Source organism: Chlorocebus sabaeus, chromosome 18 (genome assembly GCF_047675955.1).
Source record: "Chlorocebus sabaeus isolate Y175 chromosome 18, mChlSab1.0.hap1, whole genome shotgun sequence".
Lineage (NCBI taxonomy): Eukaryota > Metazoa > Chordata > Mammalia > Primates > Cercopithecidae > Chlorocebus > Chlorocebus sabaeus.
This window is the reverse complement of record NC_132921.1, coordinates 52,704,189-52,776,277: the sequence shown is the minus strand read 5'-3', so window position 1 is coordinate 52,776,277 and position 72,089 is coordinate 52,704,189. Positions and strand designations below refer to the sequence as shown.

At 33.6% G+C, this 72,089-nt stretch overlaps 1 long non-coding RNA gene across 1 annotated transcript; it reads left to right on the top strand.

Annotated features, from left to right (window-relative positions):
* Positions 1–31,794: 31,794 nt before the first annotated feature.
* On the top strand, positions 31,795–50,873 carry LOC140708999 (uncharacterized). The gene is made up of 3 exons (XR_012089313.1): positions 31,795–32,506; positions 34,187–34,259; positions 50,782–50,873. It is a non-coding gene; the product is annotated as an uncharacterized lncRNA (long non-coding RNA).
* The last annotated feature ends 21,216 nt before the right edge of the window (positions 50,874–72,089 follow it).

The following is a 72,089-nucleotide window of genomic DNA, read 5'->3' as shown; positions in this document are numbered from 1 at the left end:
CCTTTTTTTTTTTATTTTTGAGACAGGATCTTGCTCTGTCCTCCAGGTTCCAGTGCAGTAGTGCGATAATTGACTCACTGCAGCTTCAACCTCCTGGGCTCAAGTTATGCTCTTCCCTCAGTCTCCCTAGTACCTGGGACCACAGGCACGCCCAACCATGCCCAACTAATACACAGCTTACTTGACTAGCTTCCATGCTCCAGCCAGCCGTTCCCTACAAACTCATAACTTCCAAGTTGACTTACAAATAAAGTATCTAACCATATCTGGTAAAAGCTGCTTAAAAAATTTAACAGGTTGTAACTCTGATAACTGTCTAGTGTCCACTAGTAAATAACATTAGCACTTTGACCAGCAGGTCTGGTGCGAAAAGGATGGGGGGTTATTGCATTAGTATATTTATGAGGAGATGTAGTTGACGATCTTCATTTCTTTTGGTTACACAATGCCAGATACTGAGTAAATGGTTTGTAGGACTGCAGTTAACTCTTTACTTTCCATTGAGCAAAGCACTGGTAACTGTCTAATGACAAATATGAATTTTTTCCCCCTAAATTTCTTAAAACAGCTAATATATAAAGTGTGGCTAGGAATTACCTACTTTTCTTGGTTGCTCCGTAAAACCATACTTTTTTCTTTTCTTGAAAATGCATAATTACTAATTTCAAACTTGCCATATTTTAAAAGGGAGAGTAAGACTTTCTCTGAGATAATAAAACAGTATGTTGAATATCAGCCCCTAATCAGTTCTGCGTATACACTGCTAAATAATCAGATTTTTATCTGATTTTATATATATGTATGTGTAGCTTAAATGCCTCCACTAGTGTATCTTTAGATAATCTTTGAGGAAAATATAAATGTCAAATATTTAAAGGACTCAGAATCAAGCTATTGGAAATAGTATTAGGACTTCTGTAGGATTTCAGATATAAAGAAATACAGCTTTTGTATCACTTTATCCCTCTCATCATCCAAAATCTTTCACATGAAAGCTGTGATGCCAACTATACCATCTCTCCCTATGCTATTGTTACTATAAAGAGATAAATGCTGTATCACAAATGAGCATTGTCTGTTGCTATCCTTTGGTTCAGTTTGCAAGGACCCCTTTCATGTAATCTCTTACTTCTCAGTGCATGGGCAGGTTCAACCAGAGGAGTTAATACAATGTTGCCATCTTGATTTAATATTAAATTACTTTTGTGCCATTTCTTTTCTTTAAACAACAACAAAAATGCAGTGCCCACCTTTTCTGTATGCATTATTTCTAGTGTACCAGCAACTCATATAAAAAGAAGTCCTAGGGGATTGACTTCAGAGGAGATTGTTTCCTCCTTGTGATGGTTTGGGTGATAGAATGTGTCAATCTTAGCAGCAAGTGACTTTTTGCTACTGTAAACGTTTTCAAGGGTGCCCTTGAAGGAAGACTTGTGTCACAAGTTTAAAGAACAGACAGTTTTAGGAGGTTTTACTTTATTGTTTTTGTCTGTCTTTTGATCTCAGCATGATTGCTGGCTGGGGATTGGAACAAAAAAATTACTAGAATAAATTGGTTTAGATGAGAAAAATTTTTGGTACATAATTCTTACTCAATTGAAAACACTAATTTAGTCACTTAGACACAGAGTTACTATATGATAGTTTCAGTGGATTCAGTCTTATTACTTTTAACTCAGAATTAACTCCCAGCTTACATTTTTATTGAGAATGTAATTATTGAAGTCAAGGCTTACCAGTAATTTTCTTTTGTTGGAAATGGCATTATGAACATTGAGGTATACTTGTAGCTCTCCATTATCCTGAATAATATGGTCAATAAATAAAAAAATATAGACAGACAAGGGAAATCAAAGATCCCCCAGATACAAAACAACAGCTTTGTACATTTTTATTTATTTAGGATTTTCTTTGTAAATGACTATCTGATTTGTGTGATGAATATTTGAAACTTCTACTCAATTATCAACTTGATTATAAAAATATCTAATCATACACCTAAGCTAATAATTATAGGAAACTTCTACCCTTATACAAAAATCTTGCTTGGAATTTATACTTTACGTTTACAACAGACTGTTGGATTAATTTTATTATTTTGACTGGATAGTCATATATAGATCATCTCCTGCTCTATTAGAAATTCACATAGCTCATTTAATTCAATTAATCATATATTGTCAAATGACTACTAAATGCTGACTATGCCCACGACCTCTTTATATACATCCTCTTAATTTTCTGTGGTAGTTTTAAAATTTACGTAAAAATTCTTTGACATTTCTCACAGTGAATGCTGAGGTGGTCTTTGTTACCTCCCCTTGAAACTGGATTGAATTTTACAACTTTTTGTACAAATGAAACTTTTTTGTTTATGATGCAACTGAAATTATGTGGCTTCTGAGAGTTGGTCATAAAAGGTGATATTCACGCTAGTTTTCCTTCTTGAAGTCTACAGCCAGCATATACACACCCTACTGACCTAAGGCCACCATGCTGTGAAGATGCCAAAAATAGTCTACTAGAAAAGACTAGACTGGAATCACCAAGACTAAGAGAGAGACTGAAAGAGACGCTTCCAAGCTGTGGCCATTTTCAGTCTAGATATAGTAACTGTGTTACTGCAGAGGACACAAAATCCTAGTAAGGATTTTTCTAAATTCCTGACCCACAAAAGTTGTAAGAAATATAAAGTGATTATTTTTATTAAGTTTTAGAATGATTTTCTATTCAACTTTAGAAAATCAACTTCTCCCAGCATATTTGTGAGGGGGACGTTAGCTATCTGAAAAATCTAGTTAAAATAGGTTTACTTTTTGCAATAGTTGTACGTTGAATCTATTAAATGAGGAATTGTTAAGCACCTACAATGTGCCAAACGCAATTAATATTTGAGAATAGAGTAGTAAGTGGAGACACATTTTCTACATCATGAAACCTAAACATCTGTTAGAAATGTAATCTCTTACTTCTTGGTGCATGTGGAGAGAAGCAACACAGAGATCAGGTAAAATGACAAGATCAACCATTTTCCTTAAGGTGCCAATTGTAGCTCACCTCAAGATAATACATTAATTTAATAGTGATTTCAAGGCAGGGCGTGGTGGCTCGTGCCTGTAATCTTAGCACTTTGAGAGGCTGAGGTGGGTGGATCATGAGGTCAGGAGTTCAAGACCAGACTGGCCAATATGGTGAAACCCATCTCTACTAAAAATACAAAAATTAGCCAGGCATGGTGGTGCGCACCTGTTGTCCCAGTTACTCGGGAGGCTGAGGCAGAAGAATCACTTGAACCTGGAAGGCAGAGGTGCAGTGAGCCGAGATCACGCCATTGCACTCCAGCCTGGGTGACAAGGTGAGACTCTGTCTCAAACAACAACAAAAAAAATATAGTAATTTCAAAAACACTTTAAATACAAAAAATATTACCAATAATATGAAAAAACTAAGATTATAGTCTAAATTCTCTAACTCCTATAACTGTGCTACTTTGACTACTCCATGGGGCTGATTATCTTTATTGCACATGTTTTTATATTTATAAAGAAATGTATTTTGGACGACACATTATTTTGTTTTGTTTGAGACAGAGTTCTGCTCTGTCATCCAGGCTGGAGTCCATTGGCATGATCTCAGCTGACTGCAACCTCTGCCTACAGGGTTCAAGCGATTCTACTGCCTCAGCCTTGCAAGTAGATAGGATTACAGGCTCATGCCACCACACCTAGCTAAATTTTGTATTTTTGGTAGAAACGGGTTTTTGCCATGTTGGTCAGGCAGGTCTCAAACTCCTGGCTTCAAGTGATCCGACTGCCTCAGACTCTCAAATTTCTCAGATTACAGGCATGAGCCAGCGTGCCTAGTTGACAATTGATTTTTTATCATATTTTTTCCCTGAAAGCCAGGTGCTGTTGATCTTATATTACCCAATATTCTTTCAAAAATATAAGTACAGTAAATTCTTTATATGTTCTTTAGTCTTGAATAGGAAACAGAATTATACATGGTACCACATGTGCTACACTTTTCTGCTCAGGTAGCAAATCAAGAGTCAGTGATTATAATTAAGTACAAAAGAGATGGCAATAGTTCAAATGGAACACTGACAATCTTCTTAATATATCTTCCAACCTACTTGCATTAATGTAGAATAAGATTATGTACTTATCTTGAACTTAAATCACAAAAAGCACATTCAAATCATTCTAAAGACAATAATTACACGCACAGCACTTGAGTTACACAAGAACTTTCCTCCTCTCATTCAGAAAATTGTTACCAATTGCCAGTTTTGCTTTTACATCTCTCTAACTCATTACACTTTGTGAAGCTGCAATTGACAGTTAAAATAGATTTCAGTAGTATTAGCTCTAATTTCAGTAGATTAAATGCTGAGGATAAGAGCGTGGAATATTCTGATTAGGTATACTTACAAGACTCTTTTACAAGATGGAATGTAGGAACTTAAAAACTAGAAACTGAAATATGTTTACTTTTATATCTTTAGTGTCAAATAGTGGATCATGATTCTAAGGTGAAATGGTTTATATTGGTGCCTAACAAACAAACTAAAAACTTTCTTGCTTATTTTTGTTTTCATTTGAAAAATTAGCTCCAGTAATTGAACAAAATCTATGAAATGAGTTAGATTGTATTTTGTCTTGAAAGTCAGGGCTCAGTGGAGAATACAGATGCACTTACAAAAATCTATTTACTTAAGGACTCCAGTAACTGGCAATGACTAGAGAAGTGGCAAGGAAATGTCTACTAAGACAAAGCACATATATATCCACAGAATATCAAGTACTCTATTGAATATGGTGTTGGGCAGAGAATGATTCCCATGGAATATGGGGTTGGAAAAGTATAAATAGAATTGATTTGCAGTTGATTTAATGGTGAAGCTCTTTCTTCATCTCTGAGGACTGGGTATCTGACTGCTTAATCATAGCCAAATAAAGGGGAATAGGCAATATAAGGTCCTGATTACAGTCTAAAATTCTCTTGGTGATCCCAGGTTCAATTTCCATGCTGATGGGTTTATACCTGGAATAATCAGTCAGCCAGCCTGGCATGGCTAAAGGCCAGAGGGGCATACAACCCCCAGGTCTCTGTGGCAGTCATGGGAATGTGCCACGGAGTTTGCGCTTAAAGGGAGGAACTGCTGGGAGAAGTGTGATAACCCGGAATTCTCCAACGGCTGCACCTTCAAAGTGTTCTGCAGAGTTTACACTGTCCTCACATATATGCTGGGCTGCTCCCAGTCAAGGACTAAACAAGCAGGGAAATTGGAGCTGGACCGTTCCTGACAAATGAAGGACTTAGTCAATGGGCAGTCTTTGTTTTGAGGTTCCTCATTGCCTGGCTGAAATTCTCTGATAACTGCACTCTAATCAGAGGCTCTTTCTATGCAGCCCTCATTACTCCTCTCTCTACTTTCAAAGGGCTCAACTTTGCATTGTGGTCTGAAGTCTCCACACCTGCCTCTGCTTTCTAGCCTTTGTTCACAGGCATTTCCTCCAACAAGTGTCCTATGTATCTTGTTCCTTCTTGATAACTGCTTTTTGGAAGACTGGAAGCCACATACACACACACACATGCACACACACACACACACACACTCTAAATAGAATTACAGGCATACCTCAGATCCTCAGATATATTACAAGTTTGTTTCCATGCCACCACAATAAAACAGCTATCACAATAAAGTGAGTCACACGAAGTTTATGGTTTCGCAGTACATATAAAAGTCATATTTACAATATGCAGTAGTCTGTTAAGTGTGTAATAGCATTATGTCTACAAAACAGTGTGTATATATCTTAATTTTAAAATACTTTATTTCTTAAAAAGTGCTGAAAATCACCAGAGCCTTCAGTGATTTATATTTTTTCTAGTGGAAGGTATTGCCTCATTGTTGATGGCTGGTGACTGATCTGGGTGGTGGTTGCTGAAGCTTGGATGGATGAGTCAATTTATTTACATAAAACAACAATAAAGTTTGCTGTGTCAATTTACTCTTCCTTTCCTAAAGGCTTCTCTGTAGCATGTGATATGCTATTTGATAGCATTTTAACCACAGTAGAATTTGTTTCAAAATTGGATTCAATCCTTTCAAACTCTCCTGCTGCTTTATCAACTAAGTTTATGTAACATTCTAAATATTTTGTTATCATTTCAACAGTGTTTACAGGATCTCTACCAGAAATAGTTTCCATCTCAAGAAACCACTTTCTTGGCTCATCTGTAAGAAGCAACTTCTCATCCATTCAAATCTGATCCATGAGATTGCAACAGTTCAGTCACATCTTCAGGTTTCACTTCTAATTCTATTTCTCTTGCTACTTTCACTATTTCTGTAATTACTAATATAAATGACAGTTTGGTGAGTGCAGCAAACTACCATGACACGTGGATGCCTATGCAGCAAACCTGCACATTCTGCACATATATCCCAGAACTTAAAGTATATAAAAGAATTTTTTTTACTTTAAAGAAGTTATATATATATATATATATATATATATATATATATATATATATATGGGTATGACTTTATTTCTCAAAATTAATTGACATTGCTCACATTTATACTGAATTTTATTGTTCCTCTATATTACAAAACGTCTACCGGGAGAGGCCTTGCACCATCATTGTGAGGCCTCCCCAGCCATGTGGAACTGTAAGTCCATCAAAACTCTTTTTCCGTAAAGTGCCCAGCCTTGGGCATGTCTTTATCAGCAGTGTGAAAATAGACTAATACACTGGCCAAATATAACATACCAGGATTGAACCAAGAAGAAATAGAAAACCTGAACAGTTTGATATCTAGTAATGAGATTGAATAATGTCTTACAACAAAGAAAAGCCCAAGACCAGATGATTTTACTGCTAAATTTTACCAAACTTATAGGGAAGAACTAACATAAATTCTTTCCAAAATACCTTAAAATGTTAAATAGAATAGAATTCTTTATAACTTATTTCCTAAGACCAGCATTGCCCTGCTGCCAAAGCCAGACAGACACAACAGCAATAGTAAAAATCTTTAGGCGGCTGGGCATGGTGGCTCAAACATGTAATCCCAGCACTTTGGGAGGCTGAGGAGGGTGGATCACCTGAGGTCAGGAGTTTGAGACCAGCCTAACCAACATGGAGAAACCCCATCTCTACTAAAAATACAAAATCAGCCAGGCATTGTGGTGCATGCCTGTAATCCCAGCTATCGAGGGGGCTGAGGCAGGAGAGTTGCTTGAACCAGGGAGGTGGAGTTTACGTTGAGCTGAGATCATGCCACTGCACTCCAGCCTGGGCAACAAGAGTGAAACTCCTTCTCAAAAAAAAAAAAAAAAAAAAATCTTCAGGCCAATATTTCCAATGAATATAGATATAAAAATCCTCAACAAAATACTAGCTAGCTGAATCCAACAGCATATCAAAACTATAATAACTCATAGTAAAATGGAATCAATGCCAGGCATGCAAGAATAGTTTAAAATATACAAGCAGGCCGGGCGCGGTGGCTCAAGCCTGTAATCCCAGCACTTTGGGAGGCCGAGACGGGTGGATCACGAGGTCAGGAGATCGAGACCATCCTGGCTAACACGGTGAAACCCCGTCTCTACTAAAAACACAAAAAACTAGCTGGGCGAGGTGGCGGGCGCCTGTAGTCCTCGCTACTCGGGAGGCTGAGGCAGGAGAATGGCGTAAACCCGGGAGGCGGAGCTTGCAGTGAGCTGAGATCCGGCCACTGCACTCCAGCCCGGGCGACAGAGCAAGACTCCGTCTCCAAAAAAAAAAAAAAATAAATAAAAATAAAATATACAAGCAAATAAACATGATATATCACATCAAAAAAATAACTGACAGAAACCATATAGTCATCTCAATAGATGCAGAAAAATCATTTACTAAAATGCAACATCCCTTCATGATAAAAATTCTAAATGACTTAAGTATTGAAGGAACATACTTCAATACAATAAAGACCATATGTGACAAACCCACAGCTAACATCATACTGAAAAGGGAATAGCTGAAAGATTATCCTATTAGAACTAAAACAAGAGAGCAACGCCCACTTCCCTGCTGCCATCCAACATAGTACTGAGTCTTAGCCAGAGCAATTAGGCAAAAGTGAGAAATAAAGGGCATCTAAATTGGAAAAATAGGAAGTCAAACTCTCTCTTTTTGCTGATGATATGATCTTATATATAGAAAAACCTAAAGCATTCACTGAATAACTCTTAGAACTGGTAAATGAATTAAGTAAAGTTACAGGATGCAAAACAAACATAAAATAATTAGTAGTATTTATATACACCAATAACAAACTAACTGAAAAAAAAATCAAGAAACTAATCCCATTTACAATATCTACCACAAATAAAAACTTAGAAATAAATTTAACCAAGGAGAGGAAAGATCTCTAAAATGAAAACTACAAAACACTGATGAAATAAATTGAAGATATAAACAAATGGAAAGACATCCCATGCTTATAGATTGAAATAATTAATATCATTAAAAGGTCATACTATTCAAAGCAATCTACAGATTCAATGCAATCTTTATTAAAAAGTCAATGACATTTTTCACAGAAGTAGAAAAAACAATCCTAAAATTTGTATGGAACTACAGTAACAATAAAAACAAAAACCCACTTAGCCAAAGTAATACTGATGAAAAAGAACAAGGCTGGAGGCATCACATGATCTGATTTTAAACTACATTACAAAGCTGTAGTAGCTAAAACAGCATAATATTCATATAAAAACAGATATACAGATCAATGAAACAGGTTAGAAAACCCAGAAATAAATCCATGTCTTTAGAGCCAACTGATTTTTAACAAAGAACTGGAAATCTGTATGCAAAGTAAATAAACAGACCCCCTATCTCTCACCATATAAAAAATCAATCAAAATGTGTTAGGCTTGAATTTGAGGCTCAAACTATAAAACCGCTAGAGAAAAACATAGGGAAAATGCTTTGGCACATTGGTCTAGGCAAATATTTTATGGATAAGACTTTAAAAGCACAGACAACTAAGCCAAAAATAGACAAATGAAATTGTAAACAAACTAATAATTGTCTGCCCTGCAAATGAAACATAATAGAGTTGAGATAATTAGTATAATGGGAGAAAGTATTTGCAAATACATCTGACAAGGGGCTAATATGCAGAATATGGAAGAAATTCAAATAACTCAAATGTAAAACACCAATTAAAAAGTGGGCAAAGCACCTGAACAGACATATCTCAAAGAAAGATATTGGAATAGCCAATGAGTATATGAAAAAAGTTCAGCATCACTAATAATCAAATTAATGTAAATGAAAACTACAAGGAGATACCATTTTTACCCTAATTTAATTACTATTACCAAAAATACAACATAACATCTGCTGGTAGGGATATGCGGAAAAGGGAATTATTTTACATTGTTGATGGTAGTGTAGATTAAATATTCATCAACTGATAAATAAAGGAAATGTGGGATATACAGAAAATGGATTACTATTTAGCCATGACAAAGAATGCAATCCTGTCATTCATAGCAACATGGGTGAGCCTGGAGGACACTAACTTAAGTGAAATAAGTCAGGCACAGGAAGATAAGCACCTTATGTTCTCAGTCATATGTGAGATCTATGTTACTATTATTATTACTGTTACTTTTCTCTTTTATAAAACATTGAACTCATGGAAGTACACAGTGGAACTGTGATTATTAGATTACATTTTAGGAATAGTAGAGAATTAAAAAACATATTATCAACACATCTGACTTATAAAAGAATCTCAATTTTAAGAATTACTCTTCCTATTCTTTTAACATATATAGTATCCTTAAAGTTTAATCATCTGATAAAATAATTCAGCTTATAAAATACTTTAGAGATTAAAGATTGAGTTAGTGGTTTAGAAGATCAATTTATGAAATTTTACGATTGTTTAAACTCCTGTATTGTAGAAATTTCTCCATCAAATAATTGTACAATTTTTATATGACTTATTATAATGGTTTATACCTGACAAAATTAGGTTGAAAATCAACAATATAATAATGACATGACCCTTTTTCATATTTGTATTGAGCACTTTTGAACACTTAAACTAACCTACAGCACACATTCATTCAGCAAGTACTTTATTATTAAGGGTGTTAAGATTCTCTAAGCACTTGATATACATAAAATTTCATAAGACAAATATAAATATAATAAGATAAAGAATAAAACTGCTTCAGATAATAAGTAGTAATAAGAAAATAAAACTCAACGATGTATTACTGCTTCAATGTGGGTCACTTTAAGGAGGTGACAGTTGAGTTTAGGATCTATATTATAATTAAAAGCTTAGTAGACCAAGCATTGGAGCATTTGGAAAAATATTCAAGACAGGGATGTAAATGGTTGCTGTAAGACAACATGTCTGGAAGGGAACCTCTGCAGCAGAGATTAAAAAAGGAAAAAATGAATAAAGTTAAAAGAGGTAACAATAAGAAATAAACCACTATTGAGGAATGACTAAATTTTGAACAAGAAAAGTATATTACTAAATATATATATGTGTGTATGTGTATAGATACACACATATATACACACACACATAAATATACATAAATACACACACATATATACACAGTGTGTGTGTATATATATACACACACATAAATATATACACGCACACTCACATATGGTTTATCCCCTCAAAAAAATTCATAAAAGATAAAGTTTTCAGAGCATAGTCTAGGGGTCGATATATGACATATCTATGTAGATGTGGATATATAGATAATGAAATACCATGTAATAATCATATATATGATTAATGCTATTAAGAGGGGAAATACTGGGTTTAAACTTCATACATTTATACATACCTATTTTTTATTATAAATTTATTTGACATTTGTTGACAAATTTTTCTATACTCTTATGAAATGATGCCCAGAATTGTACTGTGTCATGAGTTAGTCTTTCATTTTCAAAAGTCAACGATCATGTTTCAAATTGTAAAGATTGTATGAACTCAACATTTATTTAATTTGTAATATATTACATACCATGTTACTGCGTATTCAGAAACTATCAGCATGCTTTGGTTCAATACTAAATAAATAGTATAATATTATCATTCATTTATTTGGTAAGGAAAATATTAGAACATAACTTTGATTTAGCTCAAAATATAAAGGTACTGAAAGTTTTTTTTTTTTTTTGAAACGCAGTTTTGCTCTTGTTCCCAGGCTGGAGTGCAATGGCGCGATCTCGGCTCACTGCAACCTCTGCTGCCCGGGTTTAAGAGATTCTCCTGCCTCAGCATCCAGAGTAGCTGGGATTACAGGGGCCCGCCACTACGCCTGGCTATTTATTTATTTATTTATTTATTTATTTTTACTTTATTTTTTTTGAGACGGAGCCTCGCTCTGTCACCAGGCTGAAGTGCAGTGGCAAGATCTCGGCTCTCTGCAAACTCTGCCTACCAGGTTCAAGCGGTCCTGCCTCAGCCTCCAGAGTAGCTGGGACTGCAGGCACGCACCACCACGCCCAGCTAATTTTTGTATTTTTAGTAGAGATGGGTCTTCACCATGTTGGCCAGGCTGGTCTCGAACTCCAGACCTCAGGTGATCCACCTGCTTCAGCTTCCCGAAGTGTCTGAATTACAGGCGTGAGCCTCCGCACCCGGCAGGGTTTTGAAGCGACTTATAAACAGAATCAAATGGTCATTGGAATTTGATGTCATTGTAGACAAAAATTTTGAGTCAATATGAAAAGAAATTGATAAATATCAATTATTTGAAAATAAGGTTGGGAGAAATTTTGTGTACAGCTGAAAAGTCTCATTTTGACAAATTTAAATATATTAATGTTTCTATAAAATAAAAAATTAGACATTTCAATAATCAGTGCTGCATTTAGACAACATAACAAAATGGCCTAAGCTGAAAGGCATTTAGGAAATAACTGTAAGTGATGTAGACTATACTCACTCGAGTCCCTTGTGTACTTTGCATGCCTAATTACATTTCTATATGACTGGGTCACATAGTTTATAAAAATATAAACATTGTAGATCAGCAATTACTTTAATAAAAATTTGTTTTCATAATTTTTATAAATGAAAAACTTATCTAAGCAATGCCATCTGAAGAAAATGCACTCCTTGTAGATATATAGCATATTATGTTTAAGTTATTTTATAGTAAGCACACATTTTCACATTTGTGCATTGTTTCTATGTTTCCTGTTTTGTAAGTTAAGCTGAAATTTTCAAAAATAGTATATACAAGATAAAAATAGTTGCTACTTTTTGTGTGCTTGTGTAAGGAGTCAGGGACTGAGCTACTTATATGTTAAATGAATAGCTACAGTTACTTTTCACCACAATTCTCTGAAGTGAGTTCTAAAAACACTGATTTTCTATGGAAAAACAGAAGCTCAAAGCTGATAAGTTACATAACTATCACTATTCTGGATTCTGGCTCTCTGGTTTTAGAATTACCACATAACATATTCCATTAGATTTTACTGCATATATATGTACCAACTGGTTAATTCCTTAATTTTATATTTTCTGTTTGTTTGTTTATTTACTTATTATCCTATGACTTGTGAAATTAAAGTAAAAGTCAATGGATCTCATCTCCTATATATTTTTTCGCCTTTTCTTTAAAGTTTTCTTGGACTGGTATATATTGCCAATCACCTAAAACCTAATGATTTTGGTAAATTCAGCAGAGAAAAATGTCAACTTGGATTTTAAATTAGATGAGTCATCAAATTCGGTGTTCATGCACTGAACACACTTTCTTAGAAATAGTTAATGTATATGGAAAAGAGGTGTTTGAAGTAACATAGTCTATCAAGTCAAAATTCCTTATATAAAAATATATTTGTTGGTTACTATTATATAGTGTTTCAAATATAACCACAAATGTTTTAAAAATAAATATTAACTTCTATCAGAAACATCATCATACAGAGACATAACCACATGAAAAGAATAAAACAGTGTAGGAAATTACCCTAAAAATACTGTTATTTTATAAGGTTATTCCTGATTAGATGTTGAATTTATCATGTAAAAACCAAATGTTTGTTCAAAGAGTGTGTAATCACTAGAAATTGAAGAGCTATATATAGTTATTATAAAGCAGGGACAAATCTAAATTTGACATTGAAAATTACATATTGTTACTGTATCAGTCAGGGTTACAATAAGAAGCAAAAGGTTTAGTTGGGTTTAAAGAGAATCCAATAAAGGTGGGATTTTCAGTGCCATGGGCAGAGTTAGGAGAATCTACAAGCAATGGTGAAGTGCTCTGGATTCACAACAGTCCAGGTCATTATCATTTTCAGAGGACATTATCATTTCAAGAGGACAGGGAAGGGAATGCTTACTGGATTCCAGGGAGAACTGTAGCTATGAGTGAGGGTTTCTCCTATAGGAGCTGTGCCTAAGATGAAGAAAGCAAGCAATTGCCAAACTACAAAACCATAGGAAAGAAGCAAGAGGAAGTAGTAGCCCACTCGTCCACCTATTTTTCCCACTGCCTTCTTAACTGTAGCAGTGTTTCCTGTTGACTAAACACACCTGGAAGTCAGAGGGCAGCAGAGCTCGTATGACACTACAATCTTGTGAATCCTGCATGGCAAGATTCAGGGTAAAGAAGGAAAGAGAACAAATAAGACAGGGACAAATAATCAGGCCATTTCTTGTGGTCAGAGAGGACCAAAACGTTATTCCCAACCTAGGGGTTGGGAGTTATAAGATCACAAGCATAGACATAGAAAATTGTTGTGATTCATCCAGGGAATGTGAGTAGTTGAGACAGAGATTATAGAGACTATAAAAACAGAATGCAGAGTACATTCTATGTATGTATAGAATGTATAGAAGGTATAGAAGGTATAGTGGGATGGTAAAGAGGAACTTGAATGTCATCAGAAATTACCCATCATTATGAACTAAGCACACACACTTGATTCAAAATACTCAGTGTTAAATGTAGGTAAGTACAGGTTATAGTTGACTTGCCTGTGCATTCCTATCCACTTTGGTTTTCTATCTTTCTTTCTTTTTTTCTTTCAATACTCTCAATCACGATGCTTTCTGCTGCTGGCCAGGTGTTGTTACTCTTCAACTTTGGTTATAACAGTCATTTTTCCCCTCTTTTTGCTTTTTCGGTCTCTAGCCCAAGATGATTTTTCTGAGTTTCAATTGCACTCATAGTGAGAACCACACAATTTAGTACCGGTTGATTTCTCACTGTGCTTAATGTTCATCTCACTTTATTTCCAGATTGAAAGGAAAGACATAATTTTCCTCTTACGTTTTTATGTGCCCTTTACTAATAGCACAAACAGAATTCAAGCAGCATGATATAGTTAACCATATATTGTTAGAAAATTATATATATTTAAATTAATTTTGCTCTTGATTTAAAGTAACCAAGGGAATAATCTGATGCTAAACTAGATTGTGCAGTTTTATCAATCAGAGTTCTGGCAAGGAACATATTTCAAGTCAACACAGGGTTTGCTGAGGACAGCAGAGATTAGGAATTTCAGGAAGTGATTACCATGACTAGGCATAAAGTGGCAAAAGAAGAATTCATGTAAGGGCTGAAGGCTCAAGAGATAAGAAGGCCTACAAGCAATCCTCTAGGCTGTGAACTGAAACAACAACTCTAAGAATCGAAGTGTCAGAGGTATCCAAACAGAGGGACTTCATCTTGAATAAAAGCCAAATAGAGCAAAATTTGCTGGGTTACATTCTCAAGGAAGTTAAACACTTTCAGGCACAATATGTTTATGGCTGAGGGGAAGAGTTAATGACACTTACTAAATAAGACCCAGAACTTAAGAAAATGTTCTGATGTCTTAAGAACAAAAAGCACTCTCAGTTTAAGAACAGTTTTTGCTCTAAAGATAATAGTATGTCCATAAATTCTTGCTGAAATCAATAGTTAGGAGAATAATACTAATAGCCTGTCACAGGCTGATCACAAGCCTTTGTAATAATGCATATAAGAACATTATTCATAGTTCTGTTATCCTATATGAGCAAGCATTGTATTTGAAGTGAACTCGTTCTTCTTGCTTCCCGAGGACTCCCTGTAATAGTGTACTACTCTGCGATAGAAGAGTCTTTAATAAACCTGCCTCTTTCACTGTGCTTTGTGACTTATCTTGAATTATTTCCTTCATGATATCAAAGAACTCACTCTTGGGGTCTGGGATGAGACCACTTTCTGGTAAAGAAGTCTCTGAGACTAGGACACAGAAAAGAAATAGCCCGAAAACTCTTTCCTTCTACCCACATATTTCCTGCTTGTGTCTCCCATTGGTTGAACCCAAACAGAAATCAGGGGAGAGAGACCCCTGGGGATGCAGACCCCAGGAGTTTAGCCTATAGGACATAGGGCAGAGCAAAAAAAAAAAAAAAAAAAAAAAGGACAGAGGGAAGTAGTCCAATGCAGAGTAACTAGCACTGTGGGAACTCACAACCAACTTATTTTGTAGAATCAGAAACAGTTTCTACTGTCTTTTCTTTCCTGAAAGACACTCACAACTGCAAAGTGATTACAACTCTTTTCCCTAGAAAATCAGTTACAGGTAAAATCTACTTTCAACAAGTCTAGGCTTTTGTTTTACAGTAACATCTTCACAAAGGAAACACTATGACTTCTACAGATGGAATATCTTAAGGAATAAGCTAAATCTGGACAGGTTCAGATAAGAGCTAATGTGTATTTTGCACTTTAGTTTAGTTTGAAAGTGATGTTAACCATGAGTGGTTGACCACTAACATAACTTTTGAAAAGAAATATTCCAGCCGAGGCACAGCCACATCTTGTAGCACTCTTTCTAGCCATAGTCAACTGGATGATGAATGAAGAGCTGATGTAAAACCTGCAAATCATAAGCTGACAAATGATTTATGCCCTAAGCCCTAGTAGAAAATGATGAGCTGAGATAAATAAATCTGAAGTGTGTAATTAAGTCATAATTAAGTCAAAAAAAGTTAAACACCTTAAATGAAACTCATATACCCTTGCCTACTGCAATTTCTGCTCTTCCTGTGGTGCTTCTGTACTTCCACTCCTACTTACCTTATTCAATCATGTTTTTTTTTTAATTCTTCTAGATTTGAGCTTGTTCTAAATTCTAGGATTCCTGCAAACATATGTGCTAACAATAAGCAGCCCATTACTTGACTTAGTAGAGAAGAGGGTCCTTGCAAACCAAGGAATTAAACCAAAAAAGAATCCAGAGAACCCACATTGAATATAAAGCAAGGGAAATGGTTGCCTAGTCAGGCATGGCAATTGTAAATGGCATGACCTGCTCCTGAAGCCATTTCCAGAAGAAGTATATTCAAACAAGCAAACCAACACCCAAACAAAGCCATCTACACAATACCTTATCCTTTAACTGCTGCTTATCCAATTCCTTTCAGTTTTTCCAGTCAGTGATTGCTCTAAGTTTCCATCCTCAATGGATTCCCTCAGAAAGGAACATTCGTGTCCATCAGTTCAGCATGTTGCAAGAACGATGAAAGATACACAACAGTGAAAAATATCTGTGAAATAGATTCAAAACATCAAAATGATCAATCAGAAACTGTTCTCTTCTCTATACTTTAGTTGGCTACATTTTCTGGCTAGTTATTTTGTGAAGGGAAAATTAAAGTTCTTTTAAGTCAGAACATCATTTCTGGTACAGTTCTCTTTTGAGAACATGAATTAAGTTCTTATAAATTAAGCATTTCGTCTTTATAACATGCTGCATAAAATGACCGTTTCAGATATTGTTTTAGATCAGCATTTCCCGAAGTTCATTTTGCAGAACTTATTCAGAGAGATGTAATTAGTGCTGTGTGAAACAGGCAGCCTGTAAAGAAATTTTAGAAATTGCTGGGTCCTCCAAGTTGCTGATGTACACTGTAGATCTCTAAAAAGGGTAATATACCAAAATAATTTGGCCAAGAACTTATTTTTCCCCTGAGTATTTCTAGGGACTAATATTCTGTATGTTATACACCTTTAAAAAGTCTATTCAAGTGGCTGTTTACTCATTGTCTCTCTGTATATCATAATCAATTTCTGATACACAGAATGAGTAAAATAGAAAAAAATACATTTATTATAAGATTCTTGCTTTAAAAGAACTCATTTCTGTCTGGATATGTGATAGGTATTTTTAATTTAAATAAGTATTTCTGTCTTCATGGTGGATTTTTTTTACTATACAATGGTATTTATTAATTATTAACGTCTCTAAATTTCCATTTGAGAGTGGATAGTTATACATTTCATATACACACAGAAAAATACATATATGTGTGTATATATGTATGTGTGTATATATATTCTCTCTATATATTCAAATAATTACATGTTAAGATATTTTAATGTTTTAGTGTTTAAAATAAACATTTTTTCTCTTTTCATTAATTTAAATATTCATTTTGCTCAGACAATATAATTAATGTGGATAAATTTTTCTGATCCTCAATTCTCAGTTTCTTAGCAACCACTCAATGAAAGACTCTTGATATCCACTGAGATGTACATCAATAGCTTAAGGTTTCTTAAAATAAAGAACAGAGAATGCATGATAAATGTTATTAAAATGTCTTTTACCAATGTAATGATTATAGCACAAGCAAATCTTTTGTTATAAAGGGATGCTACCTTTCCTGAAATTAATTTTTTTCTGATCCAGGGATGCTTCACTTTTGACTACGGCAAATACGAATGCTTTTGAAAAACATTTGAGATTTCTCCTATATCCTTTACAATTGCCTGTCTTTGCTATACTCAAAGAGTAAAAAACTTAAATACCCAATCCTGAGGACCCAACTTCTTAGACTTTGCCTAACTTTACATTGAGGCACTAGTATAACACTAGATTAAAAATAGTTTGTTGGTTAAAATATTTAGAAATTATCAGAGTGGGGAGAAATGAATCACTTAGTTTCACTTAGGTCCTCCAAAGGTAAAGATAATTAATACACACTTTACAAAGGTGACAAAATGTGACTATGAATTTCCAAATATCAGAAAAATAGGAAGGGGAAAGTGGGAAAAAGCACCTAAGATATAGCTTCTTGATTTCATTGTAATGTATGCTAGAATTTTACTGCTAACTGGTGAATGGTAAGTATATTTTCAATCTGGGCAGAGTTCACTGGTTTAGTGAGGCTGGTAACCTAATTTCTTTCTATATTTCCAGAAAATTTTAAGAAACATAGAAGTGACTCTTCACATCACCAAATTGCCAATTCTAAGAAAGCAGTTGTTCTTCTGGTACTGTTACTTAGACTAGGAATTGAGTAGTTGGTTATTACGTCCATCTGCTCATCCCCAAAGTGTCATCCTTGAATATGCAAAGCCACAATGATGTTTTTAAAAAGGAAAAACCTTCATAGAACAGTATGTTGAAAATGACTATTTCTTCCAATACCCGTTCTTCCCCCTATTTTTTTCTGAAATTCTATGTGGGTTAATACCACCTAGAATAGAGATTATATTTCCAGATAACCTTGTCGCTTAATATGGCCCTATAACAAATTCTGACCAGTGACATATAAGCAAAAGTTTGTTTCAGCAATGTCTAGGATAACGTCTGTGGAAAATATTTTGTGTGCATTCTTTGACCCTCTTCTACATCATTTCCTTCATCTTGTTCCCTAGAATACAATGCCTCCATCTTGAACCATGATGACAAGGGCCACACCTTACAGGTGGAGGAGTTTGGTTAATCAAGAACTTAGTGGGACAGTGCTGCCATGCTGATCCTGCCATAATGACCGGTAAGCTCTTGGATAAGTGGAAATAAATTTCTTAATCACTTAAGCCATTGTAAATTTTGTTCTTTGTAATTTTTGAATTTAAGACTGATAATGATTTTATTAACTGGAATTAGAACTCTTTCCATTTTAGAATCTATAAGGTAGCCTGAACGGAAGTGCTTATGGTAACATTATCAAAGACTCAGATTATGGAGGCTGGGTTGCTAGTTACTCTTGTTATGTTGTGGGAATTAACTTTTAACCAAGGGTTAGCTGTTGCAACATGGAAACCAGACCGTTGCTGACCTAGGGGAAATGGGAGGATTATTTCAGAAAATGTTACTGCCTTCAACAAACTGAATGAAGAAATGAACTCAGGCTGGAGGTACACAGGCAGCAAGCAATAGAGAAAGGGAGTTTTTATGTGTTATTTGAAGCACTTTCTGCCTTGACCAGGGCTCTAAACAGATAGAAAGTCCTATAATTTGGAAACTTGAAGGACTGAAAAAACTAACTGCTTTCTATCAAAAACTTGACCAGTTAGGAAGTGGCTTCAAAAGGACAAACTTAACAAAACAAATACTGATATCCTGCCCTACAAAGGCTGTAGGACTAATAATACAATGGGATCTTGTGTGATCTTTCCTATCCCATGACATTGTTTCAGACAACATCAAGGTAACCAGCACTGATTGAGAGCTTTAAGTGTGGATAAAGTTCTTTATATAAAAGATCACAAACTTCAGGCTTAAAAATGAGGTTTGAAAAAGATCTTCAGTTAAGGGAGCATGAATACGAAATTGTCTAGAAACGAATAAATAAGAGGTTTACAGAGTTATTAAATAGATTGTATTGCTAGAGAAAACATGAGACAGACTGGAGTGCAAAAGTCAGTAAATTTTCTACGTGAGAATAATCTCAGGATTCACAAATCTGTTCTAATAGAAGGTGGGCTCCTAAATTTACCCAGTCTCCAGGAAAGATATACTTTCTGATGCCCACCGTGGATCTGTCTGTGAATAATAAAGAATAGTGAATGACCTCTCAGAGGACATGGAAGGTACTCAGAAAACAATGGAAATGGAGATTCTTCACACAGAGTACAATCAGGGGATTGCAGGTAATAAAGGAATTTACACTTCTGCCAGAGGAGGGGTTGTTCATTATCCCTGACTAATGGAATTTTATTTTTGCTATGGCCCTGCAATTGCCATGTGCTTTTGCTATGGTTTTCTGCCTCTATTGCTTCCTTGTGTATGGTACTTGATGGAGAAAACTGTAGCACACAATGATGGATACTAGACTTTGAACTTGCTCTGAAGCTGGAGGATATTTTAGGGCTTTCACTCATGGGAAGAATGTGAAATTCTGTATGTGTGGGAAGAAGAATACATTCAGATATTTAGGAGGGCAAAGAGGGAGACAGGAGCAGTGAGTGTCAGCTGGCCTTCAATACTAAGCCTCTTCTTCCTTTTGGTAATATAATCTACAACTGGGCACATTTTTCAGCTTTGCTTTTTGTTTTAGATGTAGTTATGTAACTAAGTTTTAGTGACTGGGATGTAAGTAGATGAATTTCCACACCCTTAAGACTCAACTAGAGTGTGTCCTTTTCTTAAGTAATAAAGAGCTGAACTTAGTTTATGTGCAAAATTGGATGAATTTAGACATGTACAAACATTCATGATACTATCGCTATAATCAAGGTCATAGATACATGCAGCATCTCCCAAAGTTTCCTTTTGTCTCAGTTTTTGGCATGTGTGTGGTAAGAACACTTAACATGAAATATACACTCAACTAAAATTGAAGTGTGTTCAATTTTTTTTGGAATCTGTGTTTTTATCTGTAGGTACTATGGGTACTATGTCATATGGCAGATCTCTAGAATTCATTTCTCCACCATTAGCATAGCTAAAACTTATACCCATTGAACAACTCCCTATTTTCCTCACTTCTTCACCTATCGGCAACCACTCTTTTAGTCTCTGCTTCTATGAATTTGACTACTTTAGATACCTGAGATAAGTGCAGTATGCAGTATTTATCCTTCTATTACTGGCTTATTTCACGTAATATAATGTCCTCCAGGTTCAACCCTGTTGTCACAAATGGCTAAATTACTTTCTTTTTGAAGACCAAATAAGAGATATCTGTACTACCATGTACATTACACCATTGTTCACAATAGCCAAGTATGGAAACAACCCAAGTGTTCATAGAAAGAGATGAATGGATAAAGAAAATGCGGTATCTACATACAATGTAATATAATCCTTTGCTTTTTCCTCCTATCTTTTTCTCCTTTCTTGTTAAAAGGAAAATACGCTATACGGGGCTGAAATGTCCTCCTTGGAACATCAAATGATCTTAAAATGTAGGCCACACACGACAACATAAGAGACACATAGATCCGTGACAATATAGCATGGCATATCAGTCATATTTTGCACAAAGGAGAAGTAAACTTTAAGTGTTATTTAATTAGGAATATTTACATTTTCAACTAAGAGAAAACTCAAGCAACAGCACATTAATCATAAAGAGTTGAGTTTTTTCATATAACAAGAAGTCTTAGCAGGAGATGGTGTATTAGTCCATTCTCACATTGCTATGAAGAAATACCCAAGACTGGGTAATTTATAAAGGAAAGCAGTTTAATTGATTCACAGTTCTGCATTGGTGGGGAGGCCTCACGAAACTTAAATCATGGCAGAAGGCAAATGAGAAGCAGGTACTTTCTTCACAGGATGGCAGGACTGAGTTAGTGCAAGCAGGAGAAATACCAGACACTTATAAAACCATCAGATCTTGTAGGAACTCACCCACCATAATGAGAATGGCATGAGGGAAATGGCCTCCATGTTCCAATTACCTCCACCTGGTCCCACCCTTGACACATGGGGATTATGAGGATTCCAAATTGGGGTGAGATTTGGGTAGGGATCGAGAGCCAAACCATATCAGATAGTTGGTTTAGATTCCGCTAGAGCAGAATCACATCAAGGACCAATGCACTGTCTTTATTTCTGTTCCTCTATTCTTAGTGTAGTGGCATTTTTAACTTATTTTTGTACTTCGTGGTTATAAAAAGGGTATCTCAGTTTCATGTGCCTGTATGTACTCATCGTCTAACTAAAAGAGAATTGTGATGCATGCACTACAAATTTTGCTCAGATTTATTTCATAATGTAAATTAACTGATTTTTTAAAATGGCATATTCAAAGGCTATGGTGTATATATAAATGCACAAAATAAAAACACTGAGAGTACAAAAATGTCTAGTTTCATAATAGAAAGGTAAATCATAGAAATATATATGAACTCAAATTAGGTAACACTTTGCAATAATGGACTAGTACATTTATGTAAAACAAAAGTAGAAATTATATAAAAGTGTAAGTAATAGTCGTGTCAGTTATATTAACTGACATGTTACCAATACTGCAATATAATTATGGACAGATGACTTCTGGGTTGTTTGTAAGCTTTAACAAACTACTTTTGCTTTACTGTAAGGGCAGATGTCATCATTTCAATTTCATGTGAAAAAATATGCAAACCTTTCAATGATACTCATGTGTTTATGCATAAAACTGTTCCCTAAGGAAATGATTTCCATTATTAGATATTCATTGAGTGTTAGAAAATGCATTCTATTTTACATTATTCTTGTGAGATCAAAGTCCTACGTAGTTTTCTTCAGCTTAGATTAAACATATTCTGACTTGGTTTAGAAAGCAAGAGCCATTTTCTTAGTGTAACATAAATTCATGAAAATTTACAACATTTTGGGGGAGGACAGAGAGAAAAAGAAAGGTAAAATGTAAATCTAAAAATCATTTAAAACATTTCATGTCCACATTTAGTGAAACTTTATATTTACTTTGTTGTAGAAATCTGGAAAGCAAATCCTTAGTAAACATGTAATTTTGATAACAGGTGCCTATTAGGGGAGTGGATAGAGATGATGGTTAAAATATCCTGACAAATCATAGATTATTTGTAGAAAACATGGGTTCAGGTATAGAAATGAATAGAATAAAGAAGTGGTGTGCACACATGTGGCTCATGTTTTCCTATCAGATATCCCTTTCTTGTTTTTCTCTATATGATTTTGTTTGTAATGCATTGGTGACCATGTGGGAATGTGCAGAGATCAGCCCATCAACAGCGATTTCTCAGAATTTTACTTGACTTTCCAGTCTTCATTATTTCAGTAGGAAAATAAAGTCCTGAGGAAAAAATGGTCAATGTTTTTACTTGGATTTCTTAAAGTAACTTGAGAAAGAGACCACAGATTTTACCAACAATGGATGCCCAACATTAAGTGTCCATAAAATATTATTTTATTATCCTTACTGTCTAACTTCTAAATATTACCCTGCAAATATGTTTATATCACTCCAATAGTCAAAAAGAGCCAAGGGAAGTTGGTTTTTATTTTTTGCTTTGCTTTCGTATTTTCATCTGCTAAAATTAGCCAAACTCATATCAACGTGACAAATATAAATTATTTCTCTCCTATAGTTTTGACGTAATGAAACAAAAAGAAAAGATACAAAGGGAAATCAGGAGATTTGTTTAACCAAACTGGTTTACTATTGTAATGCTAATAAATATAGAAATTGCTGAAGAAAGATTTTGCATTTTCGTTGCTACAGTGTTCCTCAGAGGTCAGGCAGAGTATGATGTAAAGGGGAAAGGGGAGACAGAAGAGAACAATTACTCAAGTGGACATTTTTCACTTGGAGTTCTGTTTTGTCCTGAGAAAAGCTCTATATAAATACCACACCATAAAGTAACACTATAGGGCAGAATTCTGCATTTGCAGTTATGATTACTTTAGCATGGAAGAAAAGAGGATTTCTAAAATTCTGTGATGATTGGAATAAATAAATGCTAAAAATGTCACACTGTCTTACAGTTTTCCCCCGGCTATTCCCCACCTCAGACCTAACTTTAAGAATTACCATATCAATCTAGGGTATTTAGAAGTAAATAGGTTTTCTCCCCTGCCCAGCTTATACCTTTAAAATTCTTTCTAAAGATTTTGTAGCTAAGGGAATACACAGAGCTGGCTTTTGCTTGTCTCTAAGATAATTATGGGAGATGACTAGTACCATTCAGCTGCAACACATACAGGATGAAGTTAACCTCAGGCTCTTGGACAATGTAGACACTGGAATAACATCCAAAGAGACTAGGGACCATAATAGCATTAGCATAGAGGGAGTGCCATGAAATTGCATGTAAATATATAATATATATTTTATATCATTTATACGATGTATTATATATAATAGTATATATTATATAATATACTACAATTATATATATTATTATATAATTATCATTATATTATTATTATATCAGTATATCATATATAATTATCATATAATTATTATATTAATAATTATATAATGTATTATATAATTAATGTATTATATATTATATAATATAATTATTGTTATATAATTATTATATTATATAATATATAATATAAAGAATTATAATATATTATATAATATATACTATTATGTATAATTACATTTATATATGTAATATATAATATATTATTTATTGTAGGCTATATTATATATTGTATATAACAAATATATATTTATTATATTTTATATAATGTTTATTATATATAATATAATATAATGTGCAGAGATCAGCCCATCAACAGCAATTTCTCTATATTATATTATATATAATTTCTATTTCTATATATTGGCTCTTTATATATATTATATGTTAGCTTGGCTCTTTCTGACTATTGGAGTGATATAAACATACTTGCAGGGTAATATTTAGCAGTTAGTATTAAAATAATATTTTATGGACACTTAATGTTGGGCATCAATTGTTAGCGAAATGTGTGATCTCTTTCTCAAGCTACTCAAAGAAATCCAGGTAAAAACACTGACCATTTTTTCCTCAGCAATTTCTATATATTATATAATATTTCTTTATGTATAATATTTCTCTATATATAATATTTCTATATATTATATAATAAATATAATATATGTAATATATAATATAAATGATATAATATAAATAATATATAATATATAGTTATATTTTATTATATATTATGTATATAATATTAGCTTGACTTATAGCATGGAAGGTTGATTGTTTTATATTGTGTTTAAAATTTCTGCAATCTTAAGTGAGCATGAGAAGAAAACAATCAACTGGGTATTTTGCCTCAAGCTGAGCAATAACTCATTTTGTTATGAATGCATGTTTCTTCCATGAGTTACATGTCCAGATGACTATATGCCTACAAACACAACGGCTCTATAATCTTGAAATTCTTCTGGTTACAGTTGATGTGTTATTCCTAGTCTAACATTTCCAGAATATCTCCTGAATCTCTGCAAACTGTCATAATATTTTATGTTTTAATGTTGTGCAAATTCTAGTCCCTTTAGAAAAAAAATGAAAGACGATTGCCATTTTCCTATGTAATTAGCAGAAGCATAAGGCTCTAAAAAATGTATGGCAGGCCATTTCCTTTGAAACATCCACTTGATGACAATTTGCCATACATTTTAATTCCATTTTTGTTTGTTTCTTTCAGGTGTTGATTTTTTAAATGTAGTCAATAACATTTACATGTAACAATTGGCAACTTAGAGTGTTATTAATAGATTATTCACCTGTGTTTGTCTTTATTTGTGTGTGATGGGTGCAGCAAACCACCATGGCACATATATACCTATGTAACAAACCTGCACGTTCTGCACTTGTATCCCAGAACTTAAAGTGTAATAATAATAAAAATATCTAATTCTATATAAAGTTTTATTTTCTCCTTTCCTAAGATTGAAACATTTGTTTTACTTATAGCATAATAAGCATATTAGAGTACAATAGAAGTACAGGAAAAAAACAGATATACAGACTGTTCCTTTTGAGTGAAATGAAATTTAACACAACTGTCCACTGGGTGTTTTCTATTCACGACACAGGAATGCACTAATGCTAGTGGTTCACATGAAAAGACATGGTTCAGGAAAGGAGTGTTTTTCACTAGGATAAATAAACAGCCAATGTTGGAGTGCACAGAAAATCCCACAACAGAAACTTGGCAAGAATTTTGCTAGTAATAAGTTAGTTCAATTGAGAGAGGGATTTAGCATTGTTTCTTTTCCAGGAGATGAATGATTAAAAATACTCCCCGCACCAGGTGCTCTGTGGTGCTCTTGACCTTCATTCCTGTCTATGTTTGCAGGTGTTCCTTCAGTTTTACAGGGTTAAACTGTGTCTGTCTATGTCTCCATGCGGTGTAATTTTAGTGGCATGCATTGTGGATGAGTGCAGTCACTTCTCTTGCCGTTACAAATAAATTTTCAACAAGAGGATCCAAAACCTCATCCATAAAAGTTGAATGTGTACCAAGGGAACTGGAAGAGATGCCAACATTTGTTTACACTGTGTATTATGAGTATGGAGCTATAACCTGACATTTGCATTCAAGTGGATTTAAAAGAGATAATTTAAATTGAAGGTATATATTAATATTATATACAACTTCTTATGATGAATTTTAAAATAAAGAAAAGGAAAAAGGCATAATTTTATTTGAAGATCAACATTGGTTTTGGTTGATAGGCCATTAGAATCTGAATTACAGTTGTAACCACATACATTGATACACTAAAAAGATAAAACCTAATGTATTATCTGTTGTGACTGTACCATGGAAGAAGCGAAATATGAGAGATAGCTGCTTGTCCAGAAAAAATACAGGGTCACTTTACTGAACATTTGCTGCTGGAAACAACAGAAATAAAAGCTGCTTTTCTATGAACTGTGACTGTCTCCAATTCTGAACAGCAAGTAATATTGGAGATGTTGTGAATACAGTAAATTCAACTTTGCTGTTTTGTTTCTGATATCTATCTATCTATCATCTATCTATCTATCTTCATCATCATCATCAATTGCCTACCTATTATCTATCATCTATATATCTAAAAATCAAGAAAGCTTTTGTATTAACAACATTGGGAGATTGCATAGATTTACAAAAGCTAATATATATTAATTTTCTGAGTTGTAACCTTCATATTTGTTTTTCCATATATGACTTTGGTAATTTAAGGTACTAATTATGATGGATGTTATTTGAATCTATTAGTTTGGAAATTAAAGTAGAACAATACCACAATAACAAGAGTATGCAGGGGTCTCTGTGATTTTGCAGTTAAGGGCTTAACAGTGTATAAATAATTGTAAAAGCACAAATAAATTGGATCACTAAAGTAATGCAAAGTAAAAAAAAAAAAAAAAGTGCAGGCCAATGAAAGAGGATCAGAGAAGACAGTAAATCATACTTTGAAAACCAGTATTTGTCTTTATTTTATTTTCAATCGTTGCACCTTATGAAAGTATTGGGACTTTGTTTTTAATACAGTGTTCCATTATTTGAAGATTATTTTGCTTTTCAGATGGCTATTGCTTTAGTGATACTCAGTGATAGGTACTTCCTAGAACTGCATAATGTACTAATTAATTTGGTACTGCAAACTCGGGATTGATGGGTCAAAAGGGTCAAAATAAAAAAGAAAATGGGGAACTATAAATTCAAGTCAGGTAAAATATGAAATTTGGAAAGAAATAAGTAAATTTAATTACCAATTTTAGTCTATGATAAATTAAAAAAAGAAAAACTCATTTTATCACCAAAAAGGACTAAATCCTTTCTCTTATTTTTCTTCCTTCTTCTACATATCAGAGGATATTTTTGGCACTCAAAATGTATCTAATTCTCTATATTCTGAAGCTGGCAAATAAAATAATAAACCTATTGAATCTGAAATATATTTTTGGGAAAAAGTAAGAAGGCACTCAGATATTAATTGAGATTATTAAAGAGAAGAAATTCTCCAGCCTAAAGAGAACCTTGCTAGTGGATAAATATGGGCTTTTTGTACCTCAAAAAGGGAAGCCACATTTATACTCATTGGAACAAGTGGAGTCTTTGAAAAAGTCAGAAAATATAATAATGCCAACAAGGATTCTATGTTATAATAGTAATAAATGTTAAAGTACACATGTGCATTTCCTGATATGAATCCTAAACTAAATTGTTTTAAAAGTAAGTGGTTTAAAATATACATGTGGGCTCTTATTTTTTAAGAAGGAGATAAAGTAAGATAAAAGACTTGCTTAAAATGTTAAAGAAGGGTGATTCGTTTTTCTGGCATTTCTCTGTTTTCTTAGTAGCAAACTACATTGGAATTTGCTAGTTTGATTACTCAGTCTGCCAAACTTTGGATGCTCCACCTGTGTCAAATTTGAACATTCGTTAGGTCTGCCACTTGAGCTTCTGCCAGTAAATATGGGCCTCAATTCCAAAGTAAAAGGACTGGGCCTGAGGTGAGGCTGTACAATGTACAATCTGGTTCTGAGTGCAATTACCAGGAGTGTGATTATGCTTCAGGTTAATTTGCAGGGAATTTTTTTTTTCCCTAAAAGTTGTATTGGGAAGTAGAGAAGATCCCCCAAGAATCTGTTTTGGTTTCACTTGAAATTGTGTGCCATGTAAAATGCACCATGGAAGGACTTTGGTCTACAAGGTAAAGTAGAGTGGCACACTGTGGAAGAAATACTGTGATTGTGGCATAAGGGGAAATCATGCGATATTTTGGTGTTTATTGCAAGAGCAGTGAAAAATTATGGGTAGTAATTTTGGAAATTATAGGATTTGGTAAACATGACAGGGTTTGGGGAATATGTCACTAGAATAAAAAGACAAAGAAATCATTCATCAAAATTGTTGGTGCTATTGAGTACCTATTACGGTAGTCCTCCGTATCCATGGTTTTGTTTTCTTGGTTTCTGCTAATTAAGCTACTGTTACACAAACCTTTCGCAGTCTCAATTTCTTTTCTACAGGGTGGCATCCCCTCCACTAGGCCCTACTGCTGCATCTAGGAGCACAGTAGTCTCTCTTTGTTTGTGGGGAACAAGTGCCAAGACCCCAGTGAACGCCTGGACTTGAGTTCCGCCATGCTCTGAAAATATTAAATGGGAAATCCCAGAAATAAACAATTCATAAGTTTCAAATTGTGTTCCTTTTTGAGTAGTGTGATGAATTCTCTAGTTGTATCACTCCCTCTCTCTGGATGTGAATCATCCCTTTGTCCAGCATTCTTATGCCATCAACACTTATCACCAATACTCACTTAGGAGTCATCTCAGTTATCAAATCCATTGTCCCAGTAACACAGTGCTTGTATTCAAGTCAGCCTTATTTTGCTTAATAATAACCACAAAATGCAAGAATGCTGGCAACTCAGATATGCCAAAGAGAAACCTTAAGGTACTTCCTTTAAGCGAAAAGGTGAACGTTCTTGACTTAATGAGGAAAGAATAAAATTTTACCCAAAGGGTGCTAAGATCTATGTGAAATGAATCTTCGATCCATAAAATTGTGAAATGGAAAAATAATGCATAATTCATATAACTTTTGGCACCATCAACAATTTCAGGCATTCACTGGGTTCTTGGAACTTGTGTCTCAAAGATAAAGCGAGACTACTGTGCTCCTGGATGCAGCAGTAAGACCTAGTGAAGGGGTTGGCATCCTTTAGAAGAAAAATTGAGACTGTGAAAAGTTTGTGTAACAGTAACTTAATAAGGAGAATTCTAATAAAAGTGGTGGTGGAACCTAGAAAATTGTGCCCATGTTAGGCTTTCTGGCTAATACTGAGAGGTACAGTCCCACAGGAGCCAATTAAGGAACACAAGGTGTTCCAATACTTTGCCAATCATAGCTTCTCAAAAATATTTAGATGGTTGACCACTAATCTGACATATAGAGGTTTCTGTAGAAGCTATGTGGCATCATGATACCTCAGGTTATCATGGGAGGGAAGGTCAGGGTAGCCAAATTGAATCCCACAGGGCATCAACTGCAAGTATGTTTGGATTTTATCACCCATTCCCCATGACTCCCGTCCAATTGTCTAGGAAGCCAGAACTTCCAGAACTCCAGTACCATTAGATACTGCTGGAATTGCTGAGACCTTGCCTTGGACAAATGATTGAGTACTTGCTGAATAACTGGGGAGAATATGACAGTGTATGTGCTAATTGTTGAGGCAAAAGAGATGGTTCTTACGACTTTATGACTATGGGAAACACAGGTCCATTAAAGTCCAGAAGCAAGAAAAATGCCTGAGGCTCAGGAGTGACTGTGAAGGTCTGAGATGGGCGCTGCGGGTAGTTCCAACATACGAGGAATCATTATCCTTTGTTAGTGTTAATCATCATAAAAGGTAAATAAAATAAAATAAGAAAAAAGAAAGCACTAATCAATAAAATAGTAAATGTAGTTATTTTAAGAACATATAAACATTAAGAAAGAGGCATGCCAAATACTTGGTGGGCAGTCTTAACTGGAAAATAATTCTATTGAATAGCATAAGAGAAATGAAACATTTACTTTTTAAAGTGAATGCAGTTATTCAGTAAGTTTAACAAAATCAAACTTCACTGTGAATGTTTTAGAGGAGCCTGAGCCCCAAAGAGATTAGAGTTCTGATGTTATGATGATCATGTGGATAGAAGGAAACGATTATTCTTTTTGTTGAGGTAGTAAACACAAGAAAAATTGTACAGGTCAACCAAATGCTAATGATATAGGAAAAGAAGAATAAAAATAAGCCAAATTGTGAAATGCTTTTTTGGACTCTTGTCAGTCACTGCAAAAAGAAAAGAAAAAGCAGCAGATACCTGATTAGATGGGTTTAAGGTCTCTAACAAGACTGAAATTGTGAACTCCATTTTCTGTGGTCCTGGTAATAGAACCTTCATGCTATTAGCATTATCATGAGGATGATCTCATGCAAAAGAATAAACAGCAATTAGGAGCTATTTAGCTCAACTTTGTAGGAAGAACTAGGGAGAAATTTGCTTTCTGTTGTGCTACAGGCAAAGAATGGATCCAATGAGGGAAGAATTTGGAGTTGTATATAAAAGAGCAGTTGAATGAACTTCTGGAGACTGCTAGTCATTACTTCACTAGCTGATCATGGTCAGGTCAGTGTGTGCAGCAAATCACACACCTTGATAGCCATGTTGTATTGCCAGTACTTCCCATGGGCTTTGCATTGGAAAAAGAAAAGTTCACTTTCATTTATGCTGGAATCAGAGCAATCATTGCATACTGGATTTATAAATTGTCCCAGGGAGACTACTGTGTGTTGAGTCTACCTGCATGGATGCTGAGCTCCACATTAAAATAGACATTTTTCTTACTACATTGGAATGCCCTAGAGTTTCTTTTTCAGTTGTGTTTATACTTTCTCACTATTAAAAACTTAATCTTTGCAAACACAGAATAATTATCCTTTAGATGAAATAATATGTCCAAGAGAATAAAACCTCACTGTGCTTCTACTAGAAGAGAATGCCCCAGGATTATGACGACCATGTGCATAGAAGTGAGTTCTTTTCCTGGTGATTTCCCATAATTGTAAAATGTACTGATTTATGTTATATCAGCAGAGATTTTTCACAGTTCCAGAAATGACAGTTTTAATTCCTAATCACCCATTGAGTATTTACAACTTCCTACAGAGCATTCTGTCCCAGTAAGAATGGATAATCCCTGCTTAAAAATAATTCTGGTCAAAATTAGGTCATAGAAATCCATTCTGAAATACTACTAATAAGCAACGAAATGCAATTTCTATCTGAGGTTTGAACATAACCATCGCATGAAATGGCTGAGTAAGGACATATGGATGCAAGTTATGTCAGTAAGCCAGTTTCCAAATATGTTGTACTGAGAAGTTTTCAATTCCTCTTTAAGGAAACAACATAAGTGACCTGAACAGAATCATGATATGCTTGTGATTGACTTTAACTCAAATATTTGTGCTAATAGAATTTCTCATATCCTTCAGGTTCATATAGACCTAACATATTTTATGAACCTGTAAAGCTATTAAAAGAACATTTCTCAGTAACAACATTATACATCCTTCAATTTCACAAATGAAGTCAACAATGTAGTTGTGGAATCTGTTATAAGGATTTGAAAGGCGGTATGCTCTAGAAATGGTGTGATATCTCTTCAATGGGTTCTCTTGACTGTACAAATTAATAATGACTCAATAAAGATGTTAGATTAAGAGACTAATGAAAAAGTCTCTATTTTATTACTTTCCACTTATTCCTCAACCCACTCTAAACTGGTTTCTGCTTATATACCCTGCATACTTTAATTTCAATCTGTTCATGTATGGCTTAGATGATACTTAATTTAATACGGTTTTTAAAGTTCTTATCCTGTCTGACATTTAAGCAATTTTTGACACTGATGGACATTCCTTCTTTCTTGAATCATTGTCTTTCCCTGGCTTCCAAGATACCCTGGTTTTCTTCCTGTGTATAATATTGATCATTCTCAGCCTGTTTTTGTGGTTTTGTTTTCTCAAAGAAAAGATTGCACTGGACAAAGTTAAAGAAGCAAGGAAGACTTTATTCAAGGCTATTGCAATGTGGGAGAGAGGCCAGAACTCAGTTTTAACACAGCTCCTGTGAAAGAAATAGCACCAAGATTTTGAAGAGCTGCAGTGAAGAGGAACTCACAGGTCATCTGTGTTTGCTAAGCGGCTTAACCCAAAGGAAAAGTAAACTTTCTTCTATCTTCATAATGGGAGGTATTTTATAATTTGGAGCAAAGTTCCCTCCAAAGTTAGGTTTCTACCCTCACATAGAAACTTACAGATGGAGACACTGTCTTCCTTGATTACATTTCAAAAGCATGACTCCAAGGTCCTTGCTAAAGACAACCCTGGTTTGTAAAACTTGCAAGATGAATTTAAAAACATTTACATTTCAAAATCCTAGTGAAATAATTTACAAAGTTTTGTAAAGTTTGCTCTAGGAAAATGATGGTTGAGGGTCTAGAGACAGGAAGAGACCTGTCTCAAATTTAGTCAGGTTGAGGGAAACATTGAGGTCAGCAGGTCAGCAGTCCGTTCCAGACATTTGAATTTGGACTTTTGTTTTACAATATTTTTTCTTTGTTTCACCTTGGAAACCTTTTCTATAGGCATTCTCATGTATTCCTACGGTTTTATCACACAGATTCTAATGACTCCCAAATCTTAATTTCCAACCCAGCACCATCTTCTGCACTTTAGACATATCTGTTCAAATGCCTAAATCCTGTCTTCACTTCAGTGTTTCACAGGCACTTCAACATACCAAAATTCAAATCCTAACCTTAGCATTTGCCCTCATGTCTGCTAACTCAAATTAAAATACTTTTTCTTCAGCTCCAAGTATAATTCATTACTATGTACTGTTGATTTTCTATCCTAATGTATCTCAAAAAAAGTTTGTATTTCCAACAAAAATAATTTGCTATTCAATTTGCCATTGTTTACTTACTAGGCCAGTAAATCCACTATGAGAATGACTCTGGCTTGGCACCCTTACCTCCACCAGGTCTTCGTATACTCACCCCTTCCTCTTACCTCCACTTCCCCTTCTTTGCTGCACACAATGATATACAGTCATATGACATATACCAATGCTTTGATCAATGATAGACTTCATAGTTGAGAGTGGTCCCATAAGATTATAATGAAGCTGAAAAATATCTATGACCTAGTGATGTTGTAGCCATGATAATGTCATAGAGCAATACCTTCCTCAGGTGTTTATGTTGATGTTATGTAAACAAACCTACTGTACTACCAGTTGTATAGAAGCATAGCACATACAATTATATATACTATATAATACTTGATAATGTTCATAAATTACTCCATTAATGATTTGTGTATTTGCTACACTGTACTTTTTATGACTATTTCAGAGTGAACTTCTTCTACTTACGTATGTTTTACTTAGGAAAAGTTATCTGTAAAACAGCCTCAGGGAGGTATTTCAGAAGAAGGCATTATTATGATAGAAGATCCTTCATGTGTGTTCTTGCCCCTAAAGACCTTCTAGTGGGATAAAATGTAGAGATGGAAGACAGTAATATTAGTAATCTTGACCCCATATAGGCCTAGGCTAATGTGTATGTTTGTGTCTTCGTTTTTAATAAAGAAGTTTAAAAAGTAAAATAATAATAAGTTTTCAAAATAGAAAAAGCTTATAGAATAAAGATATAAATAAACAATTTTTGTACAGCTATACTATGTTTATCTGTTTTAAGCTAATTATTGCAAAAAAGTCAAAAAGTTAAAAAACATTTTTAAAATTAAAGTGTTACAGTAAGCTCTGATTAATTTTTTATTGAAGAAAGAAGATTTTAAAAACAAAATTAGTGTAGCCTGTGTGTACAGTGTTGACAAAGTCTACAGTCATGCTCTGTGATGTCCTAGGTCTTCACATTCACTCTCCATGAATTGACTGACTCACCCAGAGCAGTTCCTTATCCTGCAAGCACCATTTGTGGTAAGTGCACTAAACACGTTTACCGTTTTTTATCTTTTATACCTTATTTTTCCTGTACTTTTTTTATGTTTAGATAGACTAAGACATTCAAATACTTTCCATTGTGTTACAATTGCCTGCAGTAATCGGTATAGTCACATGCTGTAGAGATTTTTAGTCTAGGAGCAATAGGCTATACCATGTAGCCTTGGTGTATAGTAGGCAATACCATCTAGATTTGTGTAAGTTTACTCTATGATGTTCATGTGATGAAATAACTGAACTAAAGAGCTTCTGCACAGCAAAAGAAACTATCATCAGAGTGAACAGGCAACCTACACAATAAGAGAAAATTTTTACAATACACCCATCTGACAAAGGTCTAGTATCCAGAATCTACAAGGAACTTAAACAAATTTACAAGAAAAAAATAAAACAACTCCACCAAAATGTGGGCAAAGGATATGATCAGACACTTCTCAAAAGAAGACATTTATGTGGCCTATAGACACATGAAAAAAAGCTCTTCATCACCAGTCATTAGAGAAATGCAAATCAAAACCACAGTGAGATACCATCTCATACCAGTTAGAATGGCAATTATTAAAAAGTCAGAAAATAACAGATGCTGGTGAGGTGCTGGAGAAATAGGAATGCTTTTACACTGTTGGTGGTAGTGTAAATTAATTCAACCATTGTGGAAGACAGTGTGGCCATTCCTCAATGATCTAGAAACAGAAATACCTTTTGACCCAGCAATGCCATTGCTGGGTATATACACAAAGATTATAAATCATTCTACTGTAAAGATACATGCACATGTATGTTTATTGCATCACCATTTACGAAAGCAAAGACTTGGAACCAACCCAAATTCCCATCCATGATAGACTTGATAAATAAAATGTGGCACATATACACCATGGAATGCTATGCAGCCATAAAAAAGAATGAGTTCATGTCTTTTGCAGGGATGTGGATGAAGCTGGAAGCCTTCATTCTCAGCTAACTAACACAGGAACAGAAAATAAAATACTGCATGTCCTCACTCATAAGTGGGAGTTGAACATTAAGAAAGCATAGACACAGGGAGGGGAACATCACACACTGGGGCCTCCCGGAGGTTGTGGGGCAAGGGGAGGGAGAGCATTAGGACAAATACCTAATGCATTCTGGGCTTAAAACCTAGGTGATGAGTTGATAGGTGCAGCAAACCACCATGGCACATGTATACCTATGTAACAAAACTGCACGTTCTGCACGCGTATCCCAGAACTTAAAGTAAAATTTTTAAAAAAGAAAAAAAAGAGAGAAAGAAATGGCCTAACAACACAAAGAATGTATCACCATTGTTAAGCAATGCATGCCTGTATATTTAAAAACACACACATTGTTACTCAACTTTGCTGCTTAAAACTCCTCAATCATGGTTTTTGAGGTAAAGTTCAGAATGTTTCAGAAGCTTATATGTCCTCTACAACAGAGGTTCAATCTACATTTTCAGATTTACCATTCACTGTCCATGCTTCAGCTATGGTCTTGTTTTTTCTTGTTCCTTTAAAATATAATGTTTTCTTACTTAATGGTTTGCATTATATTGTTTCCTCTTTCCACTACAAATCTTTTGGCTAACTCCTATGCATCCTTCCAAAGCTAGGCTAATACCAATTTTTCAAAAAAAAATTTCTACCCACCAAACTAGGTTTGTTTTCCCTGGTATATGCTTTCATCCCATTCTGTACTTCCTTCTTTTAGTAGGCATTATACTTCATCAAATTCTGTTCCCAGAACAAGAACCTTCATAAGAGTGCAGCCAGAGTCAAGCTTGCAGACTGCTAATTCTGACACCTAGAACAGAGGCTGGTATAAAGTCAGTGTTTGACAAATATGGATTATATTAAATGAACCTCATATTAAAATAGCGACTCCTAATACAAACGCCCATTATACATAAGCGTATATAACTTATCTACTCCAATACACATTCTTCAAAATGACTGAAGAAGATTACAGGAAAACTAAGCCCAAACATGGCTTTAGAAAGTTAAACTAAAGTAGCATGTAAAGTGCATATTTTGCCAAAGCAAGAGTTATCTTGAAAGAGTAAAGCATATGAAATATAATATATTGAGCTCATGGAAATGTCACAACAATCACATGACCTGATATCAGTTGTCCTGGTCATTCATATCATAATTTAGTTCACATAGTACATCGCATCCAGAAGGTTAAAGGCAAGATGCCTGAGGATGGTGTCAAATTTACGAGAGTATGAATAAATATTCATGAGCCTACAGCATTTCAAGATGCCCTTTGACAAACTTTCCAGGAGAATTAAGAGTTTGTCAAGATTTCAAAGATCAGACGATTGATGTTTCCAGTAGCTTGTTATAAATATGCAGTGTGATGTTCTTAGAGGGAGAAGCTTCTCATCACTATAAGTTGTTGAAAGTCTTCAGGAGCAATTTTTTGTTGTTGTTATGAATAGTAATTTGTCACTAAAGATCCCATGAGATAACGTTATCACCAGCTTACTGAGGATATGATCTGAGAGATTGAAACTTAAAAAGGGGATTAAGAATTATTCAAACAATCTATTGTGAAAATTCTCATACAATTTAAAAATAAAACAAGACTGACCATTTACACATTGTGCTCTGAAAACAATGATACACTTCGGGTTATTTATGTTACTAGGAATTATGTCAAAACCTACTAATGAAATCACACTAAAGATGCATGGTGAAAAAAGCCCGTGAAGAAACTTTTAACCCTCTTTATTTAATTAAATCCTTATTATTCTGGACTAAAAAGAAGAGATAGAGGTATATCTTTAAAAAATACGAGAATGGTGATGATTACCCATCAGTAATTGAAAGTAGTAAGGTTCAGTAAAGAAGATAAAATGTGAAAAACATTCACATATGTTCCTAGTAATAGTAACATTTTATTTAAACTTTTTGGAAAATATTTCACTGTATTCAATGAAAGTCTTGCAATGTGAAAAGTCTGTCAGCTTTTCATTTCACTTATAGTAATGTATCCTAATGAAACAATTGGACTTATAGAAAATACTAATTCAGCATTATTATAACAACCAATAATGGAATTATCTCATATCCAATGATAGAATTGTATAAATTACTAGTATATTGATATTTGTGAATCTTTGTGTATTAGAAAGTTTACTTATAGAGATTACATCATTAGAATAATTACAATTTTTGATAATGTGTGCTTGCTTAAGCAAGAGAGCAAAAACAGATGTCCAAATTATATACAAAATTGTATAAATTTTGTATATATACATCATGATATCAATGATTTAAAAATATGTGTGGAAAAATGGAATAAACACTGTGTTTATGAGTTATTTTAGACTATCAGTATGCCACTTATATAATCAGAAAATATTTTACTATATTTAAAGAGACGTTATTTTTTAAAGCAGTTTTAGATTCTCAGCAAAATCAAGTGGAAACTACAGGAAGTTCCCAAATAATCCCTGAGCTCACACATGCACAGTCTTACCCACTACCAATATTGCACATCAGAGTGATACATTTATTGCAATTGATAAACGAGCACTGACATATCATTCTCACCCAAAGTCCATAATTTACACTGGAGTTCACTCTTGATTCTCTATGGGTTTTGACAAATACATAATGGTGTGTATTCACCATTACAGTATCATAGAGAATAGTTGCATTTTCCTAAAAATCGTTTGTACTCCACTGATTCATCCTCCCTCTCCTAATTCCTGGCAATCACTAATCTTTTTACTATCACCATAGTTTGCTTTTTCTAGAATGTCATATAATTGGAATGATATGAGCCTCTTTAGTTAGCTTCTTTCACTTAGCAATATGCATGAAATGTTTCTCCATGTCACTTCATTTCTGGATGGCTCATTTCTTTTTAACACTGAATAATATTCCATTTTACTCATGTACCATATGTACTGTTAGCTTATTATTATTGTCTTCAGAATTATAAAATAAAATGCATTTTAGTTATTGCCATAGAAAATACAATGGAAATTTAAGCTAATGCCAAAGAAATCTATAGGGTTATTGTATACTTTATTATTACATTCTTTCCTTAAAAAAGGAATTTTTCAGGGAACACCACATTTTATATAAAATGTGTTCTTCTGAGATGTGCCAGAGTCAAAATAGAAAACAAGCTATATAATATGGTTTGGCTCTGTGTCCTTACCCAAATCTCATGTCAAATTGTGATCCCCAGTGTTGGAGGATTGGCCTTGTGGAAGGTAATTGAATCATGGGGGTGGTTTCTAATGGTTCAGCACCATCCACCTAGTCCTGTCTCATGATAGCATTCTCACAAGATGGGGTTATTTAAAAGTGTGTAGCACTTCCCCCTTTGCTCTCTTTCTCCTGCTCCAGCCATGTAGGATGTGTTGGCTTCCCCTTCGCCTTCCACCATGATTGTAAGTTTCCTGAGGCCTCCACAGTCATGCTTCCTATACAGCCCACAGAACAGTGAGCCAATTAAACCTTTTTTCTTTATAAATTACCCAGTCTCAGGTAATTCTTTATAGCAATGCAAGAACTAGTACACTATGTTATACATTACAGAGTGCTAAATATGTGTTACAATTTCTAATTATTTTTAATGAAAGCACTTTCTGTGTCTGAGCCCTACAAATATGAGGACAGACAAAAGCATTCTCACAGGTGACTGGGAGCTTTGAGGCACGAATCATAGAGCCTTGTCAGCTGTCCCTAGCCATGGGATCTGGGAAATCTGACCCAGATATTTCCCCCATTAGGGTTCCTACTTCTTGGCCAACCCCAGGGTGATTGAGTTCTAACAAAATATTAGAAAATACACATTTGGCTACAGTAGGTTTCTGAAAAATAAAAGTTTTCATTGCTGTTTTGTTTTATTTTTTCCCTAATGACTGCAGACCATAGCATTGCAAGGTAGGACCTTACTTTCCACAATATCTCTATTCCCATCCACAGGGAGTGTGACCACATTTGTAAGAATCCTGACTTGACAGGCAAGCTCCCGGGCTTTCAGTTCTAACCACCTGAGACCTCTGTGGGGTATCTCAGACTCCAGTGGTGGAAGGGGACTGAGGAGGAGGTTAGAGACAGGGTATGCTTGGCTACAAAGTTCTAGAGTTACCACCTGCATTTATCTCTTGTAAGGCTTCCTTTAAGCTCCATTAACACAAATTCTGATAAGTTGACCCTTACAAAATCCAAAATGCCCAGGTTGATCGATTTCTAAAATGCCTCTATATTTCTTCATTAATAAGCCTTTCATCTTAAAAAAAAAAAAAGGAAAGAAAATACAAGTGTTTTGGTAAGCGCTATTCGGTTCTTCGACCTGAACCAGCAGTCTTCTGCTGAGATAAATGTGGCAGTAGTCAAGATGGTAAAACTAAGAAAATAGCCTTTGTGCTGTTGTGACAGACTTGTTCATCTGATTGAATCAGTTGGAAGTTTCATTGAAATCAACATACATACAGACATACCAGCACACACATACATATTTGAATGACAGTTGTAGTAACTTTGGGCAATGGGGAATTTTAAAATATGCATTGTGGAACTGTAAAGAAACTGAGCTTCCCACACTTACTACAGTGATATCTCCACATCCTTAGCAACAACTCTTAACAGAATTCACTCCCCACCAGCAGGCAGTTTCATCACACAATAACTCAAATGAATCTAAGTAGGCACTTAAGAAAGAGAGAATTCAGTCATACAAAAGACAATTTAGGAAGGCATGTATCTTAATTATTATTATATATCGGTTTCAAACCCAGTATTGCATTTTCAAACTTGTCTGATCATATTTGGAGGATTAGCAAAGCAATCCACCAATGGTAACTTTGCGAGGTGATTTAAGGGGACAATGAGAAAGGATACAAAGCATTTGGGTCTTTGGCTTCACCCTAAATGCACTGTGATCCACGAGCCCTTTCAACTCTTAGTTTGTGAAATATCTGTAGAATAAAGTCATCTAAAGAAAAAGAGCAGAGGGAATCAAGCAATTTAAAATTATCACTGGAAATAATGATTAGAGCAAAAGGATGGATAGGTAACCACTCAGATTATCCTTTGGCCCTGTCTCCCCGTGTCAGTTTTCTAGAGATAACGTACTATGAGATAAGAGTGGGGAAGATCCTATGTCACAGATCACTGCAGGCATCGTGGAAATTCAGTCATACAGGTGTGTGGCAGAGAAATGCAGTACAATTCAAAAAGGATGGAGATGAATTCCCTAAACACCTGTGGGAGACACCACAGCAAGGTCACATCCAGCCACACATACCTGGTAGTAGAGAGATTTCCTGGGGAGGGCTTTCCCTCATCCCTTTCCACTTGGCCAAAACCCTGCAGGTGAAAATGGTAAGGGCTAAAGTGAGATTTGCTGTTTTGTTAAGAATTCTTTTCCTGGGCTGGGGTGGTGGCTCACACCTACAATCCCAGCACTTTGGGAGGCCGAAGTGGATAGATCAGCTGAGGTCATGAGTTCAAAGCTAGCCTGGACAACATGGTGAAACCTTGTCTCTACTAAAAATACAAACATTAGCCTGTAATCCCAGCTACTTGGGAGGCTGAGGCAGGAGAACTGCTTGAACCCGGGAGGCAAAGGTTGCAGTGAGCCAAGATCATGCCACTGCACTTCAACATGGGTGACAAAAAAGAATGATTTTCCCAATTCTATCTTTGAAATTCCATCTTTCACATCATGGTGGTTACACTTGTAAGAAAATTAATTTGTTGTTGTTTTAAATTTAATCTTTAGCTACAATTTCTATATATGTTAATAGATTGGTATCCCTTTTCAGTTTGAGGTAAGGTAAATCATCTTTCCTCATCTTAAAATAGCTCTCTAACGAGAAAATGTTCAGAAAAAAAAATGCAGAAAACATTAGAAGAAACATGGGTTGTCAATGGAAGTGTTATCAATATCCCAATATTTGCTGAGAGTGTACTTTTAGCCAAATGTGGTAAACAATAAAAAATAACAGGATTCCTTTCCACATGGGTCCTAAGATCTTACTGAGAAAAATCAGTCTAACATCACATGAAACAATTAGAAAACAATTAAGTATGTAAGTATTTTGTACTGAGTAAATAATAAGCACATTGGGAGAAGAGGGAGAAAAAATAACCTGTGTGATTTCTCTGCTGCTGGCAATCTTAGAAGTAACTTGAAGCAGCTGAGGTTACAAAAAGCGGAAAGCACACAATTGTAGATAGCCCATAAGGAGCTGAGAAGAGGCAGTAAATGGGTTGGCAAGACACCGGTAGAGCACCATTACTTCAAATAAAATGTGGCTTTAGGAGAAGCAGAATAAGGGGTGCTTTTGTTTCCTTGCCTCCCTTTTTTCCACATTTCTATTTGCTCTGACCCTCCTTAATTCCAAAAATTTTTTTTTATATTGTTTCCTGTGCATCCTGATCTTTCTTAAATTCTCTATGATGAGACAGGTTTCCCCTCTCTCACGAAACTATTTATCCTGGCTGGGAGCTGTGTTGCATTTGCAGGTAGTTCTAAGAACAACAAACCTTGCACTGGCATCTGCCATGGTGGTTTCTCTCCCACCACCTTCTGTAAGGAGTGATCCCCTTGGCTTCCAAAACCATTTCTAATACCAAGTGGGATATTGTTGGGGGGAGAAGTAATAATTCATAGAAAAGTGATTTGCAAGTTATTTTTAAATGTTTGATTCTCATAAAATATTTAGAGTAATTACTTAAGCTATTTGAGATCCTTCAAGTTTTAAAATTAACAAAGCAAAGGAATAGTTTAAGCAGTAAGTATCTATGCTTCTAATGTATACATTTACATGACAAAACTGAAAGCTAAAATATTATATCTCATAAACATGCCTAACCAACAAAATGTTGCACATTATGTTTGTATAATCATAGACATTTTAGTAATTTTTCCCATGAGCTATTTTCACAGGCAATAGAAAGATGATCATTATGATAATCCCTAGGATGATTTAACAAATTCTGAACTAGGTGTTTAGAGTTAATTTTATCACGGTGTTTTTATACTTTATAAACACTCATTTATGATTTTAAAACCTATCTATGATAAGATGTTCTGTCACTTCTATATATATGCTCTTTGTAAAAGAAATTTCCCCAGTTTGTCCAACAGATTGTTCAACTATTTTTTCCTGGTTTTTATACAGTTGAATGGATTTTTGTTTACTGCTTCCATTCTTGATTGATTCTTTGCATTTTATCTTTTGACATAACTGAATAAATCTATTCTTCAGTGCATTCATAGAAGGAAAAAATCCTCAAAAGATAGACTGAGATTATTAAGGGAGAAGAGCGTTGTGGATTATACTCCTTTTAAATACATGGTCTATTACCTATACATCATGGGGATGATGTATTTTTACATCACACCATGCAGTAGATATTATGTTAATATCAGATGTAATGTACTTAAAAAAACAGTTACAATAGAAATGGAAGTCTAATAAAAAGAAATTTTCTTTGATGATAGAGACAGAAACCTTTTAATAAAATAACATTTGAAAACATTATCAGACATTTTTTCCAACACCTACAAAATTTGTTTAAAATTCAAGTAAAATGCTCTACACAATCTCAAAAATAATTCTATAAAACCACACTGAAAGAAAAAAAAAGTCATGATATTACAGATGCTATTACTTTAAAGAGCATGGAAAACTACTGTATTGATCAATTATTTCCATTCAGACAATTGTTAGAGCAACTTTTACTGCCACTTAACAATGTATTAGTGCCTTAATAACACAAAGTAATGCATTGTAATTTTGTGAAGTTTGCCATGATAAATCTGTCATTTACCAGTGGTTAGCCACAAATTTTGAGGCGTGCCCAATGCAGAGCATATCCCATTAAGTTTAAAAATTCATTAACGTTTCTATGTGCCAGATGGCACAATGTAAGAAATGTTTGAAGTACACAGCAATTAAAACTCATAAACATATAAAAGCCTAGCTGGCAATTTGTTATATATATTGCATGTTAGAGTACCACAAAATGCTGACTAGATAATATCCATCTGTTAACATGTTGAATTTCTAAGAACATAAGTAAATAGGTCAAGCTTGAGGCAAATTCACATTCTGATTCCTAAAGACTTTAAAGCCTTTCATTTATTTCTTCAATGTTACAAGGCACAGTTGCACTTCAAACTGGAAATGCTCAGGAAGATGAAGACACCAAGCATTTAGAAAATTATCATCAGAGACTGACTGATTGATTTGCCTAAGAAGTAAAATTCATTTTTAAAAAGTACCCTTGCATATCCTATTAAGAGCAAGTTGAGGTTTGAAGTAGGAGAGCAATGACAAGAATGCTACATTTCTACTTTAATATTATATGTTATACGATAGCTTTTAAATTTGAAGTGTAATTCCTTCGAGTCTACCCTGATTATATTTACCCAAACAAATGTACTACCTGTTTATATTTGACCATCCACAAATTACCTCAATTATTTAGTTAAAAATACGTTTTATTCAATACCTAGTTTTAAGACTAATTTGAATGATCTGAGAATGCATTTTTTACCCCTTGCTTTATTCAACCTTATTTTCTAAATGATAATATTTAAACCTCATATTACTAAGTGGAAGGTCCCCCCAATCCAGAATATATTTAATTACCTTCAATCTTATGTTTTGCTTGAAATAAGTATTAATTAAATATTAAAAATATCCAAATATGGTTTTGAAGACAAAATTTTCTTCATCTGTAACAATAAGTAATTTAATAAAATGTTAAAACAATTTGTCTACTTATGTTTAATATCTACTAGTCACCGTATAATCATATTTTAATTTTATTTTTACATCATACCCATGCAGTCGATTTTATTATGCCAGTTTTACAAATGAAGAAATTGAAGCTTAGGGAGGTTCATTAACTTGCTCAAGGCTACAGAGCCAGTCACTTAAAAAACTAAAATTGAGAGCCTGCAGTTTAATTTCCAAAAAGTATTTTTTGTAAAAGTGATGTCTAGACTCAGATTGTCTGGTCTGGAAACCCAATTGACAACTGCAGGCAGCATTTCTCAAAGCAAGCTAATGAGTATAAATTTCTAGAACCATAACTCTGTTTAAATCTATACTGTATAAGGATGTGGCAAATATCATAGGTTCTATTGGGAGGGGGAAAATTAACAAAAAACTCTATTAGGCATTTTTAAACAGGAACAAACACGAAGGTTATCATAATCCTGTTGGAAAATAGAACATTAACATAAAAGTGACTTTAAATGTGTCAAATAATAAGCATATGCTGACATATACACATATATGTAAGTCAGAGAGATAAATATGGTTTACAAATGGCATGAAGGATAATTAAAAACCTGTGAAAGCACTTGGTTTAATAACTCAAAAAAGAGGAATTAAAATCTAGTGAATTAGAATACTGTATTTCTAGATTTTTTTAGATCATAATGGTCTTAAAATATAGGCAATTTGTGAAATTGAAAAAAATGACCTAGTATACTAGGGAACAGTGCAAATTAAGTGTTACTTACTTTACTATCTGATTATACTACAGAATCCATCGATGGTATCCAAGTAAAAAAACTTACATAGCTAAGTTAGATGGAGTTTTGTAAACACTGCTTCATTCCAAAAGTTAGCTAGACTATACTCAGAAAAATTCCTAAAAGTATGTTGTAACTTCTGACGTTTCACATATCCTACAGAAATCATCTAGTCTTATCCCATGACTTCATATGTGATATAAGAGTAACCCCAATCTATACTCCTATAGAAATTTAGGAAAATGGGTAATAAATATTAATTTGTAACCTAGACTATCTAAATATTGGTCATGTGTTACAGGAGATATTTTGGTAAGATGTACAAGATTTATATGAGAGTACAATACCATTTCAATTTAGCATGTGATCAAATCATAGAGAGTATGATGATTTTATTGATTATTGGTATAATCTCATGACTTAATTCAAGACACAATGAAATGAAAATAAAATTTAAGCAAAAAATCTGATAATATGTTTCAGCAAATGTATTCTGATTTCATCACATCAATATTAATGCAAAAACTTAGCAATTTTACAGATAATTGTCTTACAAAATATTGATCAGCTAGATATTATCCTTTGCCAGGATTCATGATGATAACCAAAACACACTTAATTATTTTGTGTAAACAGCCAGACCAAACCAAACCAAAGTATCCCAACCAAGTAAACAAACAGTGTCATAGTGCTTGTTGAATATGCCATAAAAACAAATACAGATGGATGGTTTTCTTGGTTTCTTCCTCTCAAAAAACTTATTCTGGGTTTTCATGGAACTACAATACATTGAATTTATAATTGAAGTACGTCGTATTTATTTTTAGTAACAATAACAACAACTTTAAAACATTGACAGATATCTCTAGAAATCATACTTCTTGTAAAAAATGAAACTAACTTAACAGAGGCAAAACTTCACAGGTTTGTTGTTTATATTTTACAGTCTGAAGAATGACAAAAACTTGAAGATATTTTTGAATCTAATAATAAATTTTGATAATTAAAAGTGAACAAATGGACTTATTTTCACAAATTAATAGAATTGAAACACTTCTTAAATAATTAAGCAGAATCACTTATACAAGCAAAGATGTTATGTATAATAAACAATTTTTATCTAAAAAATAGCTAAAATTTTTAAGAGTCCATATTAGTTATATTTATTCACGTGAAGTTAAAATTTGTATGGGTATGGGTTTTTTCCTAAGAAAACATTTGCAAACTACCCAGCTGACAGTGTCTTACTATCCAGACTATCCAAAGAACACAAACATCTCAATCGCAAACAAACAAAACAAAACAAATACCTGATTTTGAAATGATCAAATGACTTGAACAGATATTTCTCAAAAGAAGACATAAAAATGATCAACAAATATATGTATAATTATTCAACATCATTAATCATCAGAGAAATGCACATCAAAATCACAATGAGATATCTCATTCCAATTAGGATAGCTATTATAAAAAAGATAAAAAAGAAAAAAATACTAACAAGTATTGTCAAGGATGTGGCAAAAAAAGGAACTACTATACACTGCTAGTGGGAATGTAAACTAATATAGACACTATGGAGAACAATATAGAGGCTGTTCAAAAAACTATAGATAGAAACATGATATGATCCAGTAATCTTACTTCCGGGCATTTATCCAAAAGGAAGAAAATCACTATACCAAAGAGATATTTGCATACCGGGTTTACTACATCACTATTCACAATAGCTGAGGTATAGAATCAACCTAGGTGTTTAACAACAGGTGAACAGATAAAGTAATTGTGATACATATACACATTAGAATTATATTCAGTCATTAAAAAGGATGAAATCCTGTCATTCTAGGCAAGATGGATAGAACTAGAAGATATTATATTAAGTGAAATATGCCAGGAACAGAAAGTTAAACACATGTTCTCATTCATATGTGAATGTTAAGAAAAACCATAGAAGTCAAAAGTAGAAAAGAAGATACCAGAAACTAGGAAGGGGTGGGGTAGGGAGGAATTGCGAGAGATTTGTTGTAGGATAAAAAATTACAGATAAGAAGAATAAGTTCTAGTGTTCCGTAGCACTGTAAGATGACTATAGTTACTAATAGCGTACTATATAGTTTTGAATTTCTAGAAGGAGGAAGTTAAATGTTCCTAACACAAAGAAATGATGTTTGAGATGATGAATATACTAATTAACCTGATCTGATCAGTATATATTACCTCTATAACAACATCACTATGTACCCCATAAATATATACAATTCTTAAGTGTCAATTTAAAAGATTTAAAAAAATTGTTCATACAGTTGGCAGGTGAAGAGGAAAAAAAAACTTTAGAAGTAGATTGTATTGCCCGAAACTGTCCTCAATAGTATTTTTCATTCTACATGCTATTTCAGAAACTTGAAATTCTCATCAAAAGTAAGAGTCAGTTTCCCCTCCACCTGGAGGTAGCCTTGTGGTTGTAAATGTTTTTTTATAGATTGAACTTAGGGCCTCAAACATTCATCTTCTACTGGGCCTTCACATTCTAGTTACAATTGTCTTCCTTCTCCATTATCTGAATTTCTTTTTTCTAAAAAGCTTCATACTGATGACCCAGAAGAAAGTCTTACTGCTATTAATTGGCTTCACCCTGCAGTACTATGATGTGCCTTATAATTATCAATGTAGAACGTGAATGAACTGTATCAGTCAGCACTTCCATTTTAATTTTGTCTTAGGTAAGTGCATGATCAATCATGCAACACTCACTGTGCCAGGTAATATTGTGTGGAATTTATTTTGGAAGCTACTATCATGTCTTTGTGATTTATTTCCATCCCACGTTAATATATTGAGTCTGAAATTGCTACTAATTTTTTTCAATTAAATCATGCTTAAATCTACAGATTCAATGCTATTCCTATCAAACTACTAATGTCATTTTTCACATAATTATAAAAAAACTGTTCTGAAATTCATATGAAACCAAAAAAGAGCCAAATAGCCAAAGCAATCCTAAGCAAAGATAACAAAGCCAGAGGCGTCCCTTTATCCAACTCCAAACAATCCTATAAGGCTAGAGTAACCCAAACAGCACGGCACTGGTACAAAAACAGACACATAGACCAATGGAAGAGAATAAAGAACACAGAAATAAAGCCACATACCTACAGCCATCTGATCTTTGACAAAGTTGACAAAAGTAAACAATGGGGAAAAGATTTCCTATTCAATAAATGGTGCTGGGACAGCTGGCTAGTCACATGCAGAAGAATAAATCTAGATACCCTTTCTTTCACTATATACAAAAATTAGCTTGAAATGGATTAAATATTTAAATGTCAGACCTCAAACTATAAAAATTCTGGAAGAAAACCTAGGAAACATCATTCTGGACATCAACCTTGGGAAATAATTTATGCCAAAGTCCTCATAAAGCAATTGCAACAAAAATAATAATAAGCAAGTTGGATCTGGTTAAACTAAAAATCTTCTGCATAACAAAATAAATGATCAACAGAGTAAATAGAAAACCTGCAGAACATGAGAAAATATTCTCAAATGATGCATCCAACAAAGGTCAAATATCCAGAATCTATAAGGAATTTAAACAACTCAACAAGCAAAAAATAATAATAATTCCATTAAAAAGTGGGCAAAAAACAAGAATGTTTCTTAAAAGAAGATATACAAGCAGCTAACAAACATATGAAAAAGTTATCAACATCCCTGACCATATGAGAAATGCAAATCAAAACCACAATGTGATACCTCCTCACATGAGTCCAAATGACTATTAAAAAGTCAAAAAATAACAAATGCTGATGAGGCTGCAGAGAAAAGAGAACACTTATGCATCATTGATGGGAAGATAAATTAGTTCAGCCACTGTGGAAAGCAATTTGGAGATTTCTCAAAGAACTTACAACAAAACTACCATTTGATCTAGCAATCCCGTTACTGGATATATACCAAAAGTAATCTAAACTTTTCGACCAAAAAGAAATATGCACTCATATGTTCATTGCAGCATTATTCATAATAGTAAAGACATGGAATCAACCTAGATGTCCATCAATAGCTGACTGATTCAACAAAATCAAAATGTGGTACATTTGAATAAACAAAATGGCATACATCATGGAAAACCATGCAGCTGTAAAAAAAAAATCATGTCCTTTTCAGCAACATGGATGCAGCACATGGCTATTTACCTTAAGCAAATTAATGCAGGAACAGAAAAGACAAATACTGCATGTTTTGACATATGTGTGGGAGCTGAGCATTGCACGTACATGGACCTAAAGATGGGAGCAATAGATACTGGGACTTCTAAAGGGGAAAGAGCGGGTGTAAGGAAGGGTCAAAAAACTACCTTTTGGGTACTATGCTTACTACCTGGGGGATGAGATCATTCCTACCCCAAATCATAGCATCACACAATATACCCATTAACAAACCTACACATGTATACCTTGAATCTAAAATAAAAATTAAAAATTTTTGATTAAAAGCGTTCTTAACATAATGGAGGTCATGTCATGATTCAGCGAGTTTTGATGCAAGGCATGTACAGTAAGGCACAAGAACAACTTTTCATAAATGTAGATGACGAGACCAGAATCTGGATCTACTGAATCATAATATCTGAGGGTAGGTCCTAGGCACTGGTTAGCTTACATCAGAGTTTCAAATGTGATGATAATCCTGGTTAGGGGTCATTTTTGGTGTTAGCCACATATTTGGAGACTTGGAAAAAACATAAACCATACCTTTCATGAAGATCATGGTTCTAATGTAGAAGGAATTAGTATAGAATGACATTTCTTAAGTTGAAAATGGGAACTGAAAGCTCTTTTTAAAATAATCTACTGAGTTGAAGTCCACATAATATAAAATGAATTAAAGTGAACAGTTCAGTGGCATTTAATTCATTCACAACATTGTGCACCCACTACATCATTCACTCTTGATCACTTCCTCACTGACTATGACTTGTCTTCATTTCACTTAAAAGAATACTGTCTCCTTGACCCTTTATTCTTTGGTTCTTTCATCCTTCCAGTTAACACCAGATGTACTTCCCGATACTTCTTTGCTTGCCTTTATGTCCAGTCACAGAATATTGCATTGTGTGTTAATCATGGAAATAAGTATGGCTCAAGTGAAGAAGTTAAAGTACATCTCTATTAAGTGGCTTTAGAAACACATCTAGTTTTGTTTACAGAAGAACGGAAGTTTCGCAGAATCTTATACGAGCTCTCTGTGCAACAATGGAGGCATTTTTTTTATCTTTTTCTTTGCACTCGACAGTTCTCCAAACATTTGCTAGAATTCAGCTTGGATTGTATATTAGTTCATTCACACATTGCTATCGAGCAATGCCTGAGACTGGGTAATCTTTAAAGAAAATAATTTTAATCCATGCGTGGTTCTGCAGCTCGTACAGGAAGCATAGCCGCTTCTGCTTCTGGGGAGGCCTCAAGAAACTTGCAATCACGGTAGAAGGCGGAGGAGAAGCAAGCACATCCTACATGGCCAGAACAGGAGCAATAGAGAGGCGGGGAGGTGATACACATGTTTAAAGAACCAGATCTGGTGAGAACTAATTATCACCAGAACAGCACCCAAGGAGATATAAACCATTCGTGAAGGACCACTTCCATGATCAGTGCTAAACCATTATGAAGGACCACCTCCATGATCCAATCACCTCCTACCAGGCCCCACCTCCAACACTGGGAATTACATTTCAATGTGAGATTTGGGTGGAGACACAGATCCAAAGCATATTAGATGGCTCCTTGGAGAGATACTTTTTTTGTTTGTTTGTTTGTTTTTGAGACAGGGTCTCATTCTGTTGCCCAAGCTGGAGTGCAGTGGCACAGTCTTGGCTCACTTGATTGGAGGTATTCTTACAGGAGTCTGTCAAAGATCTTATATCCTGTCTCTCAACACTTCATATTCCTAATTTTCTTTCTCATTGTAGGAAACATGATTTCCTAAATCAAGATCATGCATAAAAGCCTACACAATTATGGGGGGCGTTATGGAAATGGAGATCTATCTCTTGCCAGCTCAAGAACATGACACAGCTTGAAAAGCAGCCCTGCACTAAGAAGGAAAATGTCCTGTGACGCTGCGTAAATTCTGACTTCACCAGCTGTGGATGAGTGATTGATTTGTCCTTGCTGAATTTCTCTTTTCTTACCTGTAAAATGGGTAAAAAATGTGTTTCCTGGTATCCATAGTAATTATGTGTGAACAATCATGATTGAATTTCAGAAAAGGGTACCATCCCTTACTGTTTGGAGTTGGTTTGCATACTTGATGGAGTAGCACCTGGTGGTAGGAATTTTGGTTCATATTTAAACACCTCTTATAGAAAGGATTTCCATGATGAAAATGTAGAAGCATATTTGCAGCTTCCTGTGAAGTTCCTACATTTTGCAATAGATTTCTTTAGCAGTTTTATGTTTACAGAAAAACTAGGCAGAACATATAGAGAGTTTCCATATACTTCCCAGTCTCCCATTTTGGTTTCTCCTATTTTTAACATATTTCATTAATGTGGCGTATTTGTTAAAACTGCTGAACCAATATTGATATGTTATTATTAAGGAAAGCTTTTAGTTGACACTAGGGCTCACTCTTTGTGTTGGGTTTTGACCAATGTATAATGATATGTATTCACCATTACATTATCATACAGAGTGGATCCACTCCCCTAAAAAGCCCCTGTGCTTTACCCATTCATAGCCACCCACCTTCACACCCCCTGCCAACACAACCCCTGGCAGTCACTGATCCTTTTACTATCTTCATAATTTTACCTTTTCCAGAATATCATGTAGTTGGAATAATACAGTATGTAGACTTTTCAGGTTGGCTTCTTTCACAATATGCTTTCAAGCCTCTCCCATTACTTTTCAGGGTTTAGATTGCACCTTTCTTTTTGTTGTTGAATAATATTTTATTGAATGGGTATACCACAGTTTGCATACTCATCTACTAAAGAAAATTTGCTTGCTTCCAAAACTTGCAATTATGAATAAAGCTTGTACAAACATTCATGTGCAGGTTTTTGTGTCAATATAAGTTTTGAACTCATTTGCATAAATACTAAGGAGATGGATCCCTTGCTAAAAGTATGTCTAATTTTATAAGAAACTGCCAAACTGTCTTTCAAAGTGGCTGTACCATTTTGCAAAACCACCAGCAAATAATCAGAGTTCCTCTTTCTCAACTTCATTGCCAGCATTGCATGTTGTCATTTAAAACTAATTTTTAGCAATTATAATAGGCATAAAATGGTACCTCATTGTTTGAGAAAGTGAGTTTTAAAAAATACACAGAATAATACAAAGTAACTAGAAGACAGTTTGTCACTTTCTTATGGTCTTTAGTTTTTGGTTATTGTTATATGTTTAGCCTATTTCTAGTATATCATTATCATAAATAGTTTTGAAATTAGTGATCTTGTGTGAGCTTGTTTGTGCACTTGGAATTTTGAAGGTAGTAGTAAAGGAATGAAGTGACATTACTGAGTTGTGTCATATAGCATTTGGAAGTGTATTGCTAGGAACTGAAATCAGTCATTGTATCTGAGCTGTCAGCAGAACATGAGAATATTTATTTCCCCACAGCCTTTCATACTTGCCTATATCAAGGATTTTAAATTCTGCTAATCTTAGTGGGAGAAAACTTAAGGAAATTTTAATGTTTTTATTTTGCATTTACCTAATTACAAATTTACCTAAACACCTTTTCCATTTTTTCATTGTTTGAATCCTAATTCTTTTTTGATGTGTAACTTTTACTCATAACTCCATTTACCAAGCCAATGATAAAACTATCTACCTTTGTACACAGATCTTACACTGCCCTTCTCATTTTTAAATTTGAATGGACTATCAAGGAAGACAGTTCTCTATGTTGATAATAAAAATAAAGCATATAATGAATTGAGAAGAAAACAAAAAGTTCAAATAAATATAAACTAATACTCTTAGAAAGAGGAGATATTGCTTTTATGAAACAAAAAATGATTTTTAAAAATAATTAACTGGTAGAGACAGAAAAACGTTTCTGAAAATATGAATATCATGGAAGATTTTTTTAAAAATCCATAAACAGCTTAAAAATATAAATATGATAAGTAGAGATAATTATCTCTACTATAAGAGAAGTAATAAAAGCCATCTATGAATATAAAAATCTAAAAATAGACATTGAAATAACAGATGATATGCAAAGACACACTAAATCTATCAAAGAATTAATGTAACAAACTGCCACAGTGCTGAAATACATTCATTTTCAGATTGAAAGAACTTTCCATGTGCCACCCCGTCTTCTGCCAAAATGACCCACACTAAGCACATTATTACAAAAGTTCATAATAAAAGGTATACAGAAATATTATCATAAGCTGATGTAAAGGATCTAAAATCAAAAATAGTAATAGAATATCATTAAAATGTAATTTCCAAATTCATTGGAAAATTATTTCAAACATAAGAATTTTATATCAAAAAGAGCATGAAATTTTTATATACAGGATCTCAAACATAATTATCTGTCATGAATTTATTCAAGATCATACAGAAATATACGATAAATAAAAATGATTATTTAGGATATGAATGATAGTTTAAAATATCCCTGGATGATAAATGAGGATCAAACCTATAAAGCAACAAGATGGACAAAGGACGAGTCATAGAATCCAACACTATAACATTCACTGTTGGTATGACGTGAAGTTATAACCTATCTCCTTTTGGAGGATAAGAGGAGGATGTCTGTAGAGATGCAGGGCCAAGAGAATATAAATCAAATAAATATAGTCATTAATGCCAAATTAAATAGCTAATATCATTGATACTATTTCTTTTATAGTGTGAAATTCAGGAAGTGAAGGGATTGGGATAGAGGATTTTGATTTTCATTAAATCTTATAGACGTTTTGACTCTTTAAATTATGTGCATATAGATTTTTTCATAAAAAATAATTTAAAACCTTGTAGATACCTTTGATAATTAGAAAGAGTAAAAAGTAGTCTGGAAAAGCTCACAGAAGATGACCTCATTAACACATAACAAATACCTAAGCTGTGATGTTCTTCTGTTCAACATAAATTATTTCACAGAACATTATTATAGAGCCAGAGGTACTCTATAAATATAGTGGATAGAAACAAGTTCATTATAAAGCCATATCAGAGTGTAGAGACAAAGAAGAAAACTGTGAAACCAACAAAAATTACCAATGAATGACTACTTCTTCTTTGCTGATGACAACTTTAGCTATGCTCTTTCCCTTCCACGTTGTAGTTCAAATTATTAAGTTACATAAGTCTTTGTCTTTTTGACAATCTTTGTCTTGGATTAACACTTAAAACCACATAAGGGGAAATTTCTGCTTCAACCTAAGATGTAGCATGAGAGACAAAATTCGTGCTCTCATCCAGAGCAAACAATAAACATATAAAATATATGAAGCAATGGTTTTAAGACACTGGTATCAGACAATGAAGGACACTGTTCCCTGAGAAAGAAGACACAGATGAGGTGGATCTGATGACTATCAGCTTATGGCCTTGATAGAAGTTCCAGGAAGAGGAATAGAGAGGGAAAATCTAGACTCAATGCAACGGATTACCTATGGAGATGAATCTAAAAGTCAAGGGAAAACAAAGCAGCTCGAGTTCACAGGGCAGAGTATACAGACGGGGAGTGTAAAATAGAGAGAGAACAGAGTATACAGATGGGGAGTGTAAAATACAGAGAGAACGCCTTCATCGTAAATACTCAGTTCAGTGCATGGGTGAGAGGTAATTACCCAAAGCCAGGATGGAACAACTGAAAAGGACTAGAGGTAGCAGCAGCTGGCACTGACTCAGGGCTAAGAAGAATGCCTGTTCCCATCAGGTAGACAGAAAACCTAGAATTCGTAATGCCTTGAGTAGAATAACAGAGAGTGTATGTCAGCAGTGCAAAATAATCAGGTTTATGTTATGTATTTTCAACAGGGAGTGAAAATTGGTTTTTGGGAATCAAGAAAATCTTAGTAATCACAATATTTTATATACCTTTAAAGAATGACAATATATAAATGAATATACCCAAATTTGTGGCATTAAAATTTCATGGGAGAAAAGTTATTGGGGGAAAAATGTAAAAAGACTTTTTAAAAGCTAATTTAAAAAATTTTGAGAAACACTGTTCTTACATTTATCATTTTAATCTCAGGTAACAAATCTTAACAGAAAAATTGGAAAGATTTAAATTGTTTTAAGTAGTTTGCATTCCACAGTAAGGCTTAAGAATATTACAGGAATGCAAAAATATTCAATATGCAATAATAAAAATTTCACAATATCTGCTATCAATAAAAGATTACGAGGCATGAAACAGAGTAGAAAAATTAAAATCTTCTGGTCTTTAAAAGACATTAAGAGAATGAAAAACCAAGACAGTGACTGGGAAAATACATTTGCAAATCATATATTGGATAAAGAACTTCTATCCAGAATATGTAAAAAATATAAAATACTGATTTTAAGGAAACAAATATTGCAATAAGAATGGAAAATTATTGTACAGACAAGGACACTTAACCAGACAGAGATTATAGATGGATAGATCTAGGTAGATAGGTAAGTAGGTAGGTAGGTAGATAGATAAGGAATGGCAAAAAAGCTAAGTACATAAACATATGCCAACAATTAATTATTAGGAGATTTTAAATTAATATGACACTGGAAGACTAATACATTTAGAAAGGCTAAAAATTAAAAGACTGACTATACTGAGTTTTGGGAAGATACGGAGTTTTGGGAAGATATGGAGGAACAGGAAATCTCAAATGGTGCTGGCAGGAATGCAAAAATGGTAAAGCCAATTTGGAAATCAATCTGACAGTTTCACAAACATTAGATGCAAATACTTACATGCTATCATACTTAAATATGATCTAGCCTCTACACTGTAAGGCTTTACTCAATAGAATCGAATGCATATATTCATAAAAAAACTTGTACATAAGATTTGCAGGGATCTTGTTTATATAAGCATGTCTTGTATTGAATAATTTTGGCTTGTCTTAGGCATTGACATGTTCAGTATACCCTAAATATCCAGGACATCCTAAATCTCAGGGTTATGTTTTTTTTTTTTTTTTTTTTTTTTTTTTTTTTTTTTGGCAAGTTACATAAATTCAGCAAAGGTTTGTTTTTTTTTTTTTCCCACCACAGTAATCAGTGCTTAAATCACTTAAATTACAAAACTACTTTTTTTTGTAATTTTGTAAACTTTTCAATAGGTCAACCTGGATTACGGTCAGGAATTGTCAGTAACATATGTGCTCATGTGATCATCACACTCAATTTTTAAAAATTCTTGCAATGCTTGCTACTATCTATATTTTTATTTCTGTACATTTCAATGTCAAAGCACCAAAGCACAAGTATAAATTCTGTGGTGAGTTTTCTGAACAGTGGATATTTGAAAGAAAGAAAGAAAGAAAGAAAGAAAGAAAGAAAGAAAGAAAGAAAGAAAGAGAGAGAGAGAGAGAGAGAGAGAGAAAGAAAGAAAGAAAGAAAGAAAGAAAGAAAGAAAGAAAGAAAGAAAGAAAGAAAGAAAGAAAGAAGAAAGAAAGAAAGAAAGAAAGAAAGAGAGGGAGGGAGGGAGGGAGGGAGGGAGGGAGGGAGGGAAGGAAAGAAAGAAAGAAAGAAAGAAAGAAAGAAAGAAAGAAAGAAAGAAAGAAAGAAAGAAAGAAATCTCTTTTAAAGTTCTTAGTGCAACATATAGTTATTCACCTAATCTCAGAAACCATGGAAAGTCATACATAGACCAGCATATACTAATAGATAAGGTAAAAGAGGTACCATTTTCTCAATCAGGACCAGAAAAGTGATTTAAATGACATTTTTGATGAAGAGAAATCTAGATGAAGAAGATAGACCAATTGTGGCAAAAGATGTCATGGCTTTCCAAACTGTATGCTGTCCTCAGTCTTTTAGCTTAAATAATTATTTAAGCATATTTTTATCAGAAGTATTTTCTGAATCCAAAAAGGCAAGCAAATTTTCATGTACCAGGACAAAATGAACTTTAACAACGAATAACTATCATTCTCCGTATTCATGGCATAATGATAGGTACAAATAATTTCAATGAAGAAAAACATTATAAATCTATTACAGATAAGGCCAGTAACAGTAGCAAACTTTTGCAGACTCTCTTAATAATTTTAGGGTTAATGAGAAAGACTACACTGTTAATGGTTGAGATAAATAAAAATATTGATGAGTGTTTGTGTGAAGGTACAATGTTTATTCAAAATTGAAGCAAGGCATGAATAATTCTCTTGAAGGCATTGGACATTCTGCCCATGTTCTGCATAATGCCACTCACACAGCGTCTGATCTCTTTTCTATTGACATTGAAATAACTGTCATGAAAGATTTTTACTTGATTTATACTGTTTGAACTGAGCAATTTATGAGTATATGTACTTTTTTTAGCATTTTGTAGTCTTGCATTCTGTTGTATTAAAAAAAAGTTGGTCCTCTAACAAATTCAGAGAACTCCGGTTATTGAAGTATTAATTCATGCTTTAATTCCAATGTCTTCCAAATACTTATTAACTGTTTTGTTTCTGTTTTTTGGAGACAAGGTCTTGCTTGAAGTAGCTGGGACTACAGGCACAAACTAATTTTTTATTTATATTTTTTGTAGAGACAGGGTCTCTCTGTGTTGCCCAGGCTGATCTTGAATTCCTGGCCTCAAGCCATCCTTTAGCCTCAGCCTCTTGAAGTGCTAAGATGACAGTTATGAGCCACTGCACCCAGTTGGTTGACATTAAAAATAATCTAGCAATTAAAGCCTATTATTTCTTATGCATAGTTTTCAATACCTTTTTAGCAATAAGATTATGCAAATTGATAGAAAATCAAATTAGATAATTCAAGGGCTGAATTACTTAAAATAACTTGTTGAATGTGTTAAATAAATAATTTATTAACAAAAAATACAACTCTTTAAATGTTGGGACTTTCCTTAAAAGGGAAAATGTTATTTATATATAGGAAAAGAAATTTCAACTTTAGTTTAAAAATTATTACTGCATTTGCCATAACTATTTTAAAAACAAATTTTAGCCCTTGAAAAATTGATTATTTTACCTGGATGTTACAGAAGGGAAACAGGGGAAATTATCACACACAGTGTTGATGAACGGAATAAAAATTAATAACAATGTTCCTTTTTTTGACATTTAAAAAAGTCACTGATCAATAGATGCAATATAATCCCGAGAAAAGAAACACAAGTTATTCCATGAATAATGATATCTTGTGAGTCAACAAATCAAATTTGAAGAACAATTGTCAGATGTATTAATTTTATGCCAGGAAGTTTAGTATACCAACTTATAATGCTAACGTTTGTGTTTACTCGTCAGTGAACGTTCAATGGACAAAAGAACAAAAAAGATGGATGCAACCAATGGCAATGTAAATGGAACATAGACCACAATTGCAAGACATTTTATGTACAAATTATGCCAAAAAAAAAAAAAAAGATCATTTAAGGAGAGCAAAATCCTTAAGGAAAGAAAATTAAATAAATCAGTATGTAATTTAGACAATTATAATTTGTTATAGATAAGGAATAATTTTTAGAATAAGCAAGGTATTATTTTTTGTATAAGCATTTAGAAATAATTCAAATTTAATAAGATACTCGCTAAAGGACCTTACTGTTTATTTTTATTTGCTAAAGATAGCAACCTTATTTGTATATGGATGTTTGTGACAGCTTTATTTTTAATAGTAGAACCTGTCAATACTGCAGAAGTCCATTTGTTTAGTCCATTCAGGCTGCCTTAACAACATATCAAAGACTGCGTGGCTTCAACAACAGAAATTTTTTTCTCACATTTCTGAAGGCTGGGGGGTGTAAGATCAAGGTGCTAGGCAATTTGTTTCTTGGTAAGGGCTCTCTTATTTACTTGCAGACATCCACTTTCTCCATGAATATGCAAATGGTCTTTCCTTTTTGCTCTCAAGGGAAGAGAGTGCTCTCTGGTGTCCTCTTTTAGGGACACTAATCCTATTGGATCAGGGCCTCTTCCTTATGGCCTTAATTACTTCCTTAGAGTTCCCATCTCTAAATACAGCAATGCTGAGGGTTAAGGCTTCAACCTATAAATTTGTAGAAGGACACAAGTATTTAGTCCATAACATACATTGAAAGATAAATGGAAAAAGGAACTGTGGCATAGTCATACTGTAAAATATTCTTTGGAACTCAAAAGTAGCTGTTAATACAGGCTATAACATGGATGACTCTCAAAATAATTATGCTGCTGAAAGAAGTCAGACAAAACATATGTACTGTATTATTGCATTTATATGAAAGTCTGGAAAGTGCAACTAATTTATGATAAAACAAGTAGATTAGTGACTGCCTGGAAATGGGGAAGATGGTTATTTGAAGTGTAGAGGGCAAGAATTATAGAGGAGCATGAGGAAAATTTTGTGATGGTGGATATGCTCATTATTTCCATGACAGACTTTATTTGTTCATGCATAGTTATGCCACAATAGAACTGTTAAAAAAATCTTATGATGGCTGCTGCCAACCCGTGAGGCTCACTCTAAATATTGTTGCATAGAACTGGAAGGTTTGGTCCGGCCTCTAATTGGGAAATATTGATCTTTTTACCAAGTTCTAGAGATCCAATTCTGCATAATCACTGTCATTCCAATTCTCAAGTCCTCACTGGGTTTTAATTCTAAAACTGCACCTGTCCTTGGACAAACACTTGCATCCTTCATGTTTTCTCCTTATTCTTAAATTACATAGTTCTTCCTGACTGGCATAATTTCACCAGGTACAGTTTGGATTTGCAGTAGTTGCTTTGGATAATTTTGAATATAAGCAAGATAATTTTATTTGAGAGGTGCTCTAGACCAAAATGAGAAAAAAGCAAAAAAAAGACTGTTCAATCATCTGCATTCTTTAATTGGAATGAAGAAGCTTCAAATTTCAAGTTGAAATCAAACATTGCTTCACCAAAGCATTTTTTAGTTAACACCAATGAAAACTGTGAAAACGTAAAACTACTTCATGTTGTCAATACATCCAAATCATGTTGTCCTTCTCTTATGTTATCTTTTTTCCCCTTTTTCTTTCTCCCTTTGCTCTTTCTGAGTCAGAGGTACTACTTCAATGCGCCTTAAGAATGCAGCCTCCACATGGAGAAGATATTGGTTGTTCTGTAGCCTTAGATCCTTGGGTCATTGTTAAAAGAATCGGTACTTAAAATATATTGTTTTTGAAGAGTTTAGACTTATCATGGCCTCAGATCCTCTAAACCCTACTGACCTCTACCAATCAGAATATTTTTTGGTGAGCCCGGGTGATCAACTTAGGTTGAGAAAAACTAATCATCACAATCCTGAAGATGATTTAAAGCTACTGTATCTTTAAGAAACAATAATACATGCAGACTACTATATATGCATGTATGTTATTTATAATATATTTAATATATACAAACACATTCATCCTAAATAAAGAACAAACATATTATACAGATAAAAAATCGTATCATTAGAATTCACATTTTCTGAGTTTTATCTGACACATGCAAATCTTCTTATGGTGGTCATAACTTTTAATATCTCAATGTTAATATTTCTTGTCTCTCAAAAATGTAAGAGAAACAATAACTAGTACTATCCTAATTTCTCTAAGTTGTTACTAAATTATGATGAATGTGAAAACACATCATAAAGTTTTCAATAAAAATATATATAACCCTATAAAATGAAAGATAATAGTATCATTTTAAGTGCAGTGGTAAACAAGTAGCATATAAATAGCATTTATTTAACCACTAATTATGATTGTAACTCTTCTTGAAAAATAGTATGTGTGTTTTCTGTTCTGTATTTTTTACCATATTATAGAAAAATACTTGTATTTTCATTGTGCTTCAAATTCAAATTGTTACAAAAATCAATTTTTAATGTAATTTTGACATAGAAATATATGTCAAATTAGTTTCTATTTCTGCACACTAAAACTTTAAAACTTTTCTAGAAACCCATGGCTTCTTTTTCTTAACTCTCACCTTCTGTATCTACACAGAGAATTCAGCTTGACTTCTTAGGCATTTTTTTTCCTTCCGAATTTGTCTCTCTTTTCCTTTTCTGATCCCCGGCGATTTCTTCGGGGCTTGCTCAGGTCATCTCCCAATGTTTAATCTTATAAGTCACCTCAAGAACTACAAATTTGTGCGGATTCCTTTTGTCTGGATTTCTTTCAATCAAAGGGGGTCTTGTGCTTGTCAGTTTCTTTCTTCTCCTTGAGTATTCACTCCTGACCCCTTCCATTGAGTTTTAGGCCACAGTGAGTTCTTCATTCTCTGTATTCTATTAGTCTCAAAAATAGTGTCTCACTCTTTATATCTTAATTGGTCTTCACTTATTTTCTTCAGGTCTTTGAGGATGAAGATATAATCTTTTATTTTGGTCACTCGTATAGTGCCTTAATATATTTTTGGATATAAAGTTTAGTTTTCAAAAATACTAGATAGTTGTTGATTGCCTAACTTATAATTCTACATATGTAGGTAAAAGTTACTTAAAGCTACCTAAAGAAATGAAGTACTTTATAGATACATATTTGATACAATATAGATGCAAAGTTACTGAAAATTATGTTATAATGCATACAGTATCAGCTACATCATAAAGAAATGAGCTCTTTCTGGCTGGTTTATATAGGAGTAAAATGCTATCTGATAAGAATATTGAATTTTCAAGAGTTAAGGCTAGAGCAATGGAGGGCAATCAAATGGGCTATAAAATACCTATTTCAAAGAAGATATAACATACTAAATTACCTATAAACTACTACTTAAATTTTATGTGCTAAATTATTTATTATTCTCCCTATAGAGATTTAAAGTCACCTTTGATCACCAAACCCAGTCCTGATCCTTGTCCCATCACACACAAATTTGCATACATAGCCTACTCTTCAGAATGCTATGATCAGGTTTAATTTTATGCAATGTTATATGACATTGTAATTTATTTTTCATTAAAACAGGCAACTATTGGTACATGATAGGAAAGGAAATGTTTTAAAAGCAAGCTCTAAAATTGAATTTCGATTTGTATTGGTATTAACAGCAAAAGTTTTAAAGATTTAAATATATGTGTTTTAAAGAGAATCTAAAGCAAATATGAATTTTACAAATATTAATATACAAGAACATATTAACTAAGGTGGAACAAACTACTATACATCTTAATTCACCTTTCTATATAGGTCCAGATCATTTATATTTGTCACATTCTTACAATTGTGTTAATTAGGTTTTACAATTATACTGGTTTTACTGATGAAAAATCTGAGGTTCAGAAAGTTTTAGTAACTTGGTCAAGGTTACATGGCTAGTAAACGACAGACCCAGGTCTTTAAACCAAACAGCATGATGCTACAAATGGTTTGTAACTACTGTCTTATATTGTCTCCTATACTTTGTCAATGTTAACATTTACACTCTCATTAGTTGCCAGGCTCTGTTATGAGTATATATGTATGTGTATATATTCACATATAAATTCACAGCAATGCTTTGGGATAGATCTTAGTGTAACCCTATTCTACAGATGAAGATGTTGAAACACAGAGATTAGTAAATTTCCTAAGTTTGCACAGATGAAATGTGGGAAATTGAGATTTGAACCAAGACTGTCTTCCTGAAGTCCATTCTGTTAACTACTACAATAATATCTCATATAGAAAAAACACAAAAAAAGTCAAATGAGTTAGCATTGTTATGTTCACACATTTATATTTCATTGTTTTACTATACAGTTTCTTACTGATCAGTTTTTTATTTCAATATGTTAATTCATTCTTCTACTTTTTAAGAATCATTCAAATTTAATAGTAAATACTGAGGACAATGAAGATCAATTGACTGACTCATGACATAATATTGTCCTGAAAAGATGTGATTTTCTATCATTGAGATGTAAGATATTATAATATTTCCTATTTGTACAATAAAAATATCCAGCATTTCTATTTTGAGGACTCTAGAAATTTCATCTAAGCATCATTTTCAGTGACTGTTTTTGATCCAAAGCCTGTCAATTACTACTTCAACAAACAGTTTTTGTGATGCCCCATGGTAAGTTACTTACAAGAGTATGATCCTGGATAAGCTATGGATTCTGTGTTGTACTGGGTTACTGATTTGCCTGCTCAAATTGAAGTGATTTTTTACTTCACTAGATATTATTTTTCTTTTTAATTGTCTAAGATGAAAAGAAGGAAGGAAAAAAAAGAAATAACAGAGGGAGAAAGAGAGGGAGGGAGAAAAGGAGAGAGGGAGGGAGAGAGGGAGGGAGGGAGGGAGGAAGAAAGGAAAGAATTAAGGACAAAAAGAGAAACTCAAGTCTTCTTCCTGAGGTCAAAGGTTAGCTACAGGTACTCTGTCTCGATGATAATACACATGAACTTGAGCTTGTAGATAAAAAAGATTGGTGAGTACTAAAATTATGTAGTGTTTTAGGCTCTTAAAAATGACAGCAAAATGGAGGAGGCAGTTAAAAACAGTGAAGAAATGCTCAAATACTGAACAAGAGTACCTAATTCAAATCCCAGTTGTTTCGTTGGTAAGGACAGGACCTTCGGTAACCTTCCTATACCTCTCTTTACCTTCATTTTTACACCTGTAAAATGAGGATAATTATGATACTTTGATGAGTTGAACTACACAAAAATATTATTTATATTCGCCTCTGACCTAAAGTAAGTACAATATTAGCATTTGTCATGAGTTATTTGTATTTTTAAAGTTTTTATTTGATTATATGATGCAGTATTTTACCAATGGTTTTTATTTCACCTATCTTGAAATATATTTTTCTTAATTTTTAGTAATAAATTGTTCAGTGGGGCCAATTTATGATGACTCCCCAAACTAACAATTTAATAAATTTAAAAGAAACTTCCATTGATCTGTTTTAGTAATCTACATGCCTCCTAAATCAAAATGATACTTCTAAATTTTATTTTGTTTAAATGCTTTTAGTAGCTCTTTCATAATAAAATAACTAAAAAAGGAAAATAAAAACAGACAAAGTAATAACAGAATACTTATGATTAATCCAGACTGAAATACCCACATTCTATCTCGTTTTATACACATGTAAGTTACAAACATAACTTTTTAATTGCCTATCACTAATATATCAGGGCCATACAATTTGCAGAAATAATTTAAATTTTTTTAATGAATCTTTTGACATAGCATCACCATTACGCTAAAATCTTGATAATGTTTTTAAACCTGATTTTAATTTATTTGACAGACAAGCATTGAAAACATTTTTTAATGAATGTAATCAATCTTTTTTTTAAACATAACTTGTACCCACTTTTCTTTGCTTGGAAGCATGATGATTTTAACACCGGAAGTCTCACCATGTTAGATATCCTATTTAAGATCATGCTTAAATTGCGTATTTTAAAACACAGACATTTTGTTCATTTTGTGGTTATACTTTCCATCCCACCTCTGTGATTCAAAACACATAAAAGAATAAGTGTTCACAATAGAAATGACAACAAACTTCCTCAAGTAGTACTGCCCTAAAAATTAAAGCAATAATAAAAAATTTCTCCCCAACTCACTACATTGGTTTTTTAACCATGATTCATCTAAGGAAGCACACACACACACACACACACACACACACACACACCCCAGATTAGAAGAAGAAGATGTAAAATCTCCTTCTTATATAGGTGGGGGGAAACTTTTCTCAAATTCTACTGCTTATGACAGTAAAATCTATCTTTTGACAATTTATCAAAAACTCAGTAGATTGTTGGACTGTAAGCAATGACATAGAAACTTCAAAATAGCCACAGAGGAATAGAACATTTAATTGTTTATATCCTGGAAAGAAAGAAAGAAAAAGAAAACAGCTAGTGAGAAAAAGTTCCAAAATATAAGGAAACATGTTATGAAAGTTAGCAATTTTTGTTGTATATGTATTTTTTCAAAGCACATACAGAAAAACTAGTCCACATTTAACATAAAATGTAATTGGGAACCATGCAATTCATTCACAGAGACATACATTTATTCATTTGTTTATTCACCACACTCCCCACACCACATTCTTCCACTTTAAGATCCGGAGTTAGCACAAGTGATTCCAACCTCACCACTTAGTATTATATGAACTTTAATTAGTTATTTGTGGTATCGGGACTTCATGCTGTTGTTAAGATTACATCAAGTAATGGATATAAAATAATTAGACAATCTATGATACATAGTAAATGTTTAATGTATGTTATTCAATTTTATTATTATTTCATGCATGTTGTTGATCAATATATGATGTGAATCGGGACCTTGATCACAAGCTGATAAGACTATTATGGTATAAAAGGAAAATGCATAAATAATGGTCATGCAATGTAGAAAGTGGAAAAGAAGTGCATAAGAGAAATATGGAAACATGTTCTAACTTTACAATTAAGAAACGATAGAATACTTGTGTTATATAATATTTTTGACTTCTAATGTATAAATTTTTTCACCTAAACTATTTTTACCCTCTTCCTCAAATGCACAGCTAATCGTAACTCAAACCTTTTCTGATCTTATGTGATTGTCTATGTTTTGTTGTTTAATGAAATATAATCTCATCAATCGATTTACTCAGCTTTATCAAAATGGACATATTGAAAACTTCCAAGCATGGTTCGAAAGGCCCTATAGATTGTGCATGCTAATTAATTGAAAGAGAGTAGACAATTTCAATGTTAGTTGACTTCAATTTTTGACCATTAGTAATATAAAACCAAAAGCTTTTTAATGACATGTCAATGGCCCAAATATTAATTAACAACAGGAAATCAGAATGTAAGTTTGCCAACTATTTCAAAGTTCTCAATAAACAGCATTACAAATATTACTAGGGAATCTAAATTACTAAACTCAGAATCTTAAAAAGTCAGATTTCTTAAATACAAATTTTAGGTCCACAACTATCTGTCAGAACACGGGGCGTTTGAATCACTCTTTGCCTCAAAATTCACATCTAGAAAACGGTCATAAAATTATTTTCAATCTCTTAGATTTGTCATGACATTAAAATAAGATAATATATGAAAGTGTTCTGGAATGTTCTGGTAGGATTTTAGCTCAAGAAATTTTAGTTATTATTATTAATATTATGGATTCAATATCTGTATTTGCTCTTGTAATTGGCCTATCTTCCAAATAAGACATATGACACTGCCACAAATATTCTACATTAGTAGAGATATTTCACTCAGAAAACTGAGCTGTTAACCAATATTTTATTTTTTCATAACTTTCCCCTTTTATATTGAAAGTACCCAATTTTGGAAAATATGCTGCTGCCTACGAATCTCAATGCATACCTCATCTTAACTAGGGTATCTGTTTTATCATGGTGTCTAGCTAGTTATCTCATCCTTTCTCAAGAGACAATCAGGCAGACTCTGTTCATGTACCTCATTATAAAGTAATTGAATTAATCCCAAGACCTCTTTGCCATTCTGTAAGCGTTCTACATACTGATAGCAAGCCTTGCAACTCATTTAAACTTCTCACCAAACTAGTTTCCTATATTTTGTACTTCCTAGTTAGCCGCAGTTAAGTTTCAAACATACTTCACAGGGATAAAATTTATACACAAACATTCTTTTATAAAACATTATAGACATAAAGATAATTTTATGATTACTGAACATACCTAGGGAAATTTTTACCAACAGCAGCAGTTAAATTTTGATTGCAGTGTACTGAATCGTATGTATGTAAGTTGTGACATGGATACATAGCATGAATACAGCTGGAAGCTTTTTAAAAAATCACAACTGTAAAAAAAAAAAAAGAGAGAGAGAGACTTCATACTTACCTGAGGGTCAGTCTGCAGAACAATTTTGATTTTCTAGTTTCATTGGCAGATAAGATCCATGATAATGTTATTCAGCATGTGAGTGTCATGGCTTGTCTCATTTGTAAACTCTCCCTCATCATCTTTTTCGTATTCATTACAGAATAAAAGGCAATAGGATAGGATCATGGATAGCATTGAACATGATATTTATTCAAATCATCCTGAGATTGTAAAAAAAATCACAAGAGCAGTTTTTTTTTTCCTTCCTAATGGATTTTCTGCAATTGTGGTGAATCATTTTAATTAATGTCTAAAGTTTCAGTTAAACTTATTTTTAAATATATTTAAAACATTTGGCAGCATGATAATTTAGAGTAATCAAATTTCTACTCGTAGAAAAAAGCAGTGTTTTCATTATATAGTGTTAGACAATCTGTGCTATTATATCCAATGCAATGATACAGAGCACACTTCAGCAGCCAGAGTTTATCTTCCTCGGTGCAAGATTTCACACATGACAGATTGCAAATTATTATTGTGTGGCTCTGTGATATAATCAGTTACCATTATTACATAGTAACCACGGTAGTAAGGAGATTTTCATAGGGCTGTAGTTTTAATGGACTTCAGAACCAAAAGCAGAACAAAAGCAAACACCCTCATTGAAGCATTTTTTTAAGTAAAGACATCACACTAATTTTAATGTTTATTAACTTGTTTGAGAAAACATTGGCTTTCTAAGTAGTCTATGTTCTAAATGTTTTAAACTCAAATTCATAGCAAAATTAAAATTCATGGCTAAATATCTTTTCTTGATAGGGAACTGGGTGAGAATGTCACTCATATCAACTTCTAGGATGTTTAAATGAAGATAAAAGGCTCACTGAAATCCAAATATGTTATTATTGATGTCCCAATAGAGGATTTTTAGTTACATGGATTATGTTTCTCCCATTGAAAATAAATAAACTCAACAAGTATTCTCTGGGGAGACTGAGAATAACAGTTTGCTTTCTACATGAGCTTATTTCCAAATCAGGAAAACACTTACAGAGAGACAGACAGCTATTTGTTGGTATCAGTTTTGTTCTTGAAAGAGTTTGTGAGGAAACCCATCGGGAAAAAACAGTTTGCTCCAGCTTCTTCATTTTTTTCAATGATACCTACTGCCCCCTGCTGACTCATTACGGAATAAACCATTACATTCCTCGAAATTTAAACAAAAGCCTTTGAGTCATCAAGTGTAATGGAAGATACATTTGTTAAGGTTTGAAATTGCATACATCTTTCCCATCGCATTACTATGTATAGAAAATATTATTTCCATATCTAAGTTCTGAAATGTCCCTATTTATGTTGCCTTTTGTGTGTTCTCAACTGATTTTCTGATATCCTCCCTTTCACCCACAGGTCAGCTTATGTTATAAATCCAAAGCCAGTGAAAACACAATTAGAGAAGACCACGTGACGTGTGAAGAGCTTACTGTTTTAGGGCAATTGAGCAAGATTTATTCAGTAAGTCAGAAATGTGTTTTCACTGCAAGTGAGTGTTTTATGGTGTTTCGCTTTTGACAGTCCCTCGTGGAACAAGATTGAGAAAAATTTAAGCTGGGTTTTGTAATTTATGTGAGGATCAATAGATATTTTGTTTCCTCAACACTGATTAACCTGTGAAATGGAACTTATTTCAAATACACTGCAGAGTTGCTATTAAAAATAATATATTATCCAAATTCAGGCCACAAGACTATATTACAGGATAGAATGTGTTTCAACAAATTACTGCTGACACTTTCAATAACTAGGGCCCAGGAGAAAGTCATACAGAAAATGATATTTTAGTAAGGCTTCCAGGGAGTCAATCGCCAGTTTTCAGTCAAGAACATAATCGCTTGTTCTCTCTTTATTCTGAATTGCTAACCACAACTACTGTGTCTCATTAATTGATGATGATCTTTGAGATTATCCATACTTGCAATGTCTCTAAGCTATTTCAGCTGGAAAATTTATGAGACTATGTTGTTAAAAACATTGAAAGAAAACAAAATCTCAGCTAGAAAAAGGAAAATGTTGTATCAATTGTTATTAGCTTGTGAGTGAAGTAATTACTTTCAATTTCTTGTATTAATCAGTTGTTTTAAAAGAATACATACATTATAAATTACAAATGTTAATTAGTAAGAAATAATTAAATATTAATAAGTAAATGCTGCAAGATACAGTACACAACCTTAACTTTTTAAGAGAGGTAATTGGTATTTAATTATTATATATACAGGTAAAGGATTATCAAGCATTTTAGGTAAATACATAATAAAAAATAAATTATTATTTTAAAATATATTATTATTATTATTATATACAAGTACTAGTTTATTTTTGTTTGAGTAAGACAATTATGTCAATGAACAGAAGATATCTGTCTTCCAGAAGATAACTGCCTATCAGAGGCATGTATTTGAAACCTACCAAATGATAAAGTACCCTTTATCGTGGAAAAAATAATTCCATATTTTCTCATGAAATTAAAAGGAATTATAGCACAAAATATTTCATACTCATGACTCAAGAATTCTACCCAAATTTATAAATTATTCTTGTATTATCCAATCCGAAAAGAGCAGAGAAGACTGTAGAAATAAAATCTACAAAGCTACAGCACTTACTCCAGCATCCACTTTACAATGAACTTTTTCTCTAGTGCCATTTATTAAGTTTATTCTCCCCAAATACTGACTAAATGATCACATTATGTGTACACGTGTGTGTATGCACTGAACGTTTCCAGGATAATTAAATGGACTAATCTATGCACTTTCTTTCTAGATTATAAGTGTTACAGATTATTGTAATATTTCCCCGAATGCAGGAAAAATAAGTATGTTTACTCAACTGACCTTTTCTTCCTGAAGAAAACACTCGTGTAAAACTATATACTGCAAGTAATTGTATGCTTTCTTAAAATTAGTTTTAACCTTTTACTGAGTTTTCATGGCATAAAAATGGAACGTAAAATACTCATAGAACTGGAAGTTTGCATGTATCTCTCAATAAAAATGTTTTTTCATAGTATAAAAATGGAACATAAAATACTCATAGAACTGGAAGTTTGCGTGTATCTCTCAATAAAAATGTTGAGAATTCAGGAGTGGAGACTAAAGTGTCTTGCTAAAACACATAGTAGGGCAATTATTTTCATCACAGTGAATACTATTTACCTAAGTATAATTACCTAGTGTATCTAAAGAAATGCAATCTAAGCTCTGACTTAAAAATTAGGAATACTAGATTCTAATATGGCCATGTTTTCTAACAAGCTATGTCTATAACAGCTTGGTAAATCATTATACCTTATGATCTTTAGTTTCCTTCTCTGTAAATGTTGAAAAGGACTAGATTCTTTTGCAAGTTCATTGATGAACATCAGCAAGCTTCCCTACATGGTCCACTTCTCAATGTCCTCCATTCTCCTAATTTGGCATAATCTGAATAAACTCATTTACTCCTCAGAATAATTCTCTGAGAATGGCGTTGCTGTCCTCATTTCACCAGTGAGAAAACTGAAGTTCAGAAAGGATAATAGGCTTGTTGAAATTCAAACAAATGGTAAATGGTGGAACTGTTCATAAGAATGAAAAACAATACTATCAGTGGGAAAGTGGGTTTTTAAGAACAAAAAAAATGCAGGGGTGAATCATTACTATTACCGTTTTAATATTGTTTAGTGGTTATTTTCTACGTAAATTCCATAGATAGATAGATAGATAGATAATAAGAAAGAAAGAAAGAAAGAAAGAAAGAAAGAAAGAAAGAAAGAAAGAAAGAAAGAAAGAAAAAGAAAGAAAGAAAGAAAATAGATAGATGAATAGCCAGCCAGGACTCTCCAGAGAAACAGAACCAATAGAATATAGATATAGGCAGAGATAGAGATAGAGATAGAGATAAAGATAGAGATATATAGATATATAACAGAAGAAATGCAATATATAAATATATATAAATGAGAATTAGCTAATTCAATTATGGAGGCTGAGAAGTTATTCCATTTGCTCTCTGTAATCTGAAGAACCAGGAAAGGAGGTGGTAATATAATTCTGTTTGTATCTGATTCTGAGGGTTTGATAACCAGAGAAGGGGACCAGGGTGGTTAAGGGTGGGTGGTGCTTGTGTAAGTCTCACAGCTGGAATGCCCTAAAACCAGGAACTCCAATATCTGAGGACAGGAGAAAAATGGATGTCCCAGCTTAAGAAAAGAGAGCAAATTTACCTTTCCTCTACCTAATTATTATGTTGGTCCCTCAAAGGATTGAATGATGTTCACCCACATTGATGAAGTCAATCTTCTTTATTCAGTTTACCAATTTTAATGCTAATTTCTTCCAGAAACACCCTCACAGACATACCAGAGATAATGTTTTACCACCTATCTGAGCATCTCTTAGCCCAGTCATTGACACAAAATATTAACATAATATTAACTATCAGATGAATGTTTGATATATAGATAGATAGACAGATATATCAACTCACATCATTATGCACAGAAATAAAAATTTACAAGCTTGAAGAAACACACTGTGTAAGTTCAGGAAATTTGTCACTGACATACATTAAAATAATAAAATATACACCTGTGAATTTGAACAATAATAATTCAACAAAATATTAACAATAAATTCAGTGATGTTAAATAGAATGTTCTTGGGTTATTTGACATATCATTGGGTTATTGGATCCTTGGTAAAATTGATCAAAATGGGCTGTGGTTGAAATAGATTCATTGTGGTTTTCAGGAACTGAAGTCAGGATAAACCAACCCTTCTGGATATATGGGCTTTGCAGTCTCAACTCATAGAATTTCTCACTATTTAAATTATTTCTGTCATTTAATGGATTTTTCACTTAACAGTAGAATCTCATTACACTTAATTGCAACTAACCTGAATTTTTACCTTTTAAAATAGACTTTTCTCTTTATCCCTGACTAATCTTCTATAAATTTCCATTTCATTTGCAATTCTCTTTTTGGTCACCGAGAATCTCCAAAATGAAGTCCAATTCATTATATGTCTCATTATCAATATTACCATAGAGCTATTATTGTCATTTACTCCAATGACCTTTGATGTCTTCAATTCAATCTTATTCTGAAGAAGCCTGGAAGTGCTACAGTCAGATGACTTGGACCATTTTCAAAGCACAGACTAATTTTATTCTGATAGACAATAAATCTCAGGGCCCTCCAGGAAAAATACCAATCAACCAGGAAAGCTTCTTTTTTCCTCCTCCTCTTGTTTTCTCCTTAGAGATGCAA